The sequence below is a fragment of the Zingiber officinale genome, chromosome 6B (assembly GCF_018446385.1).
Source record: "Zingiber officinale cultivar Zhangliang chromosome 6B, Zo_v1.1, whole genome shotgun sequence".
NCBI lineage: Eukaryota > Viridiplantae > Streptophyta > Magnoliopsida > Zingiberales > Zingiberaceae > Zingiber > Zingiber officinale.
In genome coordinates, this window is record NC_055996.1 from 131,535,953 (window position 1) to 131,603,812 (window position 67,860).

The 67,860-nt window shown below is 39.2% G+C and overlaps 9 protein-coding genes across 24 annotated transcripts; 3 read left to right on the top strand and 6 right to left on the bottom strand.

Moving 5' to 3' along the window:
* Nucleotides 1-3,831: 3,831 nt before the first annotated feature.
* LOC121989553 lies at nt 3,832-5,350 on the bottom strand. Its single transcript, XM_042543658.1, has 3 exons — nt 5,111-5,350; nt 4,449-4,710; nt 3,832-4,338 (listed from the first exon to the last, which is right to left on the bottom strand). Exons 1-3 carry the CDS (start codon nt 5,192-5,194, stop codon nt 4,055-4,057), a joined length of 630 nt encoding a protein of 209 aa, XP_042399592.1. The 5' UTR covers nt 5,195-5,350; the 3' UTR covers nt 3,832-4,054.
* Nucleotides 5,351-5,474: 124 nt separating this feature from the next.
* On the top strand, nt 5,475-11,089 carry LOC121989552 (splicing factor 3B subunit 1-like). 4 transcript variants are annotated; one of them, XM_042543656.1, is made up of 4 exons: nt 5,475-5,586; nt 5,673-9,551; nt 10,503-10,583; nt 10,787-11,089. In XM_042543656.1, exon 2 carries the CDS (start codon nt 5,683-5,685, stop codon nt 9,493-9,495), a length of 3,813 nt encoding a protein of 1,270 aa, XP_042399590.1. In that variant the 5' UTR covers nt 5,475-5,586; nt 5,673-5,682; the 3' UTR covers nt 9,496-9,551; nt 10,503-10,583; nt 10,787-11,089. The 4 variants fall into 4 exon arrangements, with proteins under 4 accessions (XP_042399590.1, XP_042399588.1, XP_042399591.1 ...); XM_042543654.1 differs by having other exon boundaries at nt 5,673-9,547; XM_042543657.1 differs by lacking the exon at nt 10,503-10,583.
* A 145-nt stretch (nt 11,090-11,234) lies between these two features.
* On the bottom strand, nt 11,235-14,562 carry LOC121989555. 3 transcript variants are annotated; one of them, XR_006114281.1, is made up of 5 exons: nt 13,782-14,562; nt 13,006-13,413; nt 12,345-12,538; nt 11,992-12,179; nt 11,696-11,807 (listed from the first exon to the last, which is right to left on the bottom strand). XR_006114281.1 is itself a non-coding variant. In XM_042543663.1 (4 exons), exons 1-4 carry the CDS (start codon nt 14,215-14,217, stop codon nt 11,562-11,564), a joined length of 1,284 nt encoding a protein of 427 aa, XP_042399597.1. In that variant the 5' UTR covers nt 14,218-14,562; the 3' UTR covers nt 11,235-11,561. The 3 variants fall into 3 exon arrangements, 2 of the variants coding, with proteins under 2 accessions (XP_042399597.1, XP_042399598.1); XM_042543663.1 differs by lacking the exon at nt 11,992-12,179 and having other exon boundaries at nt 11,235-11,807; XM_042543664.1 differs by lacking the exon at nt 11,992-12,179 and having other exon boundaries at nt 11,711-11,837.
* Nucleotides 14,563-14,740: 178 nt separating this feature from the next.
* LOC121989556 (pathogenesis-related thaumatin-like protein 3.5) lies at nt 14,741-16,369 on the bottom strand. The gene is made up of 3 exons (XM_042543665.1): nt 15,519-16,369; nt 15,168-15,429; nt 14,741-15,094 (listed from the first exon to the last, which is right to left on the bottom strand). The coding sequence occupies exons 1-3, from the start codon at nt 16,009-16,011 to the stop codon at nt 14,890-14,892; spliced, it is 960 nt and encodes a 319-aa protein (XP_042399599.1). The 5' UTR covers nt 16,012-16,369; the 3' UTR covers nt 14,741-14,889.
* Nucleotides 16,370-17,384: 1,015 nt separating this feature from the next.
* Nucleotides 17,385-20,846, bottom strand: LOC121989557 (30S ribosomal protein S16-2, chloroplastic/mitochondrial-like). Of its 6 annotated transcripts, none has more exons than XM_042543671.1 (5): nt 20,737-20,846; nt 20,589-20,646; nt 19,561-19,719; nt 18,969-19,014; nt 17,385-17,881 (listed from the first exon to the last, which is right to left on the bottom strand). In XM_042543671.1, the coding sequence occupies exons 3-5, from the start codon at nt 19,691-19,693 to the stop codon at nt 17,647-17,649; spliced, it is 414 nt and encodes a 137-aa protein (XP_042399605.1). In that variant the 5' UTR covers nt 19,694-19,719; nt 20,589-20,646; nt 20,737-20,846; the 3' UTR covers nt 17,385-17,646. The 6 variants fall into 6 exon arrangements, with proteins under 6 accessions (XP_042399605.1, XP_042399604.1, XP_042399602.1 ...); XM_042543670.1 differs by having other exon boundaries at nt 20,592-20,646; nt 20,737-20,845; XM_042543668.1 differs by having other exon boundaries at nt 20,535-20,646; nt 20,737-20,845.
* Nucleotides 20,847-21,110: 264 nt separating this feature from the next.
* On the top strand, nt 21,111-26,124 carry LOC121989554 (zinc finger CCCH domain-containing protein 40-like). Of its 3 annotated transcripts, none has more exons than XM_042543660.1 (5): nt 21,111-21,284; nt 22,113-22,382; nt 23,771-23,994; nt 24,936-25,785; nt 25,844-26,124. In XM_042543660.1, the coding sequence occupies exons 1-4, from the start codon at nt 21,180-21,182 to the stop codon at nt 25,753-25,755; spliced, it is 1,419 nt and encodes a 472-aa protein (XP_042399594.1). In that variant the 5' UTR covers nt 21,111-21,179; the 3' UTR covers nt 25,756-25,785; nt 25,844-26,124. The 3 variants fall into 3 exon arrangements, with proteins under 3 accessions (XP_042399594.1, XP_042399595.1, XP_042399596.1); XM_042543661.1 differs by having other exon boundaries at nt 21,112-21,284; nt 24,936-25,757; XM_042543662.1 differs by having other exon boundaries at nt 21,112-21,284; nt 24,936-25,754.
* Nucleotides 26,125-37,690: 11,566 nt separating this feature from the next.
* Nucleotides 37,691-44,340, top strand: LOC121989561 (pentatricopeptide repeat-containing protein At3g61360-like). Of its 4 annotated transcripts, none has more exons than XM_042543676.1 (4): nt 37,691-39,656; nt 42,190-42,405; nt 43,177-43,313; nt 43,480-44,340. In XM_042543676.1, the coding sequence occupies exon 1, from the start codon at nt 37,704-37,706 to the stop codon at nt 39,159-39,161; it is 1,458 nt and encodes a 485-aa protein (XP_042399610.1). In that variant the 5' UTR covers nt 37,691-37,703; the 3' UTR covers nt 39,162-39,656; nt 42,190-42,405; nt 43,177-43,313; nt 43,480-44,340. The 4 variants fall into 4 exon arrangements, with proteins under 4 accessions (XP_042399610.1, XP_042399609.1, XP_042399611.1 ...); XM_042543675.1 differs by having other exon boundaries at nt 42,190-42,338; XM_042543677.1 differs by having other exon boundaries at nt 42,190-42,326.
* Nucleotides 44,341-47,263: 2,923 nt separating this feature from the next.
* On the bottom strand, nt 47,264-52,742 carry LOC121989560 (plasma membrane ATPase-like). The gene is made up of 16 exons (XM_042543673.1): nt 52,613-52,742; nt 52,130-52,249; nt 51,808-52,044; nt 50,978-51,739; nt 50,685-50,807; nt 50,501-50,605; nt 50,275-50,419; nt 50,029-50,193; nt 49,692-49,930; nt 49,587-49,619; nt 49,422-49,503; nt 49,177-49,337; nt 48,793-48,966; nt 48,039-48,221; nt 47,768-47,949; nt 47,264-47,653 (listed from the first exon to the last, which is right to left on the bottom strand). The coding sequence occupies exons 1-16, from the start codon at nt 52,664-52,666 to the stop codon at nt 47,557-47,559; spliced, it is 2,862 nt and encodes a 953-aa protein (XP_042399607.1). The 5' UTR covers nt 52,667-52,742; the 3' UTR covers nt 47,264-47,556.
* An 11,696-nt stretch (nt 52,743-64,438) lies between these two features.
* On the bottom strand, nt 64,439-66,999 carry LOC121989562 (probable receptor-like serine/threonine-protein kinase At5g57670). Its single transcript, XM_042543678.1, has 7 exons — nt 66,503-66,999; nt 66,171-66,425; nt 65,924-66,081; nt 65,765-65,844; nt 65,536-65,671; nt 65,314-65,463; nt 64,439-64,786 (listed from the first exon to the last, which is right to left on the bottom strand). The coding sequence occupies exons 1-7, from the start codon at nt 66,663-66,665 to the stop codon at nt 64,625-64,627; spliced, it is 1,104 nt and encodes a 367-aa protein (XP_042399612.1). The 5' UTR covers nt 66,666-66,999; the 3' UTR covers nt 64,439-64,624.
* Between the last annotated feature and the right edge of the window lie 861 nt (nt 67,000-67,860).

Sequence of the window (67,860 nt, forward strand, 5' to 3'; positions counted from 1 at the left end):
CTTTCCGTAAAATTTTAATTATGCAATAATATTTGACATGTATCCTTGTATGAGTATATATGGTGCGTGTGATGTAATAATTTAGGAATTATTATTATTTTATTTTCTGTTGCGCATGTTTACGAAACGTGTTTTAACACACACCACATCGGGGCATATTCCAACATGGAGAATATCTAGGGATGGCAATGGGGCGGGGCGGGGCGGGGCGGGGGCGGGTTTGCCATTCCCATCCCCGCCCCGTTCTCATTTTTTCGGGTTCGGGGATTCCCTGAACCCGAACCCATGGGGATCAAATCCCCATCCCCGCCCCCATCTCCGCCTCATTCCCAAATTTAATTTATATTATTATTATTATTATTTAATAATTATTAATGATAATATTAGTATTAATATCAATATTAATAATATTATTAATAATAATATTTTCAAAATTTTTAATGTTAATATTAACATTATTATTAATACTTTTTTTTAAAAAAAATCATATTATTATTTATTAATATTAATAATAATAATATTCGGGGCGGGTTCGGGGATGGGGATAGTATTCCCATACCCACCCCGAGCCCGCCCCATCCTCGAAAAATTGGGGATCCCCATCCCCATTTCGGATTTTCCCCGCGGGGTCCCAAACCCGCGGGGAAAATTGTCATCCCTAAGAATATCTCATATGGATGTCAAGAATACATTTTTAAATGCCGATCTTCATAAAAAAGTTTATATGACACCTCCTAGTATTTCACACCAACCTAATGAAGTTTACATACTTCGTGAAGCGCTTTATGGTCTCAAATAAGAACCTTGTGCTTAGTTTGAGAAGTTCTCTATAGTGATTACTTAGCTTGATTTTTATCTTAGTAATCATCATTCAGCATTGTTTGTCAGATGTACAAGTGCAGGTCATATTCTTTTATCATTATATGTTGATGACATGATTATTATTAGTGATGATTCTGATAAAATTGTTTCCTTGAAGTCTGAATTGACTCATTATTTTGCTATGAAAGACTTGAGTATACTACGCCACTTTCTAGGCACTAAGGTCGCCTATTCCCCAAAATGATATCTTTTATCCCAGTCAAAGTATATATTTGATCTTTTTGAGCGTGCACATCTTACTGATAATAGAGTCGTTGATACTCCTATTGAGATTATTGCTCGATATTTTCCATTTGATGGCTCACCTTTGTCGGATTCTAATTTGTATCAAACTATTGTTGGAAGTTTGGTTTATCTCACCGTGACTTGTCCAGATATCGTGGATACTATTCATGTACTTAGTTTGTCGCTGCACCAACTATAGTTCATTGGGTTGTTGTTATTTCTATTTTCAAGTATTTTTAGGGCACTCAATTTCAAAATTATTTATTTCCTTCTACTTCATCTTTGGAGCTGTGTGCGTAATCTGATGTTGATTGGGCTGGTGATCTTATGAATTGTAAATCTACCATTGACTTTTGTATTTTTCTTGGTGATTCCCTTATTTATTGAAAGAGTAAGAATCAAGATGTTATTTCTAAATCTTCTATAGAAGCTGAGTATCATGTCATGACCTTAACTACTTGTGAGATAGTTTCGTTACGTTGGTTGCTTGCGGATATGAGTATTTCTCTTCGTTAACCTACTCTGTTATATTGTGATAATCAGAGTGATATTCAAATTACGCAATTCAGTTTTTCATGAGCTGAAGAATCATATTAAAATTGATTGTCACATTACTCGTTATTATTTTTATATTGACATCATCACATTAACTTTCGTTCCTTCAAATCTACATATGATTGATATATTTACCAAGGTATATTCCACTTTACGTTTTTATTTATTGTCTAACAAACTCTCAATATTTCTAGCTGTAGTATCATGCGTTTGAGGGTATATATTAGATTATATATAATTATTTATATTTATTTTTATATATTGATACGGATGTAGCATAAGGGCATAAGAGAAATAAGGAGGAGTGGGGCATTTTAGTCATTTCACATTTTGAGGATTTTTGTATGAAAGGGGGCATTGTTCATGAAGAGAAGAAGGTCTTTTTCCGCCGCTAGGAGAGAAAGGAGCAGGCGTGTTGGTCCGCCGCCTCCGGTGGTCTAACTCCGATACCGGCTGACCATTCCAGTGCAACCCTCGCGTATACATGCCAGCGCCTCACACACAGGGACGTACGGGACAACCGCCGCTCCTCCCCTCACTGCCGCTGACGCCATTGAGGAGGATCACCACCACCTCTAGTGGGTGTCGCTGTCTCCAGCGGGCGTCGCCGCCTCCGACAGGCATCGCCGCTAGCAGCCGCTGCTGCCTCCGGCAGGCGTCGTCGCTAGCAGCCGCTGCCGCCTCCTCCCGCGGCCATCGCCGCCGCCCCCTCCCGGGCGAGCGCCGGCTCCAGCGGTTGTCGTTGTCTCCAGCGGACGTCGCCGCCTCTCGCGGGTGCCGCTGCCTCCGGTAGGCGTCGCCGCCAGCAGCCGCTGTCGCCTCCTCTCGCGGCCTCTCGCAGGCATCGCCGCCTCCGACAAGCGTTGTTGGCCGCTGCCGCCTCCTCCCGCAGCCATCGCCGCAGCCGTCCCGAGCGAGCGCCACCTCCAGCGAGAAACGTTGTCTCCAGCGGGCGCCCGTGGGCGTCGTCGTCTCCTGCGAGCGTCGCGGGCACTGCCTCCTCCAATAGTCGCCGCCACTGTCGCCCCCAACGGCCGTCGTCGCCCTCCGGCCAGTCATCGCCTGAGTGTTTAGCTTTCGTATGATTTATCTATTTCGGCCCGCGAGCCGATAGGATGTTCGGCCTGTGAGTCGATATGGTGTCCGACCAATCGATATGATTCCGGCCTTTGAGCCATTAATATGTTCTTGCTCCTTAGCTCCGTGGGATCTTCGGCTTGCATCATCCCCAGTTCTGCGTCGACTCAGTTCTCCATATAATTTGATCCCTCAGGCTATAGAAAGTCCCGCCCCCGCGGGCCAAGGTACAGGGAGGTTATCGCTCCCCTTTTTATATATGATATTCATATTCATCATTATATTTCATATTAAAGGAAGCTAACTTTGGACAGCTTATCATCTCTGCCCGTTGCGACGGGCCAAACGTTACGACCAATTCATCAGTCCACCAAAGGGCGCCCCCCTCCTGCGGGACCAGGGTACGTCATGGTACTCATTCTTTTATTTATTTCATTGTTCTACTATTATTTTGTTGCTTATATATATTCGTGGGATCCGTCTCGAATATCGGGGTACTAGGGACCGAGGCAACTCGGTTGCTGACCGCAGGTACTGTTGACCAAAGGACTTTTGATGATTTGGTCAACACAGAAGACAACTCACCATCTGAGTCATAGAGATGCGGTCAACATTCCAGACACATCACGCCGATAGTTCCGTCTTCTCATATTCTCGACATGATCATATCTTTTAGAATAATTTTCTTTTTCTATTTATGTATTTATGATTTAGGATTTCTGAGTTTAGTTATATAGGGTTTTATATTCTGTATTTCTACAATTTCTTGTTTTTTTTTTGATTGAATAAGATGGTTAATTTTGTCTTATTCTTAATTTGTACACCCTGATTTCACAATTCATCTATCCATCTTAGTCTGATTGTCTTAGTACGAAATCCCAATTTCCATTTTTATAAGAGCATTTTAGCTAGTTCTTTATTTTTCACCTCAACTCCACGACAGTTACTTATATACATAAATTTCAAACTGGTTTGACTTTGTTAACTCTTGTGCCTTATCTACTATAATCAGATCATCTATCTTGATTTGCTCTAAAGGCTGATTAACAAGAGGCGCCAAGTTCCATATTTGCAGTTAAAGCAACTATTCTCTTGTGCCTTAACCCTAAATTCCCATTTATAGGAGTAGAATAGCCTTAATTTACCTAATACAACTGAGAAACGAAAAATCGATTTGTTTTTCTTTCCTTTTAAGATAACTCTGTGTACTAAGGTAACTCTGACTGAGTGCACATGAATTCTATCACAAAGGCAGGGAATTGATGAACAGTAACACCCTCGCGATTCAATGAGAGGCAGAAAATTGACCAAGAAACTAACATGTAAACAGACTAGGAAGGAGCTGAGGGGTCATGCAGTGCTGAGGCACCTGTTGGAATCCTTCCCCTCCCTCACTGTATCCAGTTGCTTGCCTCGTATCCTCGACTTGCATGGGCGTGACTTCGGCGTCTTCAGCCTCCATCGGCTCAAGTGCGAACCCACTGAAAGCCATGGCAGCTTGGGATGGCGCCCATGGAACAATAGCTAAGGAGCTGGAGTCAGCTTCTGTCTCCTCTTCCTCCGCATGAAGCCTCTGGTTCCCCGGATTCAATACATGATCTGCGAAAATGCATCTGTTAGAGGAGACTTTTTCTGAAAGAAAGAAAAATCGATTCTTTCCTGGTGAAAGAGCGGATGTAAAAAAGGAATGGATGATTCTGAGCGATTACTTTTGAGACAGGGAATGAAGTGCGAGGCGACACGAAGAGAAAGATCTGTTGAACCAGGGGACAAGAATAGTGGTGATTCCACGGGCTTGTAAAGAACGATAGCTCTCTCCTCGTTGTAGGAAGGATATGGAGGTGAGTCATCCTCGTGAACAGATTCCCAACTCGGCATGACAATATCGCTAACACAAGAAACAGGGTCATCGAACGTCATGGCGGATGCTGTCTCAACCAATCCCATGGTCGGTGGCAACTCACTGGCATCCTGCGGGAAAGTATAGGGGAAGATTGAGAACTTGAAAAAAAAATTTGATAAGAAGAACTTAAGATGCACATCTACGTTTTAGACAATTTGAAATCCAGTATTTATCTCATGGTCGATCAAACGTCAGAGAAATCGAGAAATTTCTCCCTGCATTTTTTACTTCTTGTTAAGCAAGAGTTGAGATTCTTAGGACGGATTTATACTCTAAACAGTCATTCTTTCGAGAAAGGGCGACATTGGGAAGCGCCGAATTGGGAAACAGGGACTGCAACGCGCAAAAGCTCTTCAAAATCCGCATCAAAATGTCACAAATTCGAGGGGTCAATCGCCACTAAGAAACAAGCGTCGACAAAGAAGGGGGAAACCATAAATCAGAATTCAGGGAGAGCAGCTTCCTTACCAATCTTCGTATCTTCCTCGCCGGTGACGAAAGCGAGAAATCCATAAACTCGTCGTACCCCTCTTCCAACTCCTTGCGCTTCATCTTGCCGCACCGGCGCTCCTCCTCGCCTCCGATCTCCGTCGAAATCCTAATCTTCCGGAGCCGAAGCCAACCCAATCAAACTTCCCAAAAAAAACGCTCACTCTCTCGCCGGTTCAACGCAGGGCCAGTGACACGGAGGCTCCCCCCGCCATAAATGGAATATAAGAGCGATGGGCGGATCGGTGGTGGGCCCATCGAATGATCTCTGGAAAGCTCCAGAACTCCGTAGAGGATTCGGTCTGTTGAAATGGGCCTGGGCTTCAGCAAATCGTTATGGATTAAATAATTTAAATACCAAATCGATTCAGATTCGTACCTGATTGCGGTTGGTTGGTCTCGCGGAAGTCCCCAAATCGCGGCTTCTTATCAATCCAAAACCCTAGCGTCCCAAGGTGCGTCATTTCGTCTCCCGATCCCCCCCCTCGATTCCTCTCGATCTCTAGTCCTCGATCTTGATTTCGCTGTGTGTCGTTGGCAGGTGGACGACGATGGATAACTTGGATGCGGAGATCGCCAAGGCTCAAGAGGAACGACGGAAGATGGAAGATGTCGCCATGCTCACCTCCGTCACCTTCGACGCCGACCTTTATGGTGCGGGTCCTGACCGTTTCGAGGGCTACGAGCGCTCTATCGCTGTTAACGACGATGAGGAGGAGCAGGACGGTGACAGCCGCGAGCTAGCCCGTCGGATGGCCTCTTACACCGGCCCTAAGTCTCTTAAGGAGATCCCCAGGGCAGGGGCAGATGGCGACGAGGATTCTGGATTTAAGAAGCCCCAGAGGATCATCGACCGGGAGGATGACTACCGGCGCCGGAGGCTTCAGAGGATCATTTCGCCTGATAGGAACGATCCGTTTGCTTCTGGGGAAGCTACGCCGGACCCTGCGGTTAGGACATATGCTGATGTGATGAGGGAACAGGCCTTGCAGCGGCAGAAGGAGGATATTTTGAAGGAGATAGCTAAGAAGAAGGAGGAGGAGAAGAGCAAGGCTGCTGCTGAGCCAGCCCCTGCAGCGCAAAAGAGGAGGAACAGGTGGGACCAGTCGCAGGAGCCTGATGACGGTCCAGTTAAGAAGGCAAAGCCCAGCTCGGTGTCTTCGGATTGGGATGCTCCCGATTCCACCCCTGGGATCGGGCGGTGGGATGCAACACCGACACCAGGGAGGGTTGCAGATGCGACACCCTCCGTCTCTCGCAGAAACAGATGGGATGAAACTCCTACACCCGGGAGACTTGCTGACGCTGATGCAACTCCTACCGCAGGTGGTGTCACCCCTGGTGCTACGCCAGCTGGTATGACATGGGATGCTACCCCCAAGCTTTCTGGGCTTGCAACACCAACGCCTAAGCGCCAAAGATCGAGATGGGATGAGACTCCTGCTACAATGGGCAGTGCCACACCATTACCGGGCGCTGCGACTCCTGCTGCTGCTTTCACCCCTGGTGTTACTCCTGTTGGCGGTGTTGATCTTGCGACTCCAACCCCTGGTGCAATAAACCTTCGAGGTGCCATGACTCCGGAACAGTTTAATCTGTTGCGGTGGGAAAGGGACATTGAAGAGAGAAATAGACCGTTGACAGATGAGGAGCTGGATGCTATGTTCCCACAGGAAGGGTACAAGATATTGAATCCGCCTGCATCCTATGTTCCGATCAGGACTCCCGCAAGGAAGCTCTTAGCTACTCCTACTCCAATGGGTACGCCACTTTATTCAATACCAGAAGAGAACCGTGGGCAACAGTTTGATGTCCCAAAGGAGGCACCTGGGGGTTTGCCGTTCATGAAACAAGAGGATTACCAATACTTTGGGGCTCTACTGAATGAAGAAGAGGAGGAACAGCTTTCTCCTGAAGAGCAGAAGGAAAGAAAGATCATGAAGCTATTGCTGAAGGTGAAGAATGGTACTCCACCACAGAGGAAAACAGCCTTGCGACAACTTACGGATAAGGCTAGAGAGTTTGGAGCTGGTCCACTGTTCAACAAGATCCTGCCTTTGCTCATGCAGCCAACTCTTGAAGATCAAGAGCGCCATCTTTTGGTAAAAGTTATTGACAGGGTTCTATATAAGTTGGATGAGCTGGTCAGGCCCTTTGTTCATAAGATTCTTGTGGTTATAGAGCCTCTTCTAATTGATGAGGATTATTATGCCCGTGCTGAAGGAAGAGAGATAATCTCCAACCTCAGTAAAGCAGCTGGTCTTGCAACTATGATTGCTGCCATGAGGCCTGATATTGATAACATTGATGAGTATGTGAGGAATACGACAGCACGAGCTTTCAGTGTGGTGGCGTCTGCTTTGGGAATTCCTGCTTTGTTACCATTTCTGAAGGCTGTTTGTCAGAGTAAGAAATCTTGGCAAGCACGGCACACTGGGATTAAGATTGTCCAGCAGATTGCTATTCTCATGGGATGTGCTGTGTTGCCACATCTTAGGTCTCTAGTGGAAATTATAGAGCATGGTCTTAGTGATGAGAACCAAAAAGTGAGAACCATTACTGCCTTGTCACTAGCAGCACTTGCAGAAGCATCTGCTCCATATGGTATTGAAAGCTTTGATTCAGTGTTGAAACCTTTATGGAAGGGTATCAGATCTCATCGTGGAAAGGTTCTTGCTGCCTTCCTGAAGGCAATTGGTTTTATTATCCCTCTGATGGATGCTGTTTATGCAAGTTACTATACTAAAGAAGTCATGATTATCCTTATCCGTGAGTTCCAATCACCTGATGAAGAAATGAAGAAGATTGTGCTAAAAGTTGTCAAGCAGTGTGTCAGTACAGAAGGGGTAGAGGCTGACTATATCCGCAATGATATTCTTCCTGAGTTTTTCAGGAATTTCTGGGTTAGGAGGATGGCACTTGACCGCAGGAACTACAAGCAGCTTGTGGAGACAACTGTAGAAATTGCAAATAAGGTTGGTGTGGCAGATATTGTAGGAAGGATAGTGGAGGATCTCAAAGATGAGAGCGAACCTTATAGGCGTATGGTGATGGAGACAATTGAAAAGGTGGTGGCTAACCTAGGAGCATCAGATATTGATGCTAGATTAGAAGAACTTCTTATAGATGGGATCTTGTATGCCTTCCAGGAGCAGACGAGTGATGATGCAAATGTTATGCTTAATGGATTTGGTGCAGTGGTTAATGCTTTAGGCCAGAAGGTCAAGCCTTATCTTCCCCAGATTTGTGGTACCATAAAGTGGCGTTTGAACAACAAGAGTGCCAAAGTTAGGCAGCAAGCTGCAGACCTGATATCACGGATTGCCATTATCATGAAGCAGTGCAAGGAAGAGCAACTGATGGGTCATCTGGGTGTTGTCCTGTATGAGTATCTGGGAGAAGAATACCCTGAAGTCTTAGGTTCCATCCTGGGAGCACTTAAAGCTATAGTCAATGTCATTGGTATGACTAAGATGACACCACCTATTAAGGACCTACTTCCTCGTCTGACACCAATCTTGAAGAACAGACATGAGAAGGTGCAGGAGAATTGCATTGACCTTGTTGGCAGAATTGCAGATCGAGGAGCAGAATTTGTGCCAGCTAGGGAGTGGATGAGGATTTGTTTTGAGCTTCTTGAGATGTTGAAGGCTCACAAGAAGGGGATCAGAAGAGCTACTGTTAACACTTTTGGTTATATTGCCAAGGCAATTGGGCCACAAGATGTTCTTGCAACACTTTTGAACAATTTGAAAGTGCAGGAGCGTCAAAATCGTGTATGCACTACCGTGGCTATTGCAATAGTTGCTGAAACATGCTCTCCTTTTACTGTTCTGCCAGCTCTTATGAATGAGTACCGTGTTCCTGAGTTGAATGTACAGAATGGTGTTCTTAAATCTCTCTCATTCCTCTTTGAGTACATAGGTGAGATGGGTAAAGACTATATATATGCTGTTACACCACTGTTGGAGGATGCTTTGATGGACAGGGATCTGGTTCATCGTCAGACTGCTGCATCTGCTGTTAAGCACATGGCTTTGGGAGTTGCTGGTTTGGGTTGTGAGGATGCACTTGTTCATTTGCTTAATTATGTCTGGCCCAACATTTTTGAGACTTCTCCTCATGTTATTAATGCTGTAATGGAAGCTGTTGAAGGGATGAGAGTTGCACTTGGTGCAGCTGTTATTCTGAATTATTGCCTTCAGGGCTTATTTCACCCTGCAAGGAAAGTTAGGGAGGTCTACTGGAAAATCTACAATTCACTTTACATTGGATCCCAAGATGCTTTAGTAGCTGCTTATCCCACACTAGAAGATGACGGAAATAATTTGTATAGCCGACCAGAACTTGCAATGTTTGTCTGAATGATATCTACATCCATGTGCCTATGGTCTGCTGCTGCTGATTTGTGATCATGTAGGTTTGTAACTTGTTTCTCATTTGGTCCTTTCTAATAATTATATTTCTGAATTATAAATTCTACAATGATGTTTCTCATGTTGCTGCATCATTTGAAGGTAATGCTAGAAAGTAACTTCTTTTTTTGTTATTGCTTCATTTTCCAATTAAAAACATGCTTTATGTACAGACTGGCATACTAGCTTACAACATAATTTCTAGTTTTGATGTCTCTTTATAACTAGGTGCTTTGGGGTGTTCCTATTTGGCAAATTATTTGTTCTTGTCAACTAAGGATAGATTTTTTTTTTTTTTAATTTTTATTTTCTTCCTTAGCCACCTGATCGTGGTCTTTGTTGATGTCATTCATTGATTGTGGTGTATAGATGGATATTTTCTTAAGAAGTTTATGCTTTATAATCATTGAACATAAATTTATGAGGTTTTTGAATAATTTTTGTTTTGTTCTATGCTACTGTCCTTTAACATCACTTAACATTTTACCAAGATCTGTGTTTTATACTGTTTGTATATTATTGAAAAATGGATTAATTGAGGATCATATCATGGCTGCCCATAGCAGTATTGATATTGAACATTCCAATGTCATATCATGGATGTCCATATCAGTGTTGATATTGAACCTTCCAATATCTGTTTTTTTGGATCAGTAGGATTGGAGGGGACTGAAATTCAAAACAAGTTTATTTAATGAATGGGAACGAAAAGGAATTTGAAAAATCTCTAAGAATGATGGAACTTTGTATTATATTATCAGATTCTTAACTATGAATGACAATATATTTATGATCTCTCTCATATGTCAGTATGCTCTAATGTTTTAATTAATGTTATTATCATGTCTAATATTTTAATGTTATGCTATATTTCTAATATTGATAGTTATTGATATCATGTCTAATAATTTTTAATGATATTGTCGTTTTCTTTATTTTTTTATTTTATAATCTAGGTGTTTGGGCTCCTCCCAATTAATCTGGAGCTAGACGGTCACTTATCGAGTAAATCCGGAGCATTGTTTATGCACATTAAGGTTGATCTTCAGAATATTCATCTCTATTGAGATTCGAATCGTAATCCTTTTATTTGTTCATCCAAGTGCTTGTCATTGTTGGGTCTTCTTTCCGTGCTAAGGGGTTAATAGCATTGTTTTCATCTGACTATTGTCCTTTTTTTATTGTTTTCTTGCATAGTGTATTTGGGATTATACTAACCTCCTAATTTTCACCTTTGTAGGACGCTAAACTGCCTTCAAGAGCTTGGGACGGGAGGACACTCGAACTCATGACTAATGAGTACATTTTAGTCAATTTCGACTTTTTGACGCACCAGTAATACTGCTATGATGTGTATTTTTGTTATTTTTCAAGAGAGTAAACTTGTACGTGAAAGAAGATTTCCACACCAAACTTTGGTTATCAGCTATTGCCTGTTTGAAGTAAATTCTATATTATTATTACAGTAAACATGTAGTTTCGATTACCTGAATTTGTTTTGTATGGATCTTAGTGAAATTTCTTTGTATGGATCTTAGTGAAATTTCGCTAGCTTCATCTGTACCGATTACTTTCACCAGCAAGATAAGCTTTGCGATTAACATCTTTAATTATATGTTTAGCTTGTCGTAAAAGCATGAAAACTGACAGGCTAAACTTTTTATCTTCAAAACTTTGAAGAGCGTAGCTTGTATATTAAAAGTTCTTTCTCCCATGTACTCTACAAGTAAATCAAATCAAATGAGGTTACAACAGCGTGCAAACATATATATCAAAACATTTGAACTAGATTTGAGCTGCCAATCAACCACTTAGAATAGCATGTGGTACCTACCATCTCTTAAACTTGGTAAGCAAGTGCAGAGGAATGAGCATCTCATACAATATCGACAATTGAGAGAGATGCTACTTCAGTAGTAGACATCGTCTACCTGTACATAGTAAAGGTCAGGTAGCGATAGTTCATACTCTCAACAGAGATCCAGAGAAGAAAAGAAAATCTAAATGTTCATCAGTCAACATGGAAAGAGGAGTGGAGAAACATCTCTGCATAATTTATTGTCTGAAAGAACAAGCTTGCTCATCTTTTCTTCGCACCATAACAGCTGCTCCTTGCTGAGATGCGCCATCCTGAGAACCCTTGATATGACTTTGATGTCTATTAGCGCGAATAGCAACTCCACTTCTTCCTTGGTTGAGGGCCAAGCTTTCTTCCTCCATGCTCTCTTCCTTTTAAACAGCTCCTTTACTTTCATCTCCTTCTGCATTGACAGGAGTCGTTTACCAAATTACTGTATGCAGCGCAATCGAGAAGGATACATGAGATTAGATGGATGTATGGAAATCCCAGCTTCTTAATCTACCATAACTAAATATGGTGGCGTACAAATACTAAAATATGCCAAACAGCCAAAAGAGAGTTTTAGTTTGCGAAGAATGGCATACATGTAACTTGAGAATTAAAATTAACCATGGTGACATAGCATATAGCATATGCTATCACACATGCAAATTGTAGATGTGGAAGGCAATTCATGTTCTACGGCTTGATTTGTTGGGGAAAAAACTCTACTAATATACTTGGAGCTGGCAAACTCAGAATGCATCATGGAGAGCCTCTACTTGATCAGCAACTGAGACGAATGGAAGCATTAGAGGTAGATAGGCATGCTAAAATGCTTTTTTATGAATCAGTAGTAGAGAGGCTGGAAAGAAAACATGATCGCTGACATTTTGCACTTGAAAAGTTCAATAGTTCAGGGTTTTTTTGGCTAAAGAATCTTCTTCATCTGGCATACCTTTTCAAGTGAAGCTCGAACTTGTTGAAGGGAGCCTCGAGGGCTATGAGCCCAAAAGAAACTGCTAGTTTTTTTCTTGTCTATATTCAGAAAGTGGAGGAATGTTAAGATTGAATCCCCAATTATCTTAATGAGTTCGGTAGCCAGAACTGGCTCATCCAAATAATCATCCACATTTTCTCTCTTTTCCAAACCTGAAAAAAAATAAGAACAAACCAGTCAATAGAAAAGGTTACAGTTTGATTTGTGATTTCATGTGATGTTTTTTATATTATGAAAACACAATAAATAGCAAAAGACCCCTATTATACAACTTGGACACTCAAATATTCAAGTCGAGGATAATTTTATGAAGTTTGCTAGCTGATACTCATCCAGCTAAGTGAATCAGAGAAATATGGATGCAACTTAACAAAATAGAAGGGCAAATGTTACATTAGAACCAACATGTCATACACATGGTAGAATTATTCTTAAATCTGATGTCGTAATAAAACAGTGGAATGAAAATAAATCTTCTGACGGGCTACATTGCCTGACTGAACTAACCATGGTAAGTCATGCATATAGTATTTGTCACTGAACTAGCAAAGCAGATCACATAAGTGATGACTTTAATAGAAAAAGGCATAAAATACTTTGATCATCAGTTATGTGTTACCTAGGAAATTTGGGACTTGAAGAAACTTAGATTGCAGACTCCGAGAGTTGGCATAAATATCCACTCTGGATCCTTGGTCGAAAGGCTCATTCTCAACAAATCTCTGCAATAATACCTGGAACTGCTGAAATGCTTGTGCTGCATAGCCATAGGAGCCAAAATGCTCAGACTGCATCAATATCCTCTGGTTGAGTTGCAAGTACTGACAATGAAGTGCTTCCCAACTTAAAGAGACTTGAGCAACATAGGCAGCTTCTAAATTTTGGCACGGATCGTCTTGATCCAGTTGCTGCAGGTACTCACATTCCTTTGTATGTTCATCTTGCCTCTTTAAGGAGATGTTGCGGAGGCCCAAAGCTATTTCCTTTGACGTAGGTCTTCGAGACTGGTTTGGCATGCCCAAAGATTCTGAAACAACATGTATTTATAAACATAGTTCAATGTAAATGTAGAGAAATTCACAACAGCATCGAAGTGTCATCATAATATGTGATTGTATATCGAGGGAAACCAATAACAGCTACTTAAAGATTTATCAAATCAAATTTAACTACAAAATTTGATATCTGCAAAAAACGTAAACTGAGTTTAAGGTTCAAAGTTTTATTAAGTTCCCCATTGAATATTCATGGAGAATATGGTCTGTTGGAACAAGTGAATGAGCTCAATTATATGATCAACCAATCAGATAGAAGTAGATCTTGCAAAATAACATTAAAATTTAGTCTAGAGAGTGTAAGAATCCAGAGTCAATTCAGCATTAGCTAATGCCATACCAGCTTCTTTGAGATGTTCGGCGATGCATTTGTCGAAGAACAGCATCCTTTGAGTGTACTCATCGTGCATTTTATCAAACCCATAGTTTGGATAAGCATCACCCATGTCCGACTCCCTCCACCCACTCGAGCTACTCTCCTCCTCTTCTTCTTCTTCCTCTTCCTCCGGGCACTCTTCTTCCGGTATAAGAACCAAGAAGCCGTTCTTCCTCAGCTGCTCCAGCCGCCGCTTCACCTCATTCGTGATGAAATCATCGTCGTCCTCACCCTCGTCCCCGTCCGAAGCAGGACCAGCGGCAGAGGTAGGCTTCGGCATTGCGTCCAACGTCTCTTCTTTTGACTCCGACGACCGATCACACTCGTGATCCGGATCTTCTCTCCCCGTGAGCTTACCAAAGCGAGGAAGGGAAAATCTTCTCGCTTTAAGGAATTCCATTGAATCCCCCTCAAGAAGACGGAAGATCGTCAAAAGAAAATAGCTTCCGAAACTACAACCCAACAAGATCCCTTCTTTTCTCCCGGAAAACACTAAAAAAAACTTCTAAAGAGAATATTCAAAAAAAAAAAAACAGACAGCGACAGCAGCAAGAGGAGGCGGTGGTCGCCCGCGACAGCAGGATCGGCGGCGAGATCGCAGAGGTTGAGATTGACGAGTGCTACGAAGTCTAGATCCACGGCATTTGAGGAGGAGGAGGAGGAGGAGGCAGCGCTGGAATGGCGAGCCGCTCCGGCACGCGGAGGCGAGGAGAGAGGACCAATAACCGTACGCTTTGGATACACCGCCGATTAAAGGAACGGAGGGGTTTTATTTTCTTTTTCTATATTTTTTTATTTAGGAATAAAGCCGATGAGCGCGGATTTCGAAAGCGAGGAAGAACCAAACGGAATGGTCTTTAATGGCTCCTTTCAGTCAACGCTATTTTTAAAATTTTAAATTAATTTTTAAAATATCTATTTAATAATAATAATAATAATCATGGCCACAGGGAAATCTTTCAAACATCTCTTCCCAATTCATCCTACATTCTAAATCTTTATCATCTGAGAGAGCAAAATCCTTGCCCACCAGTTTCATCTCATCTTTGTCTGATTGCTCGAATCATGCTCTTCAATTCCAAATTTGTTGATGATGCCAGTGGAGTTCATACTCCCTGAGAAGAAAGAACAGGGGAAGGAAGAGCAGATGAGACAATAAGTTGCTGGCACATGATGATGGTGTGTTCTCGTCTGGTTCTTCAGCTTCATCACCGCCGCCACCTCCTTTTCCTCCCTGATCAGGTTGGCCTGTGTAGTAATTGTGCGAGCTCCTCAATCTGCACAGTAGATTCAATTTAGTTCAGAATTAACGTTGCTAGAAATTGAACTGAAGGGAGAGAAGTGAGCGACCTGTTGAGGTCCGGGCAGAAGATGATGGTGTAGTCGTAAGCCTTGCAGGTGGAGGTGCTTGTGCCGTCGTCAAACGCGTAGCTATAGGCCCTCGGGCATGCGGCTTTGAAGATGCTCGAGTAGGGCGAGGGTTTGCAAGTGTTGGCATTGGCGAACTCGCCGCGGCAGCAGTACTCGTCCAGCCCGAATGCCTCGCATGCGCTCTTGCACGCCACCACTCCGCCGCCGCCGCCTCCGTCCACTTGAAGCTCCTTTGGACACCCTGAAAACCAATTCCAATGGAGGGGGGCGGATTTTGTTGATGTTTGGTTCGGGTGGATTTAGCGAATCGAGTTTGAATGTTCTTGTTACCGGCGTTAAGATCGGCCAGGCATCCCGTGGCGTTGCATGCCCCATGCAGCACCCTCGGCGCTGCCACGACGGGCAAATTGTACCCGTCGACGAGGCTCACGTCGTAGAAGTCGTCGTCGTCGAGCCCGTTGCCGAGCGTGATCTCGAACAACGTCACCGGCGGCACGGGCCCGGCACCGCGGCACTCCATCTGGCCGCCGCAGTCCCCGGTCAGGCACGTGCCGTTTCCGGTGTCATCGAACTGGCACCCCGTCCTCGCCCATATCCGCCCCGACCACCCCGCCCCCGCGCGTATCCGCGCAGTCTGCCCCGAGTCGAGCCGGAACCCGGTCGTCGGGAGTTCCGGCGTGCCGGCGCCGGCCAATGTCCCCGGCCAGATCGTGTGAGGACAGTTGTTGAGGACGGTGAAGCTACAGGCGCTCGATGAGAGCCGGAAGAGGAGAGTTAGCACGGGCATTACGGCGAGCACCTTGCAGGCGGCTGATGATTCCATGGGTGAAAGAAAGGGGGCGGCATTGGGATTGGGATGGAACAAGTTTTAAATGCTGGGAACTGCAAATCGGAGAGAGGAGGATGGGAAGAACAGAGCAAGGCTTTTTGAGATTGCTTTGGGCGATCCTTTGGCACATGAGAGGAGGAGAAAGTTTAGCATTTTGCCTGATCTGGGTGCCCTTGATTGGAAGCAATACCTTGGGTGTGCTTAGAAGAATTTGATCCTTACATCGATGGATAATCTGCTATTAGATGCATCAGCTACTAGTTTGTTTTTCTTTTACAATTGTTTAAGACGACTTGAGGAGCACACCCACACTTTAGTCTACGATTTGGAGGCAAAGCATCAAGTTCTTATCCAACAGAATGTATCAGTAAGGCATTTCTTGGCAATACTATTAGGGTGTGTTTCGTTTGGAGTTATTTTTGATAATCTTAGATATTCAATGATTCCCGAGTAATATTCTATGCCCGACACGTCAGCAAAAGAGTCATGCAACCCGAAATCGGAAAACCTCATAAAACTAAGGTTTTTCTTGATTCCGGGATTAACGATTTTTTTTTACCAAAAATATCCTCCGATAAGAAAAAACATAGAAAAAAGAGAAAAAATGTAAAAAAAATATTAAAAAATGTAAAAAAAATAAAAAAATGTTTAAAAAATTTTAAATTTTTTAAAAATAAATAATTTTTTTAAAAAATAAAAAAAATTTAAAAAAATATATAAAAATAAAAAAATTTAAAAAAAATTTAAAAAATATAAAATTTTAAAATAAAAAATTTAAATTTTAAAAAAAAATTAAAAATTTTAAATTTTAAAAAAAAAATTAAAATTTTTTAAAAAAAATTAAAATTTAAAAAAAAATTTAAAATTTTAAAATTTTATTTTAAAATATTTTAAATTTTTTTTTTTAATTTATAAAAATTTAAAAATAAAATAAATAAATAAAATTTAAAATTTAAAAAATGTAACAAAATAAAAATATATATAAATATAAATAATATAAAAAATATAAAAACATTAAAAAAATAAAAAAACACATAAAAAGTAAAAAATATTCAAGAAAAAGAAAATTAAAAAAAACATAAAAAATAAATAATAATAATAATATGTATAGTTGATTTTGTAACGGAGGGTAATACGATAAAATATTAAACTAAGGTATTCATTAAAACCTTCAAACAAACAAATTTTTATTGCATTACCTACGTTGAACCAAACAGCATTTGGTTATGTTTTATTCCCCATAACCTTGATTATGTGATTACCTGATAATCACATAACCAAGGTTATACATGATAACTTAAACCAAACGCACCCTTAAACTTGTAAGGTTGCAAAAGACCTCCTTTTCAGATCTCAAGAACAAAATCTGATCACTTGAATATGTCATCATTGAGCATCAAGAAACATAATATTGTATGTAGGATTGCATGATCAAAAAGCAAAAGGTAGTTTGTAGGTTTGTAGTAAAAGCACACAAACATGTCATTGTTGCATGGATCAAGAAAGGAATTTGATCTTATGTTTTGGCTTTCGAGTGCATCTGTGCTTAAAGAAAGGTGAGACGGCATGGGGCTTCTGAAAGCATTCCAATGGGTCACTAGCATTATCTTCATCTTGGCTGACAAACAATTATGCATTTTCCTTGTCCGCAGACTCATTCTCTTCAGTGTCACTGTCATCTGGTTGAATTGATTCAGAATCTTCAGGAGTGAGATATCGGCCGCTCATCGGATCAATGGGTCGGGTATCACGCGGCCCTCCTTTACGAGCCATAGCAAGCATTGCTGGTGGTGGTAGGATCCCCGCTCGAAAGAGTATTCTTTGGACTGGGTCTGAAGGTTGTGCACCAACGGATAACCAATACCTAAACAAACAAAGGAAAGAGATCAAAGAAATCAGTTTGAAAAAAGATGCCTTGCTGCTTTAAGCACGAACATGCAGAAATTTGCATTTCAAACCAATTAATAAAATGATGAAGACCGGTGGGCCATAAACTGATTCGCATCAGAAAACTTTAACTGGCTCTAAAAACACATTGCAGATAAACTAATAGAAATTTTTCTTTGAAAATTCAAATAATGGCGAAATATGTTAATCTAGCATTTGGCAGGAAATAATACAAGTGCCGCAGTTGACAGAAACAATGGCATGCCCCATCGATGTTAGGACACTAAATTCTGAAAGGAACTCTGCTCTGAAGTAATTTAGTATAACAAAATTGCACCTACAGAGTAGTGCACAAAGGAAATGAAGCAAACAGCTATTCAGCACATCTACTTGAGGGGAAAGGAACCCAAATAGCAAAGAAGCAAAATTCCAATGTTTACTTCAGTAGAAGGAAAAGGGGTGAAAAAAACACTTTGAAGCTCTTTTCTCCACATTTGATCATTCCAAAAGTGGTCACAAGAGGAGAGGAAAAGTGTTGAAAAGAGTGATTTAACCCTGCACTTCATAGGAATGGCAAATTCGAAGGCCTAGTTTGGCTATGTTATTGCTCCTTTTCTCTCATTTCAAGTAGATAAAACAGAAGAAAAAACTCTCCTTTACCTCTCCCACTCTTCCTCACCACTGTTCCTTTCTTTCCCCTCTTCCCCTACTCAAAGTTCACATACCCTCAGATCGAATTGGACTACAAAGAATTACCATATACTCTATGAGAAATCAACTGCAGGAATACATAAACGCTACCAGATGTAACAAAAAACCCAAACACAGGTAAAGACTTCTAAAACAGGCTTTAAATGTAAGGTTGCAAAAACATTGGATAAATCATTTTAATAGATTATTTAGTTCACCAAAGATGGCATCTGTGAAGTAAAATAGAATAAAGGAGTTATACATACAAATGTCATCACACCGTGGACCATTCAAAGATATGAAGATACTTGGTCCAAAAATAGATTACAGAAGAAAAGACTGGATCGTAGCAGGATAATTAAATGATCACTTACTTCACTTTGTCAAAATTCACTCCCATCCTCTTACCACCATCTTGCCCTGTTAAACATATTCAGAGCCAGTAAGATAGCTAGAAGGCCAAAAAAAATAACACAAAAAAGAGGTACAAAAATAAACATAAGCTGCCTAATTAAAATAAATCACTTAGGGCCTGCTGTGTGGTCCCCTTCCAAATCTGCCGAAGCAACTGCATATGTGGCCTGAGCTATTCAAGACCACTGTTCGGAAGGCAAAGAGATAGGAGGGCATTGATGGTAGAAGGGAGAGGAGGTGTGGACTTCTAGATTGCGAAGAAGACATTAACAAGGTGCAGTGCAACTAAGAAAGCCTACTCGTCCTGTGACTGTAGCGCAACTGCAAGACCTGTGACCTTCTTTTGTGGTGGAGAATAGTAAGAGATAAAAGTGGCTGGAAGCAAAAGGGAGGAGCCACGACATTACATCAGACCTGCGACCTCATCTAACAAGAAACTTCAACAGCTGAATTTGAACCAACTGGGATGGTTCTAAAACCAAATTAAGAACAAGAAAGCCTAAATTAAATTGATAATTGAGCAATTCGTATATATAGTAAATACCCACCGACCTGGCAAAGGGTTGTAATAGCCCAAAATTTCAAGATGTCTCCCATCTCTCTTAAAGCGACTGTCTGCAGCCACAATTCGATAGAAAGGCCTGTTCTTACAGCCAAACCTGGCAAGACGGATTCTGACAACCATCTTTTTCTAACTTAAACACAAACTACCTACAGAGATTAAGATCTCAGTTAATAGCCAAAATGACATGCACTGCTACTTGCTAATCTGGCATGACAAGGATGACTATGAAGAAGATGGCATGCAAACAAAGTAGGTTACAGACTCGATAAAAAAATTACCAACCTTTACCTATTAAAGAAGTTGATAAAATTAAGGCCAAATTATATTTAATAATAAACTTAGAACTTAGCAGTCATGATAATAGTGCAAATATAGGTTTTTCTTCCATAAAATGATCTCATAACACAAAGCAAGAACAATCAACTAGGCTACTGTTTAGCTTGAGCACCCATAAGTTAAGGGTTGAAGGATTCGAACAAATTCTTCATGCAAAAGAATATGTGAAACCATCCGACACTATAAATTGTGGTTAATTTAAATTTGTAAGTGTATTCGGAAAAGAACAACTTTAATTATCAAAATTTGAGAAAATAAGAAATATTAAAATGTTAGAAAATTATAGATGACAATCGCTTTCAGTGACTGCAACATCTAATTTTAAATCAGTAGAAGAAAACAAGCTGCGAGCCTAGCCTAGCAGGCAAAAGCTTTGAGATAGCCACAACGAATGTTCAAATAAAAAACAGGCTTTAGGATTTGTATTCAATGAAAATTGCACAAGATAACATCATTAAATATGCATTCCAATTTCTATGATTCAACATATAAGAAGATGATGAACGGACGCCATCTGAACTTTGCCGTGATGAGATGCAGTATCGAAACCCAACCAAAATCAAAGAAAAGAACAAAATAAGCAGGAAGCGAAGAAAATTTACACCAGAGAGATCAGGTAACTTGCTTGAACAAAAAACGGACACTTTGGGCAAGCGAGTAAAAGAGAGAGAGGACAGACAACCGGGAGAAGCTATTTCGTCTTCTGCAGTAGTCCTGCAACAATCCCAGCACTCCCCCTAACAGCAAAAAAGAAGAAGAAGATGAGCTGGTGATACTCCAAGCCTGACAAAGCGGCGGAGAAGAATCTGTGCGGAGGAAGACCAAACCGCAACGCCTCTGCCTCCGGTTCGATAGGGAACCTGAGCCGCAACTGCAGTTTGCAATTGCGATGTGATACGCCGATGACCAACCAAAACGTCCCCAAAACCCTAATCTTCAGCCCATATATGGGGCCAAAGCCCAAACAATCTGCCCATAATTAAGCCCATATTTGATGTGCCACTAGACTTAAAAAAACACAATTAAAAAAATAATTTTATTTAAAAAATATTGTAAATTGTTAAATCTTTATAATTAGAGATTTTTTTTTATTAAAAAGGCCGTTTACTATATTTATTTAAAAAAAAAAATCTGTGAGAATTTTTATTAGGAGAAGATGGGGAAAATCTGTTAAGCGGTGTTAAGTTGTGCTATTATTAAAAAGGTTTTTAAGGGCATCCGCTGGCCTGCGTCACTCTCTTTGGCAGCCTCGTCGTCCGAATCGATCTCCATGGCGCACCGGCTGCTGCGGGACGCCCAGGCCGATGGATGGGAACGCTCCGATTTCCCCATCATCTGCGAGTCCTGCCTCGGTGACAACCCTTACATTCGAATGGTACTCTTCGATCTTTATCTATCTCTGTGTAGGAATTCGATGTATTTGGTCGGAAGCATCGAACTGAAATTAAGGCAGAGCGTCGCAGGTTATTGTGAAGTTATGTTGCGTCTTTGGATTTTACATGCCGGGAGGAAGACCTGAGTTAGCGAAAAAAAAAAAATCTGCGTTTGGAAGGCTTGATTTGGTCGCACTGGGCATACTATTGGATTTAGGTTTTTTTGGGCGCAAGAGCTTGGGTGCTCTGAAGGGTAGCCAAGCAGATCCATATGATGGATCGAAACGCTAACAAGGTCTACTGGCCGTCAGACTGATTTTGACCTTCTCCTTGGTGTTATCTAGGGTTTCGTTTAGGGGAACACGTGATATTGTTTCTTGAGTAGCGTTTGGATCTGTCAATTGCTGCTTGGATTGAGGCTCATAATTCATTTTAAGCATTTAGTTCGGCATCATATACCATCTTAGTATTGTCACTGATAACTTCTAGGATAAGGACAGCGTTTTGTGTGTGTTTTCTCAAAACCAAAACTTTACTAGCCGAACCTGTCTTTCATGGATTTTAGTTAGTTATAAGTGTTATCAGGAAATCAATATCTTTATATCAATAACTTAAAGAGGAGACAATAACCAATGCATGGAAGACTAGCATGTGCTAGGATTCACATTTTGGAGCCTTTGATAAATATATATTAATGTTTGGAATAGATCAGATTAACTTAGTTGTTCCAGTACTGTGCAGCTGATATTGAATTTCATGTTCTTGTTTTAGCGTCCATTGGATGATCTAGAAGTAACCTAATAAATGTTTGCTTCATTGTGATTTTGCAGACAAAGGCTGATTATGACAAGGAATGCAAGATCTGTAAGCGGCCATTTACTGTCTTCAGATGGAGGCCAGGACGAGATGCAAGATACAAGAAAACTGAAATTTGTCAGACTTGCTGTAAGCTGAAGAATGTCTGTCAAGTATGCATTCTAGATCTCGAATATGGGTTGCCAGTTCAGGCTCGGGACACCGCACTTGCTATAAACTCTAATGATGCCATTCCAAAGAGTGATGTGAATAGAGAGTACTTTGCTGAAGAACATGATCTCAAGGTATGCTCCATTAAAAGCTCATCTTTGTAGTTTTTCTATTTGCATCTACCATTAGATTAGATTTCTGCTGGCTGTATTCCACTTATGTTTTTCTCTTTCGGTTTATTTGGTTACATTAGACTATATATTTTGGTCATGAATGTGCTTTGTCAGAATTGTTTACTTGCCTTCACACTTTTCTTAGCAGTTGTTTTTCTTTACCATAGTCGACATTTGGCTTGTTCAACAGTAAGGTTAACAGAGATTAGTGACAATTGACCTATTACTTGTTATGACACAAAAGGAAATTTGTGTTTGATCTCTTATCAACAATTTAATTGTATAGACGAACCCAGTTGTATTGATAATCTGGCACTTGCTTAAGAAAGTGTATCTGAGAAACCTTTTTGATTGTTGTGCTGCCACCATCTTTGTCCATGTTGAAATATCCTCCAGGTGCTCGCTGGCTCTCTCAGAGTCTCTCCAACAGTGAGATCCATTGCTGCTCATAAATTGCATCTATATTCTATTTAAACTGAGAGGAGGGAAATTCAAAGAGTACATGGAAAATAAAACCCAGCTGCATTTCTTCCATTCAATTTTCAAATTAATGTTTAGTCATGACAACGACATTCTTAAAGGATAGAGGGAGCAGCTGCGTACTTAAAGTATGGAGGGAACAGTTCTGTGATGTTAATAGATTCACTGTTATTTAATAGGTTTTCTAGAATTCATTTTAATTTTTAAGATTGCCATAAGATAGTTGATGTGGCAATAGAGGATGAAACTTCAACATTCTGTTTTTATAGTTTATATAGAGGTTAGGTTAGGATTGTGTAAGTTAACTAGAAATAAATTCAAGTTTGTATTGGTTTAAACCAAATTGAGACACCTGCTGAATTATGTGCTTATCAACGGTAGTGATTGCAATTTTGGTACTACAAATCAGTCCAATTAAGAAAGGCACCACTTCATTCTTGGGTTAAAAGAGAATAGGTTCTGGTGCAGCTAAAAGCCTAAAGGTGCAATTTTTAGTGAGACATTAAACTGTAATCTAATAAATGTTAAAATGTAAGAAGAACTTCAGCAGAGGATGGATGGTGGGAAGAGGATAATATTTTTTAAGTAGTCTGTTTTGGGGAGCGCTGAAATTTTTTCTTATCTTAGTGTTGGTTATCTGCTGGACTGGGATACCTAATGATATATGCTTGTGTACAATTCACCATCCTTGATCAATGTTGAACAAGCAATAAATAATATACTGGCTTGGCTTGCGGCAAATTTTGCTGATTGTCTGAGTCTAGCTGTTGTTTGGTTTTGTTTTTTTAGCATTGAGCCAGCTTGAGTTTTTTGCTCTTTATATTTTTTTATTTTCGTGTCTTAACGCCTTTACATTTTATTTGTTTCAGGCCAGAGCTGGCATAGATTATGATTCTTCATATGGTAAAATGCATCCAAATGATACTATTCTAAAACTTCAAAGGACAACTCCATATTACAAAAGAAATCGAGCCCATGTTTGTAGTTTCTATATGCGTGGAGAATGTACTCGTGGTGCTGAATGTCCATACCGACATGAAATGCCTGAAACCGGTGAATTAGCTCAACAAAACATAAAAGATAGATATTATGGGTACGTATGATGGCTAAATTTTCATTTGTAACATACACTATATTTTGTGAAGCGAAAGGGATGAAATTTTTAATTTGGAAATCCATATATAACTTTTTTAGGTTTGAAACTAGTTAATCTATTCCAGTATAGATAGTAATGACATAGTGGACAATAGGTTACTTGGTATCTGAGACATGGGGTATGGATCCAGGAGTTTGGCTTCTCAATTTCTGAAAGTCCATATTGGTATTGTTACACAAATCATAATGCACATCAAATACTGAAATTGAATCATTTCTGTATCTGTCATCCTCACTGGCTATTCTAGTCAAATGCATATCTAGTTCCTTTTGCTTAGTTGCTTCCAAAATCCAATGCATATCTAGTTCCTTTGGCTTATTTGCTTCCGCATTGGAAATAAAGTCCATTTCACTATTTGGTTCTAACCGGTGTTTTTTAAAACTGAACCAAGTCTTCTGGCTCAATCGGTTAGCTCGAGAACTAGAGGCCAAACCAGTTTGGTTGTAGTAGATGTATCATGGTTAAATCCGGTTTGGGACATTTCATCTAGAAAAACAAGTTCTCTGGTTGCTTTTGTTTATCATCACCTTCATTAATACCTTGTTTGTATAATTGCATCATTTGTCAAAATAAGTCTGATCTAGAAGAATGACCATGTGAAGAATTTTTTGAATATGAATCAATAAGTTTACTTATGGTTTCTTTGGGAAGGGATGGTTTTGAATTTCAATTTTTTAATTGAAGTGAAAAAAATATATAACATTATTTCTGGAGTTTGTAGGATGTAAAATTATCTCGTATTCTGCAAATTGCTTCTGGCAATATTGTGTTGAATTCTATTTATTTGGCTCAATTTTTTCTTTATTATTATATAAAGTGAATGACCCTGTTGCTATTTTTTAATTGAGTCTAAGAACTAATGATGGTCTTTTCTTCAGAGTGAATGATCCTGTTGCTATGAAACTTCTAAACAAGGCTGGGGAGATGCCCTCTCTAAATCCTCCTGATGATGAAAGTATAAAGACCCTTTATGTCGGTGGACTTGATGCCCGAGTCTCCGAACAGGATCTGAGGGATAACTTCTATGCCCATGGTGAGATAGAATCCATTAGGATGGTGCTTCAGAGAGCATGTGCATTTGTAACTTACACCACAAGGGAAGCAGCTGAAAGAGCTGCAGAGGAGCTCGCCAACAAGCTGGTCATTAAAGGTGTTCGACTGAAGCTTATGTGGGGGCGGCCTCAGGCCCCAAAACCAGAGGGAGAAACATCGGATGATGATGCTGCAAGGCAAGGAGTTGCATTTCATGCTGGGATGCTTCCAAGGTCCGTTATATCTCAGCAACAGAGCAACCTGCAGCCTCTTCCGCCTGGAACTGAGAATCATATGCAGCCGCCACCTAACTATTTCAACATTCCTGCACCACCGCAAGCTACACGGTTGTTCTACCCTTCCATGGATCCTCAGAGGATGGGTGCTGTAATCCCCTCACAGGAGGGAGGCGATAGCAAGGGTGGATCGGAGCAGCGACCTCCTATTCATCAGGGACACGCTTATCCCATGGTTCCTTCACATCAACAAGGGCATTTCCCACCCCATTACCCACCATACGGCTACATGGCGCCGCCACCAAATTACCAGCAACAGCAGCAGCAGCAATATGCACCTTACCCACCAATGACGGCGGCTTCACGGCCACCAGCGCCTCCACTGCCATCCGCAGGACAGCAGTATCCTCAAGGCCCACCTGGACCATAGTAGTTTGTCATCCTCATAAAAATTGCAACGGTATTTTTCTAAATCACTATGGCTAAGTATGTATTATGAAACTCATTTTGGCTGGCAGGCCTGGGCAGCTTGGAATTCGTTCGTGAGCATTAAGGATCCGTTGGACGTTGTTTACGTACCATAGCTGCAAGCGAAGAACTGTTTAGTTTTGTTGTAATCTTTCAGTACCAATCTATTGCGTCCTTTCATATTCTAGTAACACAGTGGATGTGCCAAGTATATGGATGTATTTTTATCACATGAAACTGAAGTGTTCAACCGGTCCAGTTTGCAACAGCGCCCAGTCTTTGCAGATCATGTTAACATCAAATATATTTATTGTCGTTTCTTTATTATTCATATTCTTTTACTAACTATTAATGTCTCTGTTCTTGTTGCCAACAACCTGTGCATTATTATTATTCAATTAAAGAGCAGAAAAGCAAAGTACCTGCAGAAGGAAGCCAACACCACTCCACCCACACAAAAACCCGCAGGTGTAGAGGAAGAATTGAATCGAAGGAATGGAATGGAATTTGAACCCTACTCTTGTCTCTCTCCGACTTCTATCCTATCGCTTAGATCCCAGACCAGGCTTTGTCTCCTCCTCTTGTTCTCTTCTCTCTCCCTTCTCTGCTGCAGAATTGAAGGTTCATTAATGCTGTTTGGTGGAGTCACTGATCGAGGACGATGGAAAAGTATGCATCGCGTAGCACAAATATTGCCTCTACGAGGAACCTCACTTATTGCTCCGCTTTGACTCCTTTCTATTCATGCTTTCTTTTCAGTTTTTCCCCTCTTCTTCTCCTTCCTCTTCTTCTCCCTTTCTTCTTTCCCGGTTCCTCAACAACCTTCCTCTGTTTTACTCAGTAACAGGAAATGAGGAGGAGGAGATCTGCAGCAGCTTTGGTTCCATTCTTAATATTGTTTGTTGTTTCTGGTGTCTTAAGTCGAGGGATTGGAGGACTGAAGCAGAGGCATGCAGTGGACGAAGAGAGACTGAAAACAGAGAAAAGAGTGGTAATCGATGCTTGTGGAATTCTTCAGGGAGAAAAAAGTGTTAATGGAAGCTTGGGTGTTGAGGAGGAGAAGAGAATGGTGCCTACTGGTCCCAATCCATTACATAATTGATCAAGGAAGCAACTTTTGATGTAACAGAGGACACGAAGGATGCTGAAATTCTATGTTTGTTTTCTTTTCTTTTTCTCTCTCTCTTTCTCTGGTTATATTGAAGCTTAATTATCACCCTTTTATTGTCCTTTTCTTTTCTTGCAGTTGTGCATATTCCTTAAGATGATAATTCTGTGTCCCTTTTCTTCTTTTTATTGAAGTTTAATTAGCACTCGTGCATAATATTAGTGATAATTACCAAAATTTTCAACAATTGAATAACTGATGCTGCTGTTTAATTAGCTCCTTGTTAGCAGAATAGAAACTAATGATAAGGGCGCCAGCTCTTTTGATGAACTTAAAATTTAATAGTTTAAATTTATCTCTTAAAAAATTAAAAATATATATTTATCTTGTTTCTATCGAACCAAACTTTTTTCTTTTGTTTTTGTGTCTTTTAAGAACTCTGAATCAGAAAGTAAAACTTACAAGCAAGAGAAACTTAAACCTGATCGACCGGGTTTTGATGAGGATACAACATTGAATATACAGATATAATAAATGCTCATGTTGCAGCAAAAAGGCAGCATCATCAATGGCCTAAAGCTTCCCCTGTTGTTTTTCCAGTACAAATCCATCCCCACCTTTAATTCCTGCGCAGCCTCCTCCACCGCCACCGCCAGTCATCATTCTTTCTTTCCCCTCGGGGAGCTGTTTATTTCGAAGGAAACAAACATTAAGCATTAAGAAATGAAAGAGATGCAATGAATGAGAGGGGGAAGGAAGGCAGAGGCCTCGGCTTCTGTGCTGAGAAGTGGAATGGAGATGCGTTTATTAAGATGGGACGTGAAGATAATGAGGGAGGAGGAGATTGTGGAATGATTCCGCCATGATTGTGAGATGGAGTTTGTGTTATTGCTTAGAGACGAACACTGAGTTTAAAGTAAACAAAATTTCCTTTTATTTATTATTTGTTATCCCTATTAATTTTGATAAGTCTTTTGAGTTGATGTTAATTTTTGAAAATCTATAATTGTAGTCAATGATATAACGACACGATGCTTTCATAATTTCTCAAACATACCAGAATCTAATTCTTAACATACGATAATCAATGATTATCAAATAATATTAGATTGATAGACCGTCTATCCTAAATACTTCTCAATTTATTCTGATATCTCTAGGATTAGGATACCGTAATAAGATATTCAGATTGTCACTTAGACATCCACAATTTGATCCCTAGTTATGATATATTTGTAAAAAAAATTTCCTTCAAATGGAGGACGCAACCAAAGAATACTAGGCTTCTGGGCTGGTCGCCAGTGTACTTCCCGATTTACCCTGATAGTCGGTGGAAAATTTCCGTGAGATCAAACCGATCACCTCAAAAATAATCAATGAGGTTAACTATGATTATCATTTTTTTCTCTCAATTTATTCTGATGGTCGATAAAAATTTTTTAAATCAATTACCTTCAAAATTAGTTAACATATACTATATACTGAATACATGTTCCAATTGTAAAATTAGTTGACATATACTAAATACATGTTTATGTAAGTATTCGGGGTAATTTTGATGTTGTCAACTAAATTTAGTTAGGTCCTATTGTGTTTGATCCTTATGTCTCAATGTGCAGAAGCTTAGGAACACAAAAAGTAGAGCAGAAGACACAGCTAGAGAGAAAGATGACACGGGAAAGGAATCGACGGACTCGGTGTATTCAAAGGACGAGATGCTGTGAAAGAATACATCGGCAGACAAGAAGGACGTGCGCAGCGGTCCTAGAGACGAGAAGCGAGGAGGAAGGCTGCTCAAGGAGAAGGCCGGTGTTGGGTTCGGGTGAGCTCGATTCCGGACAGTCGGAGTATCATCCAAGTGAGCGGAGCAAAAAATGATTAACAAAGGAAGTTAACCATTTTCGGATGAACAGTAAGAAGGCGCCTTCAAAGGCTTGGAAGGTGTCTTCCATTAACCGTACGAAGGCGCCTTCAAAGGCTTAGAAGACATCTTCTATGAACAATACGAAAGCACCTTCAAATACTTGAAGGCGCCTTCAGTGAACAGTACCAGCCTAAAGTAATTATTTGTTGCCGTTAAGTTATGGATAAAACTTTATCCACTTAAAGGCGACTTGAATCCTTTTGAAAGCGTCTTCCACCCATGGATAGGATTTTCCAAGAGCTATAAAAAGACTCCTGGAGTTAGGAAATATTCAACAACCTATGTATTAACTTTCCTAGTCATTCTTGAGTTGTCAACGTGTGTAAAAGGTTTCTCCGTCTTCAACAAAAGAGATCTTCTAATGTTTTTCAATGCCTTGGATTAACAACCACCTAGGTTGTAACTGTTGGTGTGATTTGCACTAACGGTCTAACTCAAGTTTTGATGAATAACAAGTAAGTTAAGTTAGATTTTGTTGTGATCTAACCACTTGATTAAGTGTGCAGGAAATCCAGCTAAGTTAACGGGCCGACCGGATAGCTGGTATGAAATCCAGCTAGGTCAACGGTCGACCGGATAGCTGGTAAGAAATTCAGCTAGGTCGACGGGCCGACTGGATAACTAGTATGAAATCTAACTAGGTCGACCAGATAGCTGGTACGAAATCCAACTAGGTCAACGGATCGACCGGATAGCTGACACGAAGTCCAGACAGGTGAGAACTCGTCCCGGTTGAAGGGACAGTAGGTGTCGGTGCAGTTTAGGTTCATTTGAGATCCCTAAACTAAGACTTTAACTAGTTCCTGGTCCTGGAAGGACATGAACTAATTACTATTCTGTATTATTATTAAACTGTCCTAATACTTGTTTTGCAGGGTATTTTTGGACTAACATTATTTTGCAGGGTAATAAGAAGAAAATTACCTTCTGATGAACAGTGTTTGAAGGCGCCTTCAAATAGTGAAGGCACATTCGTACTGTTCATAGAAGGTGCCTTCCATAGCTATGAAAGGCGCGTTCCACATAATAAACTTTTGGGTCGCAGCGGATAAGTGTCGAATTGTTCGGGATGAAACTTGCCTCATTAGAGGCACCTTCCATGGCTATGGAAAGCGCCTTCCATGCCTTTTATAAGACTGTCTCGAGAAGGCATTGAAAAATAACACACATACGAACTACTACGCGTCCATTTGAGGTTTCAACTGCTCCGGGCTCCTGCTACAAAGCTGTTGTGTCCGATGACTGCTCAAAGGACTTCCGATCTTGACTAGCAGGCCGACTCCGACACACGAGCGCCTTCACATAAATTCCTAAAGTGTCGGTAACGAGATTTCTATTTGTACTTAAATTCTGCAAACGGAAAGTGTAGTTTGTTACACTTCTCCAAACTCTCTCTGTACTCGATTCCCTCTTCCGGAGGTACCGGAAGAGGCTTTTAGTTGATTACCCATCGATAGATCTGCGGGACCTGGGTCTTGGAGTAGGAATTGTCGAAGACTCCAAATCAAGTAAAACCGCCTGCGTTTTCTGGTGATTGGATTTTCATTTTTAAGTTTTCCACTGCGTACTTTTCTTTGATTTCAAAACACACACAAAAAAAGGAGTTTTGAAAACCATGTAATTCACCCCCCCCTCATGTGCGCAATCGATCCAACAAGTGGTATCAGAGTGGGTACCACTTTGAATTGGTACAACCACTAATCAAGAAAGGGGATGCCTTTCGTTTTTTTCCCTCAAAATTTTTTTTAGAAAAATTTATTTTCATTTTTTCACTATTAGTTAGAATCAGTGAAATAACTATTTTGGCAAAATTTAGCATAATAATATTATTATTTTTTTATTATTTTCGAAATGGATGAAACACCCTTATTTCCTTATCTTCCACATTACTTACCTCAAGACAAAGTCTTAGAAATTACTTTTTATCAATATTTTTTTTGCAAGTATACCAATGTCTCTTCAAGAAGGACAGAGCATCCATGAACCACCACCATATGAGATATACGAGAAAAATGGATTTCACCTATGGAGGATGCAAATGGAAAGCTTTATCCTGATGAACGACTTCGATGGTGGCATGGCGCCGAAACGACCTTCTCAAAACTTGGAAGCAAACCAAAAGGTAATAAAATTGATTTCAGATTTAGTACCTAACAAAGTTACCTGCAGGATAGGAAAAGTCAAAGATGCTCACGAGTTTTGGACCCGCCTAACCAAGCTTCATGAGGAGTCGTTAAAACTGAAAGGAAAAGACAGAAATAAATCCAGGCTCGAGTCAAATCCAACGGAGAAGCCTGCAGTATTAGGGGTCACGCTTGAGGTTAGTAATATTTACCGAAATACCCCTATCAATAATGATTTAAATAATTTGCATGATAATCTAGATTTACATACCGAGTTAGATATAAAAAATTCTAAAACAAGTTTAGATTTTGATCAAGTCAATCAAAACCTTGATCAAATCAACATCAATCTTGATTTGATCAAACAAAACATTGAACAAGTCAATTTAAATTAATTAATTAATTTTAAAAATTCAAATAATTCTAAAATTAATATAAATATAACTTTAAATAATTATAAAATTTTAAATAAACCAAACATAACGAAACAAGATAAATCTCAATTAACTGATTTAAACATTATCCTTAATAATTTAATTTATGATAATATTTTAAGCAATTCAAACTTTAGCATAAACATAAAACCTATAAATGAAGGAGTCAATATAGATCTAGATAAGATTAACATATTTTTTGATAAAGTATTTTGTAATCTAGATCCAAAAATTTCTACCCAAAATAATAATTTAAATATTAAAGATAAGATGTTAAACAAAGATAATTCAATCAATTCAAAATTAAAAATTAAGAAAAAATTAAAAACTAAGATAAAATCTCAAACACAACCAAGTTAATTAGATTGAGATTAAAAATCAATAAAAATTTAAATAATTCTTTAAACAAAGATAACTTAATCAATTTAAAAAATAAAAAATAAAAAATCAACAAAGCATTATATCTTAAAGATAATATTTTCCTACCTGGGGTTTACCCCGCCATGCGCCTATGGCCTGTGTACCTGCATGAACCTCCCTCCATATCCGTGGGGCCGGCACTAGGGGGGCCGCTAAGGTAGCGGATCTACCTTTAAAGATAATATTTTCCCCGCCATGCGCCTATGGCCTGTGTACCTGCATGAACCTCCCTCCATATCCGTGGGGCCGGCACTAGGGGCGCTAAGATAGCGGATCTACCTTTAAAGATAATATTTTATAGAAAGATAATTTAACAAGCCTAATTAATTCAAAATTAAAAACTTTAACTTACATTACAATTAATTAAACCTTAACTAAAATTTTGATTAATCTTAATTAAACAAAAGAAAATTAAATAGTTTAAGGGGAGATATCAAACTAGTTGGCACATCCAAAATAATAATTTATCCGGCAAAGTAATCAGGACTACTTTAAAAAGGAACAAAAGTTTAACTTGACCAACGGTACTGGTGAAGTTTTGGATGATAGTAAATTAGGAAAACTCTGTTTATGCATGTCTAGAAAGATATGATTTCGACCTGATGCATTTGGTTTAGTGGAACTAACTGAAGCTACCCCTTACGGATCCTAACTAGTTAGACCAAGGTTTTGTACTAAGCTCAATGGATAGGACTATTTTCCAAATCTCGAAGATATGGTTACTCTAATGATGTCCAAGTGACACACCACAGCCCTGAAGTTTATCCAAAGAATGTCTATTTGTTGAGTCAAAAGTTAAAATTAAATCTAACACAAATTAAACCCAACCCTGAAATTGAACTTAATTCATTTCACAAAATCATACGATTCCCTGATTGAAAATATAGATCGAGTTAAATAACTAAGGCAAAATATTAATATTAAAATTAAAATTAAATTAAATTAAATTAAAACAATTTAATTAAATTAAAATAAATTAAAGACTTTGGTTTAAAAAATCGTTTTAAAATTCTTTAAAAAAAATTTAAAAATTATTTAAAATTAATTTTAAAATAATTTTAACATTCTTAAAAAATAATTTTAAAAACATTTTAAAATTCTTTAAAAATTATTTTAAAATCATTTTAAAATTATTTTAAAAATTATTTAAAAATCATTTTAAAATTATTTTAAAAATTATTTAAAAAGTATTTAAAAATCATTTCAAAAATCATTTTAAAATTATTTCAAAAATCATTTGAAAATTATTTTAAAATGATTTAAAAAAACATTTTCAAAAATATTTTAAAACCATTTAAAAATTTATTTTAAAAATTACTTTATAATCATTTTAAAAAATATTTTAAATCATTTAAAAAATTCTTTAAAAATAATTTTAAAATTATTTATAAATAATTTTAAATATTATATAAAAAATAATTTTCAAAATTATTTAAAATAATTTTAAAATTTATTTTGAAATGATTTAAAAATTAATTTAAAAAATATTTTAAAAAGTATATAAAAATCATTTTTAAATTATTTATAAATTATTTAAAAATCATTTTAAAAAATATTTAAAAATCATTTAAAAAATTATTTTAAAATCATTTAAACTCATTTTAAAAATTATTTTAAAAAATATTTAAAAAAATATTTTAAAATCATTTAAAAAATTATTTAAAAATCATTTTAAAATTATTTTAAATTTTTTTAAAAAATTTATATTAAAAATTATTTTTAAATCATTTTTAAATTATTTTTAAATCATTTTTAAAATTTTTAAATTTTTTTAAAAAATTATTTAAAAGTCAATTTAAAAATTATTTAACAATCATTTACAAATTATTTTAAAATCATTTTAAAATCATTTTAAAAATATTTAAAATCATTTTAAAAATTATTTAAAAATAATTTTAAAATTATTTATAAGTAATTTAAAAAATTATATAAAAATTAATTTTAAAAATTATTTAAAATCATTTTAAAATTTATTTTAAAATGATTTAAAAATCAATTTAAAAAATATTTTTAAAAGTATATAAAAATCATTTTAAAAATTATTTTAAAATCATTTAAAACTCATTTTAAAAATCATTTTAAAATCATTTTAAAAAATATTTTAAAATCATTTAAAAACTTATTTAAAATTATTTTAAAAATTATTTTTAAATATTTTTTAAATTATTTTAAAACATTTTAAAAATTATTTTTAAATTATTTTAAAAAAATTTTAAAAAATTATTTAAAAGTCAATTTAAAAATTATTTAACAATCATTTATAAATTATTTTAAATTATTTTAAAAGCATTTTAAAATTATTTAAAAATCATTTTTAAAATTATTAAAAAATTACTTTAACATCATTTTAAAAATTACTTAAAAATTATTTTAAAATCATTTTAAAAAATTATTTTAAAATCATTTTATAAAAAAACCTTTGACGCATAATTTAAAACTTTAGCCTTATTTAACAAACAATTAAATCAATTAAAATTTAATTAACTTAAACTTTAAAAAGAATTAAATAATTAATTAAAATTTAATTGAATTAAAAACTCAAAATATTAATTTAAACTTAACTTTACTTTAATTAAAACATTAACTTTACTCTAATTCACTTTAAATTTGATTTTACATTAAAAAGTTAATTAAAACTTAACCTTAATTTAACTTAATTAACTTTAGTTTAAACGTTAATCAAAATCTTAACTTTACTTTAATTAAATCATAATTTATTAAAGTTGGACTCAAGTTGTCTTAACTTTACTTAACTCTATTTAATAACTGTAATAAATTTAACTCAAACTTACAACTTGGTTAAACCTAACTCAAATTTAATCAATAATTTGTTTAAGTTAAACTTAATTAACACTTAAAATTAAAACTAATACTTTCACTAGTCAATTAACTCAATCAATTAATACGAAATTTAAATTATTTTAATCAAATAAGTATTGAGTTAGTAACAAATTAATTATTATTGAGTTAGTAATAAATTTCTTAACTTAATCTAAGAATAATTGATTAATAATGAAACATATCTTAATATATCCCTTAGATACTTAGGTAAAAATTCTTGTACTTAACAAAGATAATTAGGAGGTGTTAGCTTAAGGGGGAGGAAGGATTGAAAATTCTTCCAAATAGTTTAAAAGCAAACAAGCAATTTTGAAAAATCTTTAGTCCTCTCATAAATAATTTGAAAATACTCCTTGAAACCATTATTAAACTATTAGTTTGAATCTAACCCTAAGAGGCTAAGATATTTAAGGACCAATTTTAAATGAATATTAGTTTTGACGTAATCTCAAATTTAGGGGAGGTAGTATTTTGAGTAAGTTAAACAAACTAAAACCTTAGTAACTTTAGTATCAAATTAAGGGGGAGTATCAATTTAAGAGGGACAACTGTTTGAAAAACTCATGTTTAATACTAAAAATATATTTTACTTTAAAAATCACTTTAGAAAAGCTATTTGAAAAATACTTATTAAAACGTAGTTTTATTCAAATGCTATTTTAAAAATCATGTTTTTCAAAGTTTGTGAAAAATACTAGCAAAGTGCTTTGAAAAATATTAGTAAAAATCTTTATAAAAAGTATCTTGAAAACCATCTTCACTTTGCTTGAAAATTCTATTATACTTTTCAAATATCTATTTTGAAATAATCTCATGTTCAGAGGAGGATTAATAAGTCAATAAAGTTTGACAATATTCTTTTTATTTTTTCAAAAATCTATTTTTGAAGAAGATTATCATATGTTTTGAAAATTTATTTTGAAAATTGTTTCAATTTTTCCAAACTACTTTAAAACAATTTTAATTGTTGCGACACTTAGTATTTTAACTTTGACTCTTGATTTTTTTTAAAATGATTTCATTATTGCAAAACCTAGCATTTTCAAACCAATTTTTAAAGTTTCAAGGTTTTTGAAAAGTTAGTAGTTTTTGAATATTATCTCAATTTTTTTGAAAATTACTTTAAAAATGTCTTTGAAAAGTTGTGAACATTGAGTAAAACAGTATCTTTATCAAAGAAAGTTATTTCAGGTTGTCTTATTTTTCCTGTGTTCTAAGTAAATAGTTGTTATTGGTATATAGAACAATTCTAGTTCTTGGAAGATGGCTTTGATCATAATCTATTATTTTCATTGTACTTTTATGTAGGCATACTTCATATGGTCTTGACGTAGCTAAAGATTCGATTGGGAGGGTGATCTCTTTTCTTCGACAAAGGAAAGCACTAAAGGGAAGAAAGGCGGAACCCATCTCTACCCCCACATCAATGACATTGTACTAAATAACGCATAAGTTTCAGAATTTTTCAATTCACGTACCTAAATTTCATAATACCCTAATCACATATTTATAAAATGACCCTCCTCTCCCCTCTTTCTTTCACTAAATAATCATGAAATTTCTATATTTTTACTTTACCCCTTGAGAAATTTATTATTCTCAATTGACATTATAAAATTCAAATTTACATGAAGTAGATTTTTAGGAGTAAAGAATTATTTTAGTCCATCAACTAGTTTCGAACATCTACATCATTCAAAAATTTAAAAGTTTGATTTTTTTTTTAATGAGGGAAGTCTTAAGAATTCATTGGCGGTGTTGATTAATGAGTATCATTATTATATACTTTATAATAAGTTTATGATAAATTTTATCAAATATTTTCAAGTTTAAAAATTCAATTCACACAATTTATGTTATCGAATTTAAATCAGATGCCATTGATACATTAAAAATGTTTTTATTAGTATATTGATTTTAATTTAAAATGATTTGGAGTTCTCTAAGTCTATAAGTCAGTGTCATCTTCAATTTCGGATGAAACTGGTTGATAAATTTACAACATTCAAAAATTTAAAAAAATATATTATTTTTTTAAATCAAGGGAGTTCTAGGAATTCACTAATAGTGTTGGTCAGTGAGTAATATTATTCTAGACCTTATAATAAGTTTATGATAAATTTTATTATTAAAATTTTAAAAACTCATTACTCTTAATTGTGATCAAATTCGAATTCGATGGCATAAATAAATTAAAGAGACTTCCATATGTAAGTTAATTTTAATTTAAAATTATTTGAAATTCAGTTTCAGATATATTTAAATTTGACAATGTAAATTAAGAATAATAAAATTTTAAATTGATAAAATAAAAAAAAAATCTTCATTATTTCATGAAAAACACAGGAGACAGAAGAGAGAGATTTCTAAAATATATTTGAATGTTATGAAACTTAAGTAAAAAAAAATTAAAATATGCATGCACGATTTAGTAGTATATCATTAAAAAAATGGTAATTAGGAGAGTGTTTTAACTTTCATCCCAAAAATATATAAATGCGTGGCAGTTAAATGGTTTAACTATTTGAAGGCAAATAGGCAATAGAGAGAGTCACTTGTATAATAGATAAGCTTCATCAATTCCCACCTATAAATAAAATGATCCATCCTTTAAATGGTACTTTGTGACTAGAAGTAGAATCATCAATTTGAGTTAAGCTTGTCAGATTGATTCGTCTCGTCGAAGAATTTAAGTAGATTGAGTTAAAATTTTATCAATCTAAGTCCGCCGTAATATTTTTTAATTTTTTAAAAAAAATTTTATGGGCCCGCGAATTGGCCCGTAAAATTCGTAACCCGCCTTAAAATGGTTGAGTTGAAAATTTCCCAATCTATCAAGTTGACGGAGTGATCCGTCCCACCCCGTCAAATAATTAGCCTTTCACAAATCGACCCATCCCATCATAAATTGACCCGTCTGACAGCCCAATCCAGAAGATCCGGCCTATTGTGAAACTTGCTCGTCACATTCACACAATCGGGTTCTTGAACCGAACCAAACCGCGATGTATGTTTTTAGTAGATGATCCGAAACCTTGCTCCTACCGGTTCGCATTCGTCATGAGCCGCAAAGCTCCTGCTTTCCGACTTCGCTTTCTACGTCTCCTTTCCTCGTCTTCCGCCGCCGCCGCCGCCGCCGACACTTCCATTGATGACCTCGCCAAGCTTATCAACAGCCAGCCCATCGCCGCTATCCGCCACCGCATCCCTCCTCGCTTCCTCGCCTCCCCTCTCCTCGACTCGCTTCTCCTTCGCCTATTCGCCGCCCACACCGCCTCCGACAAGGCCCTCCGCCTCTTCCGCCTTTCTCTCCACCACCACGCTGACCCTCCCCCCTCACCCTCCGCCTTCGCCACCGCGCTCCACATCGCCACCCGCGCGCACCACTTTGACGCCGCCTTTGAGCTCACCGAGGACGTCGCCAGATCCCACCCAGCGCTTCTCACGCCCAAATCCCTCGCAGTCCTCCTCTCCCGTATCGCAAAGTTCCAATCTTTTGATCGAACACTCGACGCATTCGAGCGCGTCGAGAGGGCGTGGGTGTCCGCCGGTCTATCCTTTGGCGTCGATGAGTTTAATGCGCTCTTGAGAGCCTACTGTGCTCGTGGGCGAATCTCTGAGGCCCGCGCTATCTTCCGGACGCTTCATCAGCGGTTCTCTCCTAACTCACGGACGCTCAATACTATCCTTTTGGGCTTCAAGGAAACGTGGAATCTCGTTGCTCTGGATACTATCTACCATGAGATGATCCTCCGCGGTTTCGAGCCGGATGCTGTAACTTATTGCATCCGAATGGACGCCTACTGCAAAAGGCTGCAGTTTTTGGAGGCCCTGGACCTTCTAGATGAGATGGTAAAGAAGAATTGCTCCCCTACCGTGCAAACCATCACAACTTTGATTCACGGTGCTGGTCTTGTGAAGAACCCTCACCGTGCACGCAAGTTGTTCGACGAAATGGGTGAAAGAGGTATAACTCCTGACAGAGCGGCTTATAATGCTCTAGTGGGCGCGTTTGTAAGGGCGGGTGATCTTAAGTCTGCTTTGGTGATCATGGATGAGATGGAGGAGAAAGCAATTGGGCTTGACGACTTCAGTTATTACACCGTGTTCTGTGGCATGAAGAAGCACGAGGATTTAGAAGGGTTTTGGAAGATATACAAGAGGATGGTTGACAATAACTATGTGCCAAGGGTACGCACAGTAATGCTGCTCATGAAGGTGTTCTGTCAAAATGGAAGGGCTCACTTAGGGTTGGAGTTGTGGGACTACCTTTTAAAGAAAGGATGTTGTCCTCATAAGCATGCATTAGATCTCTTGGTTACAGGACTTTGCTGCAGAGGGAAGGTGGCAGAGGCCTACAGGTGCTTCAAACAAGTAATTGATAGAGGGCGAGTGCCATCTGAGAGAGCCCTTCGGGTGTTGGAAGACTTTCTGGTACAAGCTGAACAGGCAGACATGCTAGAAGAGCTTGGCCAGATGACAAAGGGGTTGCAAATGCCATTTTCATCCTCATATTAATTGGATCACAAATGGAAGGTAGTGGCGGTGACATCGTTCCTTTTGATTCCTTGTTCAGTGATTGAAATGGAGCCAAGGGTTCTGTCTTAGATGATGATGTAGACAACAAACATTGTCGATCAAATTCATTGCCTGACAATGTTGTGAGTTATTGTTATGAATCCATGGATAAAAACAAAAGAAGCTTGGAAGTTTCACTTCATCTTGAGATATTCTCGCTCCTCTTCTATCCTATAGTCAAGATTTGGTGATTGAACTGGTGGTGGGTGGACACAAGAAATAGATGCTGAATGTGATACTACTACCAGATTGTTTGGGAATAGAAATGGATCTCCTCTGTGTAGCTGTTTGTAAGATACAATCAAATATTGTTCTTGAGAATGTCGTCAGTTAATCGTGTGAAACCTTATCACGATATATGGAAAAGAAACTTCAGAAGGCTGCTGGCTGTAAGAGATTGCTTGCTCTCTTTTGCGATATTCCCTTATTGATAAGGTAGAACAAGTGATCGAAGCACATTTTGTTGGAAAATTAAGTTATCACTTGTATTTATCCTTTGTTTAATAAAAAGATAATTAATTGTCTTTGAGTCTGGAATTGATTGTCGCCTATAATTGAATTCTTCCAATGCATAACTTTTGTTCTCCCAGTAAACCATATACTTTGATGTGATTAACTGTTTCAGAGTAGTTATCTTGTTACATTACAAAGTTCATGTAGAAATATATTGGCTTTTAGATTACAGGCACAATTCATTACAACTAACTGGCCTTTGGATTGGATAATAAGTTTGCTCCTTTTATCAGTAATGTGATGTGTTTTCTGCCCTACTGTAGCAGGTTAAATTTTGTATGATTTGTGAATGAGGATTGTTAGTTTTAACCCTGTCAGATTGGTTTAGGAGGGTCTCTTTTTCTGTGAATTGCAATGTAAGAACAACTTGTATTTGTATCTTATGAAGTGTAAGAACAACTTTGTGTGAAATCCAAACTGAATTAAAATGAAGTAACTTAGGTAGATCATTCACCTACATGCCTTGTGAATTTTACTCACCAACATAGAGCCACAACTTGCATAGATTTTGTAGAGGATGGAGAAGCTCTTGATCCATATATATTGGAAATATAAGACATGGCATGTGACCACATCATCCATCTTTTGATCTTACTCTAACTCATTTGGCATGAACGCTCAATTTGATCTAAATCTATATTTGATGTAATTTATTTTTATTCAAACAATTTTCTGGCTAAGATTGGCCAATTCATATTCTTGTTAAATGCTAATTCAGTACTATCAAAGTTCTCTTTAGACTTTACAAGTCTTATTATATGGACAAAATGATTAAATGGTCAAGTTTTGAAAATATACTATGACATTATCATAATTCGAGGATGATTAAAAAAAAGAAAACAAATTATTTTACCTTATGTAGTTTTACTATTACTGTCTTATTTTCATATTTTTACAAGTGTTCTTGTAGCTTTACTATTACTTTACATACAATTTCATAGTTATTATCAGTTCACTTCCTTTGCCACTAACAATAATGAAAGAATGAATTAACAAAATCATAAAAGGGTGAAGGTAACATGTAGGTGTAAAAAAAATATTCTAGAAATATATTATATATATTTTAATGAAATTAAAATTATAGGAGATATTTTATAATAATGGAGACACTGATAGCAAAATGAAGTCCTCCCAAATATAAAAGTAATTATCATAACTGTTTTTGCAGTAGATTTTGCCCATTTTTACCCATCCATGCAGCAAGCTAATGCACCTAGATGTTACAACTGTAAAGAAGAGAATCATTGTGGTTAGAACAGCAGCGAGCCGTTGGGGTTTCAGATGCATGAGAGCAGAAAAGGACAGAAACTTTGGATTTCTTAATGCGAGTTTGTAGCTTGCTAGATTGCAGATATGTGCTCCCGTCTTCTTTTTGGAGGAAAAGAAAAGCTACATGGAAGAGGAGGTGGTAGTGTGGTGCTTGTTCTTTCCCTTCTTCAATGAATCTCTCTATTTCTGGATTGGGTATTGGTTAAAAATCTAACTTTTAGCAACAAATTTGAATCTTTCATGGTAAACCAAAAACTTGAATTTTTATAATGAGCAGGAGTTTCATGATTCCTTTACTAGATTTGCCCATGGTTAAAATTTAATTTTTAGCTGTAAGCTCAAGTCTTCATGGTAAGTTGAAGAAGTTTTGCAGTGAAATATGAGATTTTATGATAAAAATAGACCTTTATGATGAACAAGTGAACTCAGGTACCATCTCATGCCTTATTCTTCTTTGAAAGATTCTACGAGACGATATATATTCTTTGTTCATTTTTCCTAATCCAGAGAAGGCAAAGAATCCTCATTTACAAGAGCAAGAAGCCCCCACACGCAATCCCCATATCAATCACTGAATCTAGTCTACTCTCAGGAACTTGTAATCTTCGTTCAACTAAAACTATTCTTCCTAGATTCTGAGCATGTGGTTACTTATTCCAGCCTACCTATAATCTAATAGTCCCATTTGATCTTATCTGCTGTTTATAATAATTAAATCATCAGATGAAGTCAATCCAACAAAAAGGAAGCCTAACTTTTTCACCCATTTCAGATTTTTTTTTCTTCAGCTGGGTCCTGCTATAAAAAGACAATTCTAGGATTCTAATTACTGTTCTTGATCAGATAAGCATGCTTAAGTTAGTGGGTAAAAACACTCTCAGCTGTAAAGATTAAAGGATGTGTATCTCTAATTTGTAATAGAACACAAAATAAGACTGTGAAGATGATTGGACTTTATGGAGAGGGAGAGACAGAGACACAGAGAGGAGCAATTCCCCAACTTAGTATCTTCTTGTCCTCTGAGAGGTGAGGAGCTCCTCTGTCTGGAGTATTTTCTTCAATGATTACATGTAGAATTAGTGAAATTTGGAATTATTTGATCTTATATTTTACCCTCCCTTTGGTTGTGTTATCCCCCCTTTGGTTTCTTAGCCTTTTGCTATCCTTGTTATTAATTCCTATGCAGATTTGACTCAATGATGGCGTCATCATGGTGATGAGACTGGGAGAGAATTCCAGACTTCTTCATTTGGCATTTATGAGGGCAATAAATGGAAGAGAGACGTTGGTAGGAAGGAAGATGTTTGATAAGCAGCCAAAGTGGTGAGTTTGCAGGTGAAAAAATTCTGTCTTCATTTCTTCTGTTTCCTTTGATTGGGTTCATTGAAGCTTCAATGGAATAGTAAGTTCAAGATGGATCTTGAAGTTGAGATGTCACAAATTTTCCTTGCTTTTGTAGTGAAGTTAGTTCATCAACGAGTCCAAATAATCCTCTTAGAATTTGGTCCCCTATTTTCCCCCCTTGAAATCATTCTTGAGATCTAATCTTTTTGCCTATTCAATAGTTTTGAATCACTATCATATCTTTGCAATTAAAACAACTTTATGATATCCTCCTCTCCATTATAAACTACTTTGTTAATCTCTTTTCCCCCCCTTTAAAGATACTGTCTGAATCTTTCCTTGATTTTTCAGATATCTTCTCATCCTATGACAGAAGAATCTTTCTGCATTCTTATCAGGAGAAAGATACTTCTGAAATAAAGAATTCCTTCGCAGAAAAGAAATTCTACTCTGATGAGGAGTTGGTAATTTCTTTTATATTTCCCACAATAGTATACTTTGTTCTATTTTTCCTTCTCTTGTGCTCATCTTCCCATCCTTCAGGTGTAACTCTATCATTTTTCTTGAATAAATTGCCATATTATACCCCCTAAATTCACAATTGTACCTAGTAGTTGCCATTTTTCTCTGGCTAATTGCGATTTGTTACTTCATTGATGCAAAAAAGGAGACTTGAGGATTCAAATTCTACCTTATCATTTTCTCTTCTTTCTTTTTTTCTCATTCTTTCTTGAAAGAGAAACCTGAAACCCTAGAAATGTTAATGGTATCTGTTAAGACTTTATCTCCTATTTATCCTCTTTTTTGAAAAGGAGCAACAATTTTGTAGTGACTACAGCAGCGAAGACATCAGATTCAGATGCTCTGAACCAGCTTAAGTTTTCAATGAAGAAACATGTCAAATGCCATGACAGTGATTCAGTGAGGAATACAATGTTGAAGCATGAAGAAATCTTCAAGGAACAGGTAAAAAAATGTGCTATTTTAATTGCATTTCTACCCTAAACAAACACATTGTTGCTACTGAATAATTCTGTTTCAGTTACTAACTGTGCAAGTAGCACTTGTATAATTCATCGCTTTAAAGAAAAGGATCAAATTCTGACTCACCGAGATGAGCTGACTACTGTAGGTTTGTGAACTCCATCGTCTGTATCAAGTCCAGAAGATGCTGATGGTTGAGCTGGTGAACAAGAAAGAAGAGCTCAATTCCTTGCCAAGTGAAGCTACAGAAGCAGTTGCAGAGACAAAGACTAGAATCTGGAGTAGTGCTTCAACCTCAGAGATCACTGAATCTTCTCATGTTAGTAATGTGAACCAACCTGCAGCTTGCAGCACAAGGACAAACCTCCTCTCAAGGGAGCTAAGTTTCTGCTCTCGCAACCGAGCATCGAGTGCACATATAGTGGGATTTGACTTCAAACAACCAGTTCAAGAGAACACTTGCACAGGAGTAAGGAACGCCAAACAGCTACAAGAAACATGGTCTGATGATGGAAGTGAACTTGACTTGACACTTAGCATAGTATGTGGTCCTAAAAGCATGGAGGAACAAATGGTTTCACCGTGCCTGAATGCTGATATTGGCTGCTCGGATCCAACTACTAGTGATATTAGGTTGAGGCAGATTGAGCAGGAGAAAGAAGAGGATTGTAGTGATACCTCTTCTGAGATGAACAGGAAAATGTTGAAAAGTCCCCCTTGGATTCTGGATGCTCAAAATTTGAACAAGAGATGAAACAACACAAAATTTTGTTGCTTGTTTCTCGTTGCTTGGATCCTTAAAAAAATGGTGAAAGAGAATTCTGAACAGGCCTTTTACAGTAGCAGCCAATATCAATTGCTTTATACAGCCAATATGTTTTTTTTGGTTTTCAAGTTTGTTAATCTTACTCTTGATTTTTTTGTTTTGTCATTTAGAACAAAAGTGATCCAAAAGTGTAGTATCTCTTTTGGTCCCAAATATATTCTTCGGAAACACAATTCTCATCTAGCATGTTGAAACAAGCTGAACTTGGCTGGTAGTTTCAGACTTGAAAAAGTTATCAAAACTTGGAACAAATTTTATATAAAATTTATTTATTTATTACTTTGAAAATATTTTTGTTGGATCAATTTTCCTTGACTATAATAATGATCCATAAGGAGACAAATCAATGATCACAAAGTGTGGGGAGTCCTTTTTTATCCACCATAATATTGATATTTTATTTTGTAATGATATTTTCATAAATTTAATAGGGTTGAGTGTTTGTTGAGTGGGTTTAGAATTTATAGACTTTGGGTCGATTTGGGTGATCCATCCAACATCACGTGTTGAGCATGTGTCCATATTGTTGGAAATTTTGAATGGGAACAAGAGATGTGGAAAGGAGACTCCATGTGAATGAGACTCTAATCTCACATTGGGAGTTTGAAGACATTATGGTTTGTTTATAATGTATCACAAGAATTGAGGTTGTGAACATATGCATGGGGGAGATTCTCTCTCACACATGAGCCCGTAGGGCTTGCAAATCCAAGGCTTGGATTGCATTGAACCAAGTTGACTTGTGTACGAGTAAGATCATCGAATGCTAGATCGGTCGCGGCTATTTGGCCATGACCGCAGTCAAAAATATGAACTCCTATGTAAGAGGTCATGTGCAGTAGAAAGAACAAGAGAAAGCAAAGAGATTTTGCCAGCTTCGTTCCCTTGGTTTTCCCTATGAACAACCCGTGCTAAGTTGCAATCGTGTTTTTTCTGTTATATTCTGGAAACAGACGTCTATTATAACCCCAAAGTATAATCAGAGGAGGCGAATTTGTTTTAAGGAAACTACGTCCAATGCAAGTCTCGACATCTTCCTCTTCCAACTCGACACTAAGGCAGCAATGAACCATTCGGCAACTCGACATCTCAATTAACTCGGTGACTCGGCCAAGTCAGCATTCGGCAGCGGGCAACTCGGCTTTCGGCAGTCAGGCTACTCAGTACTCACCCAGCGAAGTCCCACTCGAGCTCGAACAACCTAGCAGCTCAACCTAACTTTCCAAGCTGACAGCTTAAGATTATCCACTCAAGCCATCTTGACAGATAAGTCTGATTTTGATTTGAAATTTCAATTCAGACTATTCCTCAAGAACAGTTCCTTTGTAACTCCAACAACAAACTCCAACAAATTGTGGAATATTTTCCAACATATATATACATGTGAATATAGAGATTCATAATGGAGTTCTTTTTATTTATGTAAAGATGGATAGACATAGGAGAGAGTTCATTAGATTTAACTTCATTTATTATTGTTCATCCTTGTTCCTTATGTTGGAACCCCAAGGTTGTTTTGATGTGATCAACCAAATTAGGTTAGGTCCTATGGTATTTTAATCTTGTGTCTAAGTGTGCAGGAGCTTAGGAATACAAGAAGTCAAGCAAAAGACGCAGCTAGCGAGAAGGACGACACGGGAGAGAGCCGACGGACTCGATGCGTCCGAGGGACGAGGTGCTACAGAAGAGTACGCGAGCGGACGAGAAGGAAGCGCACGGCGTTTCTGAGGGATGAGAAATCGGAGCGGAAGATTGCTCGAGAAGGTCGAAATTGGGTTCGAGTGAGCCTTATTTCGATTGGCCGAAATCACCCAAGCGAGTGGAGCTGGAGCAGAAGACCCGGACCGAGGCAAGCAACACCGGAGTAGAGGGCCCGGACCGAAAAAGTCAACTGTGTTGACTTTAGTGGTTCGGGCGCTTGGACCAGTCCGGGCGCCCGGAGCGATTCCGGGCGCCCGGAACCCGACTTTTGACCAGATCACATTTGACCGTGATCCGTTGCGAAGGGGATAAAGTTCCAGGCGCCTGGAACCCTCCAGGCTCCCCAACCAAGGCTATAAATACAGCCTTGGTCCAGAAGCTTTTCAATTCAACAAGCAATTGTAACAACACTTGTGTGCTTTCCTGTTTTGTTTAGCTTCCTTCTTTTTGTGCTTACATAAAAGAGACTTCTCCGCCTGAAGGAGAATTTAGTGCGATCATCTTCCTTAGATTAACAACCTCCCCGGTTGTAATCAAGTAAACTCCGGTGTCTCTTTTCTTTTAAGTTCAATCTATAATTATTTATGTAAGTGTTATTTTAAAAGTCCGAGAAGGGTATTGTTTTTATTTGTATAGGGCTATTCAACCCCTCCGACAGCCGGCCACCAACGGTCCCCAACACCTTGTTCTTTATTCTGTTCTTTGTTCTTTGATTGAAGGCTCTCCTACTATTGTTGTGAAAAATCCTTATCTTGTTAATTAAACCCCAGATTTGCCTGAGGCAAGCTGTTTGGTGAACTAACACTATTATTGTTATCAGACATCACTGTTCAAATTGGAGTTTTGCATCATGCTTTTTGACTTTTCATTGATTTATTACCCAAACAGTTGGTATTGGCAAGGGATGCAAGAATTGAATGAGATCATAGATTGGACTTGATTTGAACTATTTCATTCAAAGTAACAAGAAAAAGTATTATCACTTTGAATGATGGATTTTGTAGATAAACTTATGCAGGGTATGATTCTTATTGTTAGGTTGCACCATCATGATAATTTTTCTATCTTCACTTCTAATGACCTGGTTCGGAGAAAAAGACAATCTACAGCATTAAGTAGGAGAATTAGTTAAGATTCACATAAGAGAAGTCAACTCAAGTCAACTATACCTGCTTCTGGTCTGTGAAGTATAAAAGGTCAAAAAAATATCAATTATATTTAGCAAATTATACTTGATGACTATTGCTGAATTCTAAGAATGTACAAGAATCAAAATATTTATACGGTGATAAGCAAGAGTCTATCTCCCTCATAGTTGACCTGAGTCATATATCTCTTATGGCGAGAAGCAAAAACTCTATCTTCCTCGAGTCTGTATGTGAAAAAATATGGTCAGACATCAAACTCTAACAACATTAAACCTCCTTTTTTTTGGTTCTCAAGGCTATACTTTATGAATCAAATATCTTCAAACATTTGTGCAATTTAAAACTCGGCGTTGGAGCTTAATTACATTGCAAAAGAACATCAAAGTGCTGTAATTCTGCTTTTCCTAATAAGAGGTCAGCAGAACTATGTGAAATTGAAAATAGGGGGAAATTGAGCAATATTTTATCTGCTACATCATATAATGATCTCTAGTTAACTTTTGAGTGTTTTGTACTGCATCACCTTAATGGCCACACATCTGTAAGAGTCCTAGACTGTATAATGCTGCTGGATGTTGTCGATGTCGAGCCCCTTTAGCTTGACAACTGATTCCACATGACCCTTCAGAGTGTTCAGCTCTCTTATCCTGCAAAACAATTACCCATTTGTACATAACAGTTTAATCATCTCTTTGTGAGATAAGTTTAATTATGTAGAAATGACATTCCGATGATTGAGTTGAATATTACAGACAACATACCTAGCAATCTCAGCTCGTCGCTTGGCCTGCTCGGCGATCTCAGAGAGCTCAAGGAAGCTGCTCCTGTCAGAGAATAGATTGGTGGAGTCAGGTGTTTGGAGGCCATGAAGCGTTCTCTGTGCAACAGCCCATTGAGCTTCCCTTTCCTCTCTTCCATAGTTCTTCTTTGTGGTGAAGGCAGTCTGCCATAATATAGACAAGTATGGCTGTGAGAAAAATCAGTGGCAAATAATATGGTGTTTAAGAAGTTCAGGCTTAATCTTCACTGAACCTTCTGCTTGAAGAGATTATCCCACGCTTTTCCACTTAGAATATAGCGAATGAAGAACTTGAAAAGGTCCAATGGGATGTAGAAAACTAGACTATACAGCCACACAACTCCGGCCCATCCCCAGCCACAGCCTTTGATTTTGGCAAAACTCCAGTTAGCATAGACAGCAATAAGAGTTGCAACCTGCATGATGAATCCTTGCTTATTCGAGCAGAAATTCAATTTTTTTAAAAATAATAGTAATAATATGGTAGATTTTTGGCCCCCGTGTTCATCAATAAGAAAGTAGTGATTTTATTGGAGAAAAGCAAACTTATTTTGCACAATAAGCAATAAAGAAAAAAAATTAAAGAGCAACTTAGTCCATGATAACTCATGTAATCTTCTGAAAATATGATATAAGTCAGATGCAATGATGTCTCCCTGAGATTGAAAGTTACCCTGAAAGCATTGAAATCATTATTATGCCATGTTAGCCTCAGCTATTTGAAGTCAAATATATGAATTTTGCTGAACCTTACTCAAGGCTGAAAACCAATTAAGAATTATGTCACAAGGCAACTTGTTATAAAATTTATCTTTGATATACTTGTGGAAATTCCAAATGAAATCAAGTATGCATGCAAAATAATCTTAGCGAAGGCATAACATTCATACAACAATGAACTGATGAGCTTTTGCTTGACAAAGATTATTTGTGGGAACAATAGACATTGATTTTAGAAGATTATGTGGGAAAAAAGGCTTCACTTACAAGTTGTGCAATAACAAAGGCACTGACTAATAGAAGTCCAGGGCGTTCAAGAAAGCTCCAACCGCGTGATCTTGTGACAAAAATGAGAGCCTGGCTAACAATACTAACTTGAAGGTACAGAGCAGCCATCATTTCATGGTCACTTTTCCTTATTGATCTAACTTTGAAGTTATCCTGTGTTAACACGCCAAAAAAAAAAAAAAAAAATCATTTGTCAGAACAAGAAAATGAAAAGCTCTTTGGCCATTTGTTTTTATTTCTCTTTCTTTATCAATAAGCATAAATTTGGATGTTCCTATAGAGGACTAACAGCAGAAAATACAAGCAAGCCTTCAGCAATCGATTACATTCAGAGAGGGGTTGAACCATGAAGAGGGTGCTTACTGAGAAGAAGTTTGTCTCCCTCATAGCCCAGAAGAAGATGACAGTCATCAAAGCTAAATAAGATCCTAAAACGACACCAGTGGCAAAAATCTCCCTCAACTTCCAACTGTCAGGCAACGGAGATGGTTTCACCCGGTCTTTGGAGATTGTCATGATAGTACCTGCAAATAGGGCAAAAGAGAACATACTAAAAAAGAGTCATCCAAAGAAAGTGTTAAGTAAATTGCAGTAGTCGAGGACCTCACCATCATTAAGTATGGCAATTATCAGAACCATAAAAGGTGAGAAGTCAAATTTCCATATCAGTGCAATAAGCATAAAACCAAGCTGCATAATTTTCCAAGTGAATAAGAGAATATTTTGCAATCAATTTCACATTTTATAACTAGAGACTAAGCTTTCCAGCATACCACAATACGGATTGTAATAGAAACAGCATATATCTGCATACAAACCAAAATGGAGAAATATCATAAAGTTGAATTAAAAAGTAGAATCAAATAAATAGAGCATACAGTGTAGTTTTTCATTCTCTGGAAGATGGCTCTACTTGTAAGTACAGCACTGATAATGACACTGAGACCAGGTTCAGTGAGGACAATATCAGAAGCACTTCTTGCAGCATCTGTGGCATCAGCAACAGCAATGCCAATATCAGCTTTCTTCAACGCCGGTGCATCATTCACACCATCTCCTGTCATACCACATATGTGCTTCTTTTCCTGCAACCTCTTCACTATCTCATACTTGTGCTCTGATTCAAAGATAAATTTGTGTCAATGAGAAAATGGCGATCACTATTGCAGAGTTCAGAAAGCTAGAGTCTCAATTCATGAAGTACAATAAACCAACCAGGGAAAACTCCAGCAAAACCATCAGCCTTCTCAATCAGCTCATCGACAGGAAGTCCAGCGATTGATTCATCCTTAGTTTGGCCAAGGAGCGAGGAGGAAGGATACATGTTTGACCCCATTCCAAGCCTTCTACCAGTTTCTTTAGCTATTGCAAGCTGGTCACCTGGTGAGCAAGAAAGCATGTCAATAAGAGACAAGCAAAAAATGCAACAGTAGATCAAACATGAATAAAGCTATCGATCACCAGTAATCATCTTCACGTTCACGCCAAGATTAAGAGCTCTGCGGATTGTTTCTGCACTGTCATGCCTTGGGGGATCAAAGAGAGGCAACAATCCGACGAACTCCCATGGCCCACCTGAGCTCTCCTTCGTCCTCTCTGGTACTTTCTGTAAACAATGACGCAAAACTAAAACACATAATTGGGCATTGAAACGGAACACCGCTCTCACAGATAAGCAATCAAACACCTGTCGGGCAACAGCCAGCGACCGAAGCCCGCGCTCGGCAAACTTGTCGATGATAGAATGAACTCTTCTCTTAACCTCCTCTCTGGAGTTGCAGAGGCTCAAAATCTGTATTCAGCGATCAAACGAGTTACTTGCAATGCTGCTGCAAGCCGTAGAGGAATTATTCCAAACACAATACGGGCACCTGTTCCGGAGCTCCTTTGCTCACGCGATGCCATTCGCCGTCAGCATCGATGTATGTCAGCGCAGTCCTCTTGTCGACTGGGTTAAATGGCAAGAAGTGGACTTCTTGTATGCCCGCCCTCGCCTGAGATGGAACACCGTTGACTAATTTTGTAAAGTCAATATCGTTGGTCAAGAGTCAATTTAAATATGAACCGGCTAAATTAATCAGATCGGTTGAACCGGAGAAGCAGTGTTTATATCATGGACCCGGTTTAAGGTCGCTTTGGAAAAAAAAAAAAAAAAGCAAGTTACCTCTTTTGGGTCTGCAAGCATTCCGACCATGGCGGCGTCGATGGCGTCCTGGTTCTCGGTCCTCGAAGCTCTGGCCGCCATTAGGACGACCTGATCCCGATCGACCCCTCTCGCGAAGACCTCAATCAAGTTCTTGTCGACGCTCAGTTTGTTGAGCGTCAGCGTCCCGGTCTTGTCGCTGCAGAGCACGTCCATGCCGGCCATCTCCTCTATCGCCGTCATTCTCTTCGTGATCGCGCCCTGCTGAGACAGCTTGTGCGACCCGATCGCCATCGTCACCGACAGGACCGTCGGCATCGCTATCGGGATCCCTCCGATGAGGAGCACCAGGAGGTTGTCGATCCCGTCCCGGTACTTCCGGTGCTGGATCGGGTACATAACGATGAGCTCGACGAAGATCCCTATCGCGATGGAGCAGATGCAGAAGTTTCCGATGGCGGTGAGCACCTTCTGGAAGTGGCCGACCTGGTTGGTGCTGTCGACGAGGTGCGCTGCTTTGCCGAAGAAGGTGTGCACGCCGGTGGCGATGACGACGGCCTCTATCTCGCCCTGCTTGCAGGTGGATCCGGAGAAGACCTCGTCGCCGGGGTTCTTCGTCACGGGGAGCGACTCGCCGGTGAGCGCAGACTGGTCGATCTTCAAGGGATCCCCCTCGAGGAGGCGCGCGTCGGCCGGGACGATATCGCCCAACTTGATGCTGATGATGTCACCGGGGACCAGAATCGCCGCGTCCTGCTCGGCCCACCGCCCGTCTCGAAGCACCTGAGAACCAACAAGCGATCAAAAAGTAAAATTTTGAATCGGATTTGTGGCTCCTGAGTTCTGATTACCTTTGTTTTGGGGGCAAGGCCGGCCATGAGAGCGGCGGCCGCGTTGCCGGCGTTGTTCTCCTCGACGAACGATATCGTGGAGTTAATGACCAACAGCACGACTATTCCAAGGAAGTCTTCCCAGTCCGGCGGCTTGCCGCCGCCGTTGGCCAGGGCAATGGCTATTATGGCGGCCATTTCCATGACCCAGGACAGAGGGTTCCACATGAACCCTAAAAACTTGAGGATCTTGCTCTCCTGCAACACGAAGCATTTCAGAAAACGAATCGAGTTTATCAAAAGAGGGAAAGAAAAAAAAAAAAAAAGAAACTTTTGATCCGACCTTCTTCTCCTCGAGCTTGTTCGGGCCAAAAATTTCGAGCCTTTTGACTCCCTCCTCTGAGCTTAATCCTTCTCTGGAACATTTGAGCTGCTCGAAGACTTCCTCCACCGGAATATGTTCCTATTGCAGACATAACGAGCTCAAATAATAACCTTAATAACAAATACATGTGTTCTTCCTCTTCACCTACGAAGCATGAACTATACCAAAAAAATTTTTGGTATCAGATATCAAAGATAAAAAATTTCTTTTCAACCAGAGAGAATTCAATTGAGAGTTCATTCTCCGCCAACTCCACCTCCAAGACAGTTTAAGACGCAAACCAACCAGTCTCCTTTTCCAACTAGCATCCCATTCCATTCCAAACGATCCCAAAATGAACTCTTGTTCGATTACTTTTCCATTTTGATTACGTGAAGAAATAAAAAGAAGAACAGAGAAGAGAAGAAGAAGAAGAAGAAGAAGAGGAGACGAGTGACCAACCAAATCGACGGTCTCGTTCTTTATTTCGTCCAAGCTGATGCCTTTCTCTCCCATGTCTTATCTCCTCCGATCCACGACGCAGATAACCGGGCCTGCCTGGCTTTTCCATCTCTCCCTTCTTCCTCTTCTTATACTCCATGAAACAGGGGAAAGGAAGCAGACGATGAGGGGGGTTCTCTCCCAGCTGCTGGTTCCGCTACCGGTGACGTGTCGATTCACCTACTTCAAAACAGGCAACAGCCACCTGGCCAGTTCCCACGTCGACACATGGCCCTACAGTCTCCGGTTCCGGTTGACGTGTCGGTTCCATCTCGCTTGCGGAAGCGCTTGCGCCGAAACTAAAGCGAAAATAGCAATGCGATTGGTGGCTATAGTTATCGAGTAAGTGGACCCCACTAGATTTTTTGAAAATAAAATAATAATAATAATTCAAATAATATGACCCACTTCCTTTATTTAGATATAATAGATAACTGTAAAATTTTTAACATTTTAAATAGGCCATTAAATATGTTTAACATTTATATAAATCAATAAAACAACCCTCCCTCCCTCTACTGTAGTTATCAGAGAATTGATGCCGATCGAGTAGTTGCACCACAGAGCTAAAATTGATTATTCCACACGTCAAATAAGTTGCACCACAAAAACCTCATCCACGCTCGGAGGAAGTATAATTTGAAGGGGAATTGCCTTGTGGCATCGGCAATCCATGCAAGCAACGATCGAGTTATTTGTCTACGGCAACTGATTAGATATACGTAATTAACAGCATAATGCATGCAATTAATTAGTCCATGGAAGTTACTGTTTCAGTTCATGCATCTGTTCTTGAAGTTAATTTAAAGGGAACGCAAAAGGAAGACTTCATTGATCGATCTCCACCGATTTCTTGCTGCCTCAGTTTGATACATGTGAGAAAGAAGCAGTCATATGCAGCAGCTAGCTGGTCTTGGCTTTCACATGATTTAGGTTTCTTAATGATATACAGTACCAATAATAATAATAAAAAGAGTTCATTGATCTCGTGAAATGCGGGTAGCTGTTTCTGTCAGGTCTTCCATCCAGAAGAAGCAAGTCGATCGGTTGTGGTGCAAGGCCTTCGCATTGAAGGTAGATCTTGCTCTGTTGCTCAGGCTCATTTATCACTCGCCGATCGAGGCCTTCACAGTGATCGTATGTGCCATGAAAATTTATTCTTTTCCTTCACATTTGAAGGTTGAAAATTTAATTTCAACCTGAAAAAGAGAAACAAAAGTACACACACTGCCACACGTACATAATCCACATGGTCCTCAGCGCATCACATGCAACATTAATGTCCTGAACATTGTGGCTCTTAAAATGCTAGCTTTCATGCATGTGGCATTTTGTTCACTCCGAGCTTCCTCAAATGATCGAGAGAGAAAGATGCAAAACCACTTTGTCTCTCTTGCGCTGCTTCATCCTACAATTGTTTGCTATTTTCAACAAAGGATTTGTTGAAATGCCCTAAATTGTTAGACCTTTCAACGTGAGTTGCTCTGGGAAAAGCATATAATTCCAAATACTTCTCGCAATGAAAATTTGACTCCACTTCTCATATGCTCGCATGGCAATTGTACATATCTGCCAATGTCCTCTAAATGTCGTGGATGATCACGCCATCGGTCAATGAACGGGCAGACTTACATGTTGTGTACATCTCTAGAGATCGTCGGTGAATTAAGAAGATGAAAGGGCATTAAAAGCACTTCAACAGAGGATTATAATGATGTCGACAAAAGATCTCGACAGACCACTCCGACGCAAAGTTAAGGTTCGCATGAGGTATAAAACCATAGGAGAAAGAAAAAATAGGATAAAATTTGATGGAGCCGAAGAGAGTGTCAGAGTCCTTTTGCACACTTACATTCTCTAGAGTTTATATAGCTGTTAAAAGAGCATCTCTATGACGTTGCATTAATTCTTTTTCGTCATCCTTATATGAGCTAGTAAGGGGGCTAGATCCGACAACCATTAGTTGTCTCTCCATACACCAAATGCCACATGTTTGAAGTAAGGCAACCAGGAGACCAGATATAACAATCATATAATCGTTTCTTCATTCGCCCGGTGCCACGTGTTACAGAATATTCACAATTATTGTCTGCATCTCCTAGAAGAAATAGTCTTATTATTGAGACGGTTATGTTGCTTCCTTATTTATGTACACCCAACGCTTTTTAAGTGGGCTAGCACAGGGTGTGAGTCTGATCTGAGGATGAGGAAATGAGGTCGATATTGAGTGTCCTTGATCAGAATAGATGAAATCAGCGACTAAGACAGAGATAGGCAAAATGTCAGGATCTAAGGTTGAGTCCTGGACGGAGTCGGTGGTTGGGATCAAGTTCCGGATAGTGCCAACGTCTAAGGTCGAGTTCGGGATGGTGTCGACGGCGGAGGCTAAGGCCAGTGTGACGTCGACGACTGCGGCTGAGCCATGTGTGATGTCGAGATTTGATATTTAGGCATGGAGGTTGTTGACAATCGAGACCGAGGGATGATGTCAGAATTTGAGGTTGAAGCGTGAGAGATGTCGACGACTGAGATCGAGACAGGGATGATGTCATGATTTGAGGTTGAGAGACTTGGATGATGTCAGCGACTGAGATCGAGATAGGGGCGATATTGGTGACTGAGACCGATGTTGCTTGCTACTCGGAAAACCTATAGGTTCCACTGTACAAAAATTTTGTACAAAGGTCTGAACCTTTTCCTAGCTACCAAATGTTCTTTTAAATTAAATTTTGGATCGCCTGCGGAACTTAACACGTTTGATCCCAAACTTAATCTATTTGTTCTTTTAGGTTTTGAATTGGATCTCCTGCGGAACTTAACACGTTCGACCCAAGTCTCCTTAAGTTATTAATTCCATTAAATATTAATTTCCATAATTGGTTCCCAGTACTGACGTGGCGAGGCACATGGCCTTCTTGGATATGGGAGCAACCACCACCGACTAGACAAAACCTTTTATAGAAATCTAATATTTAATTTCCTAAAATAACTTTAGGTTAACCAAATAGAACAATCAAATCACAAGGAAAAGAAAAAACAAAAGAACACAACATCGAAAAACATATTCGAAATTCTAGAACGTAAGCCTCTTGTATTTGGTATTATTTCCATAAATAACTAGCATGATGCGGAAAGAAAAATTACTAGTTATACCTTGTAGAAAAACCTCTTGATCTTCTACCGTATTCCTCTTCTAACCTCGGACGTTGTGTGGGCAACGATCTTCCGAGATGAGAAACCACCAAGCACCTTCTTCTCCTCCTAGCTAGGTTCGGCCAAAACAAGAAAGCTTCACCAAGGAAGAAGAAAAACACCAACCAAGCTCTAAGAGATGCAAGCTTCCTCTCCTTCTTCTTCTTCTCCAAGTAGTATCCGGCCTCCACAAGAGCTCCAAGCAATAGAAAGTTTCGGCCACCACAAAGAGGAAGAAGAGAAGAGATGATGGCCGGCCACAACACCAAGGAAAAGAGGGAGAGAAAATAATAGAGGTTGTGTCTCATGAAGGCACCCTCACCCCTTCTTTTATATTCCTTGGCCTAGGCAAATTAGGAAATTTAATTACAATAAAATTTCCTCAATTTCCTTGACATGATTTAATTGAGAAAAATAAAATAAAATTTCCCAATTAAATCTACATTGGCCGGCCACATCATTGGAGAACAAATTGGACAAGTTTCAATCAACAATTAAAACTTCCTAATTTGTTTTCGGAAAATTTTAAAAATAAAATTTCTTTTTAAAAATCTCTTCATGGTTGATAAAAGGAAATTTCTATAATTTTAATTTTATCAACATGTGAATAATTTTAAAGAAAAAATAAAATATCTCACCAATCTACAAATAACGAAAGAGATCTAATCTCTTTCTTTAATCTTTTGTAGATTTTTTATAAGAGAGATATTTTAATTTAAATTCTCTTTAATAAATTATTTCTTCCACATAATAAAAATTAAAATTAAAATTCCTTTTTGATTTAATTTGGCCGGCCCCCACTAGCTTGGGTTCAAGCTAGGGTCGGCCACCCAAATTCATACCTAGGCCGACCCTAGCTTGTTCCCAAGCTAGCTTTGGCCGGCCCCTATTTGGTGGGTATAGAAAGTGGGTATAGGTGGGTATAGAACTCTACAAATAAGAGGCTACGATAGAGACCGAGAGGAGGAATTGGTTTTGGTCTCCCGATAAAATTAAGCATCCCGTGTTCGCCCCGAACACACAACTTAATTTTATCAATGATAATTCATTCCACTAGAGAACTATCATTGAACTACCGCACCAATCCCAAATTACATTTTTGGGCTCCTTCTTATTATGAGTGTGTTAGTCTCCCTGTGTTTAAGATATCGAATGCCCACTAATTAAGTGAGTTACTGACAACACATTTAATTAATATCTAAGTCCAAGAGTAGTACCACTCAACCTTATTATCATGTCGGACTAAGTCCACCTGCAGGGTTTAACATGACAATCTTTATGAGCTCCTCTTGAGGACATTATCAACCTATTATCTCTAGGACACAGTTTCCTTCTATAATCAACAACACACACTATAAGTGATACCATTTCCCAACTTATCGGGTTTATTGATTCATCGAACTAAATCTCACCCATTGATAAATTAAAGAAATAAATATCAAACATATGTGCTTGTTATTATATTAGGATTAAGAGCACACACTTCCATAATAACTGAGGTCTTTGTTCCTTTATAAAGTCAGTATAAAAGAAACGACCTCTAATGGTCCTACTCAATACACTCTGAGTGTACTAGTGTAATTATATAGTCAAGATAAACTAATACCTAATTACACTACGACCTTCTAATGGTTTGTTCCTTTCCATTTTAGTCGTGAGCTACTGTTTATAATTTATAAGGTACTGATAACATCATCTTCTGCATGTGACACCACATACTATGTTATCTACAATATAAATTATATGAACAACTACAAACAAATGTAGACAATTTGACCAAATGTGATTCTTTATTCATAATGAATGTTTACAAAGCTTAGGCTTTCAGTATACATTCCAACAACCGAGACATGAAGAATATTGAGATTTGAGACCGAGACATGTGATCCCGTCCGGAAGCTGAGTCAGACAGACCACCAAGTGAGGTGGATGGAATGTTGACCGAGTCGTGGTGTGTCGGAGGGGGGGGTGTGCTGAGATGGCTTCTATGTTGACCAAGTCTTCAAAAGTCCTCTAGTCAACGCTACCTGCAGCCAGCGACCGGGTTGACCCGGCCCCCGGTACCCCGATGCTCAAGGCAGATCCAACGAATATATGAGTACAATATTAAGCCATAAAATAATAAAATATGCTTAGAATATGAACGGAGAACATACCCCTAGCCCAGGGGGGCGCCCTCGGATGGGACGCGGCTCGAGTTGTCGCGACCCGGAAGAGTAGCTGATTCTGATCAGGCTATAGAGCTGGATCTGACGACGCGGAGCTGGACGCGGCACGGAACCGGGAGACAAGTTGTAGGTCGGGATAAAACACCAGCGCGCAGGCCGAGAGGTACTAGTGGCACGCAGGCCGGGACATGAAATCAACACACAGACCGGGAAATGAGACCGACACGCGGGTCAGGACACGAGATCGCCACGCAGGCCGGGATATTAAGTAGGCACGCAGGCAGGAACATAAAAGCATCACACCAGTCTGATCAGAACATAATGACGAGGGCTTCGAACCCAATCGACATCGGAGGTGTACGACACTGCGAGTCAAGCACCGAAAAACTAGAACGACCGATCTGAGGTGTCGACAACGGCGCCGACGACCAGTGAAGAGGCGACCAATGACGAGGCGACAACGAGATGACGTCAAGCGATGGTCAATGCGAGGAGGACATGGTTGTCGTTCGCGAGGCTGTTCGGTAGCTACGTCGCGGGGAGAGGAAAAGAGGTGACTGTCGGCGGTGAGGGAGAAGGCAGCAGCAGCGCCTATCTGGTCCAGCGACGGCGTCACGAGGAGAACGAGGGGAGCAGATGGCGATGAACTGCCCGGTGGCCGCGTCGCAAGGCGAAGGGGGACGAAAAGGCTGTCGTCGCTGCGAGGAGGAAGAAGAGAGGGTTGTCGGCGCTATGGCCGGCGCTGCGAGGAGGAGGAAGAAGAGAGAGAGGCAGTGCTATGGCTGGCGTCGGTCGTCCCCGGCGGAGCGTGTGAGGAGGAAGAAGAGGTGCGGCGGCTTGAAGAAAATGAGGCGTCCAATGCTTGGCAGGAAGGAGAGTCAGGGGCATGCCTCACCGGCGGTGATGGTCGGCCGCTGCGACGAGGAGGCAAGTAGAAGCGTGGTCGGAGCGCAACTGTGGCTGCTGGTGTAAGTCCCTCACGCCGTCGGCGTGCTCCCGTGCGACGGCGACGACACAGGAGGTGGGGCGAAAGAGAAGGAGAGGGAGGAGTGGTGGAGGCCGGCGGCCGGCGTCGGCGCCGGCGAGGGTGTCGTGAGAGGGAGGAAGAAACCTCTCTCCCTTCTGTTGGCGGTGGAGCCCCAACCCACGAACGAACCCAGCCCCCTTTGCTCACGAACCCCCTCTACCTCCTTTAATGCCCTAACAGTGGAATCCCCAAATTGCCCCTCTCCTTCCCTCAAACTCCCTTTATGCCCCTCAGCCCAAACCGTATCAACATGGTAGGGGCGATACTGACTGATACGGTGCATGATCCTGGGGTCCGTAAGATGATGTGGTTAAGAGTTAAGATCACAAGATGATCAGAAGTCAAGCTTACGTGGAGATCAGAAATCAAGCTGACGTGGAGATCAAAAGTCCAGCCCCCCGTGGAGGTCAAAAGTCCAGCCCCCCGTGGAGGTCAGAAGTCAGGCTTACGTGGAAATCAGAAATCAAGCTGACGTGGAGGTCAGAAGTCAAGCTCACGTGAAGGTCAGAAGTCAAGCTTATGTGGAAGTTAGAAGTCAAGCTTACGGGGCAATGGTCAAAAGTTCCCGTTGATAGGGCAGTCAAAGGTCAAGAATACAGGCTGCTTTTCTCAAGGGCAAGGAAGGGTTAGACCTACAGGTCAGGCAAAGACGCGGAGAGAAGGGCCTCTGGCGCTGAACAAACATGGTTTACAGGTCAGGGAACAGACCTGGTTTACAGGTCGGGGAACAGATCTGATGTACTGCAGGTCGAAATAATACAGACCTAACGTACAGGTCGGGACATTCAAGCCATGGATAACAGTAGATAGATGCAGGTTGAAATAATACAGACCTGACGTACAGGTCGGGACGTTCAAGCCATGGATAACAGTAGATAGATGCAGGTCGAAATAATACAGACCTGACGTACAAGTCGGGACGTACAAGCCATGGATAGTAGTAGACAGAAGTAGGTCGGAATATAGACTTGGCTTACAGGTCGGGAAATACAAATCAGGGATAACAACATATAGAAGCAGGTCGGAATACAGGCCTGACACACAGGTCGGGACGTTCAAGCCATGGATAATAGTAGATAGATGCGGGTCAAAATTGTTGGTTGCTACTCGGAAAACCTATAGGTTCCACTGTACAAAAATTTTGTACAAAGGTCTGAACCTTTTCCTAGCTACCATGTGTTCTTTTAAATTAAATTTTGGATCGCCTGCGGAACTTAACACGTTTGATCCAAAACTTAATCTATTTGTTCTTTTAGGTTTTGACTTGGATCTCCTGCGGAACTTAACACGTTCGACCCAAGTCTCCTTAAGTTATTAATTCCATTAAATATTAATTTCCATAAAAGGTTCCCAGTACTGACGTGGCGAGGCACATGGCCTTCTTGGATATGGGAGCAACCACCACCGACTAGACAAAACCTTTAATAGAAAGCTAATATTTAATTTCCTAAAATAACTTTAGGTTAACCAAATAGAACAATCAAATCACAAGGAAAAGAAAGAAACAAAAGAACACAACTTCGAAAAAACATATTCGAAATTCTAGAACGTAAGCCTCTTGTATTTGGTATTATTTCCATAAATAACTAGCATGATGCGGAAATAAAATTTACTAGTTATACCTTGTAGAAAAACCTCTTGATCTTCTACCGTATTCCTCTTCTAACCTCGGACGTTGTGTGGGCAACGATCTTCCGAGACGAGAAACCACCAATCACCCTCTTCTCCTCCTAGCTAGGTTCGGCCAACAAAGAGGAAGCTTCACCAAGGAAGAAAAACAAAATACTAACCAAGCTCCAAGAGATGCTAGCTTTCTCTCCTTCTTCTTCTTCTTCTCCGAGTAGTATCCGGCCACCACAAGAGCTCCAATAGAAGGGTAGGGTTCGGCCACCACAAGAGGAAGAGAGGGAGAGGTTGGCCGGCCACACCAAGGAACAAAAGAGCGAGAGGAATAATAGATGTTGTGTCTTGTGAAGGCACCCTCACCCCTTCTTTTATATTCCTTGGCCTAGGCAAATTAGGAAATTTAATTACAATAAATTTTCCTTAATTTCCTTGACATAATTTAATTGAGAGAAATAAAATAAAATTTCCCCAATTAATTTCAAGTGGCCGGCCACATTATTGGAAAATAAAAGAGGACAAGTTTTAATCAACAATTAAAACTTCCTAATTTGTTTCCGGAAATTTTAAAAAATAAAATTTCTCTTTAAAATCTCTTCATGGTTGATAAAAGGAAATTTCTATAATTTTAATTTTATCAACATGTGAATAATTTTTAAAGAAAAAATAAAACATCTCTCCAATCTACAAATAAGGAAAGAGATCTAATCTCTTTCTTTAATCTTTTGTAGATCTTTTACAAGAGAGATATTTTAATTTTAATTCTCTTTAAAATATATCTTCCACATAATAATAAAATTTAAAATTAAATTTCTTTTTTAATTTATTTTGGCCGGCCCTACTAGCTTGGGTTCAGCGGCCACCCAATCATATACCTAGGCCGGCCTAGCTGTTCCCAAGCTAGCTTGGCCGGCTCCTAATGGTGGGTATAGAAGGTGGGTATAGGTGGGTATAGAACTCTATAAATAAGAGGCTACGATAGGGACCGAGGAGGAATTGGTTTTGGTCTCCCGATAAAATTAAGCATCCGTGTTCGCCGAACACATAACTTAATTTTATCAATAATAATCATTCCACTGAGAACTATCATTGAACTACCGCACCGAATCCCAAATTACATTTTGGGCTCCTTCTTATTATGAGTGTGTTATTCTCCTGTGTTTAAGATATCAAATGTCCACTAATTAAGTGAGTTCTTGACAACTCATTTAATTAATATCTAAGTCCAAGAGTAGTACCACTCAACCTTATTATCATGTCGGACTAAGTCCACCGGGGTTTAACATGACAATCTTTATGAGCTCCTCTTGAGGACATTATCAACCTAGTATCTCTAGGACACAGTTTCCTTCTATAATCAACAACACACACTATAAGTGATACCATTTCCCAACTTATCGGGTTTATTGATTCAACGAACTAAATCTCACCCATTGATCAATTAAAGAAATAAATATCAAATATATGTGCTTGTTATTACATTAGGATTAAGAGCACACACTTCCATAATAACCGAGGTCTTTGTTTCTTTATAAAGTCAGTATAAAAGAAACGACCTCAAATGGTCCTACTCAATACACTCTGAGTGTACTAGTGTAATTATATAGTCAAGATAAACTAATACCTAATTACACTACGACCTTCCAATGGTTTGTTCCTTTCCATCATGGTCGTGAGCTACTGTTTATAATTTATAAGGTACTGATAACATGATCTTCTGTGTGTGACACCACACACCATGTCATCTACAATATAAATTAATTGAACAACTACATTTATCATAAATGTAGACATTTGACCAATGTGATTCTTATTTCTAGATAAATGTTTATACCAAAAGCTAGGCTTTTAGTATACACCCCAACAAAAATAATACAGACATGACATATAGGTCGGGACGTATAAGTCATGGATAGTAGTAGACAGAAGCAGGTCAGAATATAGACTTGGCTTACAGGTCGGGAAGTACAAATCAGGGATAACAACAGATAGAAGCAGGTCGGAATACAGGTCTGGCACATAGGTCGGGACGTATAAGCCCTGGATAACAGTAGATAGAAGCATGTCGGAATACAGACATGACATACAGGTCGGGATACAGTACAGGTCGGAACGGACAAGCCATGGATAACATACAAATCTAGCGGATATGTCGGAATGGACAAGCCATGGATAACAGTAGACAGAAGCAAGTCAGAATATAAACCTATCGTACAGGTCGGAACGTGCAGGTCGGGATATAGACCTGGCGGACAAGTCGGAATGGATAAACCATGGATAACAGTAGACAGAAGCAAGTCAGAATATAAACCTGTCGTACAGGTCGGAACGTGCAGGTCGTGATATAGACCAGGCGGACAGGTCGGAACATACAAGTCATGGATAACAGTAGACAGATGCAGGTCGCAATACTGACTTGGCGTACAGGTCGGGATATACGAACCATGGATAACAATATACAGAAGCAGGTCGGAATACAGACCTGATGTACAGGTCGGATCATACGAACCAGGGATAACAGTAGACAGAAGCAAGTCATAATACATACCTCGGAGTACAGACCTAGTGTCCAGGCACTACAGGACAAACAAGCCAAGGAATCGTAACTGCCTGTCAGAGAATGTCAGAGAATAATCAGTGTGTCAGGGAATATGCTAACAGTCGAGCTCATTACCCCTTTGGTTCTACCGCCGGCCTATGAGGAGGTGTCGCGTGTCATTCACCGCTAGACAAAGTCTGACAGCCGACATTCCTTGACACTCGCCAGACCTCAGAAACATCCGTTGCAGTATAAAAAGGGAAGCTTTGTCCCTTATGCAGGCACGCTCACTCGTCATTTCTTACTCGTCTTTACTTTTCATCTTTTCTCTGTACTTCTGAGGAAAAAGTACCTGACTTGAGCGTCGAAGGGCCTGACCCGGGGACTTTTTCCCTGGTTTCTGGTATCTGGTATCTAACGACTCGTGGGCTCGTCTGAATGTGCGTAGAGTCATAGCGTCATCATCCTTCGTCAGCCGCCCTTGCGAACTCTTCCTGAGGGTGCCAGATAGATCGGACTCCGCGGTGACTTTCCGTCAACCTCCGGTACATCAAGACTCGCCTTCATCGGACTCAGTTTTCGGACGGGATCATTGACGATTAAGACTGAGGTATAGATGATGTTGACGGTTGAGACCAAGACATAATAGTTGATTTTGTCATAAATCAAACTTAAATCTTTGAGATAATATATTAAGCATGTTAGATCAAATCCGAATCTCATCTTGGTTAACTCTAATTCTTTTTGGTCACGTTTGATCGATATTAATTTTGACTGACAACTCAATCTCAATCTGACTTTTAACTATATAAGACACGTGGAGGTTATAGAATTCCATCATTTTTAATTTTGACTGTCAACTCAATCTGACTTTTAACTATATACGACAAGTGGAGGTAATAGAATTCCATCATATCGAATGTTTATACTTCATTCACAAGTTGAGAGCATAAAGAACAGACCAACTAGCCAAACTATATTTTAGTATTTTTCAGTATATTTAATTAGAAACTTTGACTGATTTTTGGTGGCTTTGTTTTTTCTCAATGCTGGCAGAGAGAGAAAAAAAATTCCTTTTTGAAGAGGGCTTGTGATGCCTATATTTATATGCTTTTTTGTTGGTCTTTTGATGACTGATTGGTATTCTCTTTATAAAAAACTAGACTAATACCAAATTAAGTTGCTTTTATTTGTGTGTGGTTGATTTCACCGTTAGTTATGAAAAAAAAAAAGGGATCTTGCAGTCTATAGGCATCAGTCTTCATCGAAAATTATGCGTATTGACGGTATTAATTCCATCAAGTGGTAATAGAATAGTCTCCAAACCTATCTAGCGATCTCAATGATGCTTGTTCCTCAAGAAATAGCTAGGATCAGAGAAGATGCTTGGTTGACAGTACATTCCTGCACCTCCACTTGGCTAGTCATGAACGTGAGCTTCCGATGGTCGATGACGACGAGGTATTGGATTCTTCATCGGAGTAGTCCAAATCGTCAAAGTCCCAAAGTTCTTCTTTCTCCTCATCCTCACCTGCCAACTTCAACTGATCCTGCACCATCTCTTTGCCTTCGATTATGTTCAGTACCTGCCATCACCCATTTCATCCTGCTCAGTATCACTGTTTGAATGTTTGATCCGAAGAAAAGCAGAGTGAACGCAGTTGAGATTTATGAGTGACCCGTGACACATGAATAGTCATGGATTTGGAAAAGTATCTTTTTTCTTGTCGTTGTTAATTCTTGTGGATATTGAAGCAGATCTGGCAATTAACATAGCAACTAGGGTGGTCACTCCAAACTATGCATGATCAGTGTTTAAATATAGTTTTTGATGAACAGAATATGACAATCTGCTGTTCATAATTTGATCATCATTGGTTAGGAGCTAAGGCAAGAAAGCAATCTGTTACCAAACGATTACAGTTCCTTGAATTAGATATTTTGATTAACAAATGCAACTTGGGGGTCACAAAGAATAGCCAGGTAAGAACAACTAAGAAAATATCACAAGATTCAGCATCCACTTGTTTCCTTTTTAACATTTTGTCCAAACTCTAGTTGTTCAACTACCTTTCAGATCTACTAGTTTCTTGTTCATAGCTATTGGACTAACCTCGGTCATCGAAGGACGAGATGTTGGTGCCGGTATGATGCAGAGGGATGCTGCGAAAGCGAGCTTGTGTAGCTGCTCGCAGTCGTAATGATCTCCTAATCTTGAATCCACCAGCATTCTTATTGTGCCATCTCTTAGATAAGGCTTTGCCTGCAGTTAAGTTAGTTAAGAATTGATCCAAGTTCAGGAATTGAAGGCCCTGTGCATTGAGCAGGCACTTACCCAACTGACCAAGCTCATGTGAGATCCGTCGACCGGATTCCTTGCCGATATAATCTCCAAGAGGAAGACACCAAATGCAAAGACATCAGTCTTCTCATGCACTATCCCATGCATGAAATACTCCGGCGCCAAGCACCTAATCACACAAAAACTTCATTAATTCTTTTACATCGATCTCAAGCTACTCTTCCTGTAAGCTGATGACTGAAGTTTAAGTTTGTGTAAATACCCAAATGTGCCTTCTATGGGTTTCACGGTGCGATGAATCCACTCCGATGGAAGCCATTTCGCGAGCCCGAAATCGGATATCTGTGATCGACAAGTAGTTAAATAGAGTTGAAATTCAGAACAGAAACTTAAAGTTTGAAGAACTGAGAGAGCTAGCTACTTGGGGCTGAAAATTATGAGTGAGGAGTATATTGGTGGCCTTGATGTCTCTATGGATGATCCTTCTCTGGCACCCTTTGTGCAGGTAATGCAGTCCCCTTGCAGTTCCTAGAGCAATGTCATACCTCAGCTTCCACTCCATGGGAGGTCTGCTCTCATCTGCATTAATGATTAAACCCTTCGATCAATGTTCAAGTCGATCAAACAGACTCTTTTGAGCTCTGAAGCGTTGAAGAAATGTTCAGTACCGTGGAGGTTGGAGGAGACGGAGCCATTGGAGGCGAACTCGAAGATCAAGTGGAAGCCGCGCTCGATGCAGCAACCGATGAGGGGGGAGACGTTGGCATGGCGGACATGGCCGACGGTGCCCAGCTCTGTTAGGAAGTCCTTCTCTTTCTGCTCGTCCGACGAAGCTCTGGCCATCGTCTTCACCGCGATCGCATGTCCGTCCTCCAGCACTCCCCTGTACACCTCCGCGTGGCCTCCTCTCCCCACCAGATTGTCTGCTAAATCACCCCGAGAAACGGGTCCGTCGTAGGTCCGGATGAAGCATTTGAGATAGGAACGACAAAGCACGAACCTTGGTTAAAGCCATTGGTGGCTCTGTGGACCTCCTCGTAGGAGAAGCATCTCCAAGCTGGCGCTTTCAGTGCTTGGGCATCAAACAGAGGCGGCTCTGCGGCCTCTCCTTTCCTTCTCCGCCTGCCGAATTTAAATAGCAGAAGCATGCTTTTGAGACGCATTAATTCCTAGAGCAAGCTAAGAGCTCCTGAAGCAGTAGAAGAAGAACAGGAAGACGAAGCAAGTGTTCCTCAATGGGAACTAAACCAGTCCACCATGGCCGTGCATAGCTTTGCTTTACGAGGGACGTACGCTACAGAGCATCATTAATGAGGAAGGTGGGAGCTTTTAAAGGGGAATCCGAGCTGCCATGGTTGCTTTCTTGAATCACGGAGTCACCTCCATCCATGGCTGCTTCGGCCTTGAGGAAAACTACAAATTACTCGTGCCTTGATGGAGGAAGCTGGATCTTGGATGTGGCGGCAGCCTTTTGCTCGCTTCCTTTGAAGATTATAGCTAGGAATAGGTGATTAGGAATGGCCACCCTGTCCATGAGATTTTAAAGATTAAAAATAATAATAATAATCATCATCATCATAAAATTATCTAAGCATTTTGGCTCTTTTAATTACTTTTAAAATATAAAAAAAATATTTTTAAAAAAGGTTAAAATGAGAGTAATTGGTGGTCGCAAGTGCGAATGGGTCCTGCAAGACTGTTGATGCTTGAATTGTCATTGTTTGGAGCAGCAGTGAATAAGTTGTTGGACGAATGATGTGCCCACAGCAGTTTGTTTAACGTTGAACAGTTAAAGAGATCGGTTTGGTATCGATTCTTTTGTGCAGGAGAAACGATTCCTCAATAATTAGGTACAGTAGGTGTGTGTATGATCCTGAAGTTTCTGTCATGCAGATGTCTGATCGAACACGGTTCTGTGTCTCTGTCTTATCTCCTGGCAGGGTTTGACCGTGAGAATTGAGTAGGATCCGTTTGAGATGAGAGGATGGACTGAATAATAAGCTCCTTTTCGAAGAAAAAGAAAAAAAAAAAAAAAGTTAAATCACATAAGATGATAATTTTTTCATTAATTATCAAAATAAATAAAAAAAATATGTATGACAGACGATTTAAAATATTAATATCTCATAGTTACGTATCTCATTTGGTAACAAATAAATTTAAAAATATATCGTAATTAAGGATCGAACCGTGGATAACGCAAAAATTCCTATGAAGGCCTATAATGTTAGTTGTCGGGTATGCAATAACTATGATGAAAAAGATTGAAAAGTAGTTAGAATGGAAATTAAGGAGTTGGAAGGAAGATGTTCAGACTGTCAAAAAATGAGTCATCGATGAATTGTTTACGGCATTGAT

Coding starts and splice junctions, on each gene's coding strand:
- LOC121989553 (XM_042543658.1), bottom strand. CDS start 5,194: ATGAAGCGCAAGGAGTTGGAAGAGGGGTACGACGAGTTTATGGATTTC. Junction 4,711..5,110: donor CGAGGAAGATACGAAGATTG/GTAAGGAAGCTG, acceptor ACTTTCCCGCAG/GATGCCAGTGAGTTGCCACC. Junction 4,339..4,448: donor CTTCATTCCCTGTCTCAAAA/GTAATCGCTCAG, acceptor GCATTTTCGCAG/ATCATGTATTGAATCCGGGG.
- LOC121989552 (XM_042543656.1), top strand. CDS start 5,683: ATGGATAACTTGGATGCGGAGATCGCCAAGGCTCAAGAGGAACGACGG.
- LOC121989555 (XM_042543663.1), bottom strand. CDS start 14,217: ATGGAATTCCTTAAAGCGAGAAGATTTTCCCTTCCTCGCTTTGGTAAG. Junction 13,414..13,781: donor CGAACATCTCAAAGAAGCTG/GTATGGCATTAG, acceptor ATGTTGTTTCAG/AATCTTTGGGCATGCCAAAC. Junction 12,539..13,005: donor TCAAGTCCCAAATTTCCTAG/GTAACACATAAC, acceptor ATTTTTTTTCAG/GTTTGGAAAAGAGAGAAAAT.
- LOC121989556 (XM_042543665.1), bottom strand. CDS start 16,011: ATGGAATCATCAGCCGCCTGCAAGGTGCTCGCCGTAATGCCCGTGCTA. Junction 15,430..15,518: donor CCTGGCCGATCTTAACGCCG/GTAACAAGAACA, acceptor ATTGGTTTTCAG/GGTGTCCAAAGGAGCTTCAA. Junction 15,095..15,167: donor TTCTGCCCGGACCTCAACAG/GTCGCTCACTTC, acceptor TCTACTGTGCAG/ATTGAGGAGCTCGCACAATT.
- LOC121989557 (XM_042543671.1), bottom strand. CDS start 19,693: ATGGTTGTCAGAATCCGTCTTGCCAGGTTTGGCTGTAAGAACAGGCCT. Junction 19,015..19,560: donor CTATTACAACCCTTTGCCAG/GTCGGTGGGTAT, acceptor TATGTTTAACAG/GGCAAGATGGTGGTAAGAGG. Junction 17,882..18,968: donor GTGAATTTTGACAAAGTGAA/GTAAGTGATCAT, acceptor TTGTTTGTTTAG/GTATTGGTTATCCGTTGGTG.
- LOC121989554 (XM_042543660.1), top strand. CDS start 21,180: ATGGCGCACCGGCTGCTGCGGGACGCCCAGGCCGATGGATGGGAACGC. Junction 21,285..22,112: donor ACAACCCTTACATTCGAATG/GTACTCTTCGAT, acceptor GTGATTTTGCAG/ACAAAGGCTGATTATGACAA. Junction 23,995..24,935: donor ATAAAAGATAGATATTATGG/GTACGTATGATG, acceptor TCTTTTCTTCAG/AGTGAATGATCCTGTTGCTA.
- LOC121989561 (XM_042543674.1), top strand. CDS start 37,704: ATGAGCCGCAAAGCTCCTGCTTTCCGACTTCGCTTTCTACGTCTCCTT.
- LOC121989560 (XM_042543673.1), bottom strand. CDS start 52,666: ATGGGAGAGAAAGGCATCAGCTTGGACGAAATAAAGAACGAGACCGTC. Junction 50,808..50,977: donor TGCTTGCAGACCCAAAAGAG/GTAACTTGCTTT, acceptor GTTCCATCTCAG/GCGAGGGCGGGCATACAAGA. Junction 49,338..49,421: donor AATTGCCATACTTAATGATG/GTGAGGTCCTCG, acceptor CCCTATTTGCAG/GTACTATCATGACAATCTCC.
- LOC121989562 (XM_042543678.1), bottom strand. CDS start 66,665: ATGCGTCTCAAAAGCATGCTTCTGCTATTTAAATTCGGCAGGCGGAGA. Junction 65,464..65,535: donor ACATGAGCTTGGTCAGTTGG/GTAAGTGCCTGC, acceptor ACTTAACTGCAG/GCAAAGCCTTATCTAAGAGA. Junction 64,787..65,313: donor CTCGTCCTTCGATGACCGAG/GTTAGTCCAATA, acceptor GGGTGATGGCAG/GTACTGAACATAATCGAAGG.